General features: G+C 47.3%; 1 protein-coding gene across 1 annotated transcript; it reads left to right on the forward strand.

The window, feature by feature from the left end:
* Positions 1-39,498: 39,498 nt before the first annotated feature.
* On the forward strand, positions 39,499-53,477 carry LOC136573445 (vomeronasal type-2 receptor 26-like). The gene is made up of 5 exons (XM_066574735.1): positions 39,499-39,508; positions 40,543-40,705; positions 51,286-51,361; positions 52,044-52,170; positions 52,573-53,477. Exons 1-5 carry the CDS (start codon positions 39,499-39,501, stop codon positions 53,475-53,477), a joined length of 1,281 nt encoding a protein of 426 aa, XP_066430832.1.
* The last annotated feature ends 18,612 nt before the right edge of the window (positions 53,478-72,089 follow it).

Raw genomic sequence — 72,089 nt, forward strand, 5'->3', positions numbered from 1 at the left:
ACATCTGAAAAGCCCTCATTAGCAATGCATACCTTAGCTAAGCACCACACTACCTCCAACAAAGCACAATCACTGCCTGCATGACACTCTGCTGCCACTTCTCCTGGATGACATGCTGCCAAATCCCCCCCCCCCCACGACCCAGTGTCCACAGCGCACACCAAACTGTCCCTGCCCAGCCTTCAGCTGCCCTGATGCCACACCACCCTCATGTCTATTTATAAGTGCGTCTGCCACAGGAAAAGCAGGCACACACTACAGAGGGTTGGCACGGCTAGGCAGCGACCCTCTTTAAAAGGGGCGGGGCGATAGCCCACAATGCTGTACAGAAGCAATGAGAAATCCAATCCTGTGCCACCTCCATCTGGAGCTGCACACGTGGGCATAGCAATGGGGAACCTATGTGCCACACACTATTCATTCTGTCAAGGTGTCTGCATGCCCCAGTCAGACCGTGGTTTTTTATAAATAGTCACAGCCAGGTACAACTCCGCAATGGGAATTCCGTGTGCACCCACAGCATAGGTGGCTCCCTGGAACCCACTGGCTGTACATAAACGTATCCCATTGCAGTGCCCATCACAGCTGAGGTAACGTCCGATTAAATGCAGGTGGGCTTCGGCCAACACTGCATGCCCCAGTCAGACTGGGGTTCTTTAGAAGTGGACACATGCAGTTACAACTCCCTGTGGACCCACAGCATGGGTGGGTGCCAGGAAGCCACCGGCGGTACATAAATATATCCCATTGCAGTGCCCAACACAGCTGATGTAATGTCGTGCTTAATGCAGGTGGGCTTCGGCCCACACTGCATGCCCCAGTCAGACTGGGGTTCTTTAGAAGTGGACACATGCAGTTACAACTCCCTGTGGACCCACAGCATGGGTGGGTGCCAGGAAGCCACCGGCGGTACATAAATATATCCCATTGCAGTGCCCAACACAGCTGATGTAATGTCATGTTTAATGCAGGTGGGCTTTGGCCCACACTGCATGCCCCAGTCAGACCGGGGTTCTTTAGAAGTGGACACATGCAGTTACAACTCCCTGTGGACCCACAGCATGGATGGCTCCCTGGAACCCACCGGCGGTACATAAATACATCCCATTGCAGTGCCCAACACAGCTGATGTAACGTCAGCTGTAATGCAGGTGGGCTAAAAATTGATTTGATTGCACTGTAGGCGAGGGCCCCCAAAAATTGGTGTACCAACAGTACTAATGTACCTCAGAAAAATTGCCCATGCCCAACCAAGAGGGCAGGTGAAACCCATTAATCGCTTTGGTTAATGTGGCTTCATTTGTAACTAGGCCTGGAGGCAGCCCAGTTAAAATAAAAACTGGTTCAGGTGAAAGCTTCAACGCTTTAATGAGCATTGAAACGTATAAAAATTGTTTAGAAAAATTATATGACTGAGCCTTGTGGGCCTAAGAAAAATTGCCAGTTCGGCGTGATTATGTGAGGTTTCAGGAGGTGGAGCAGGAAGAGGAGGAGAAATATTATACACAGATTGATGAAGCTTTAAGGTCCCCGTTTTGGATGGTGATAGAGAACGATGCTTCCATCCGCGGGTGCAGCCTACGTATTGTTTAGGTATCGCTGCTGTCCGCTGGTGGAGAAGAGAAGGCTTTGTTCATCTTGATGAGTGTAAGCCTGTCGGCACTGTCGGTTGACAGGTGGGTACGCTTATCCGTGATGATTCCCCCAGCCACACTAAACACACTCTCTGACAAGACGCTAGCCGCAGGACAAGCAAGCACCTCCAGGGCATACAGCGCGAGTTCAGGCCACGTGTCCAGCTTCAACACCCAGTAGTTGTAGGGGGCAGAGGCGTCACGGAGGACGATCGTGCGATCGGCTACGTACTCCCTCACCATCCTTTCACAGTGCTCCCGCCAACTCAGCCTTGACTGGGGACCGGTGACACAGTCTTGCTGGGGAGCCATAAAGCTGGCAAAGGCCTTGGATAATGTTCCCCTGCCTGCGCTGTACATGCTGCCTGATCTCTGCGCCTCCCCTGCTACCTGGCCCTCGGAACTGCGCCTTCGGCCACTAGCGCTGTCGGATGGGAAGTTTACCAACAGTTTGTCCACCAGCTCCCTGTGGTATAGTATCATTCTGGAACCCCTTTCCTCTTCGGGAATGAGAGTGGAAAGGCTCTCCTTATACCGTGGGTCGAGCAGTGTGTACACCCAGTAATCCGCAGTGGCCAGAATGCGTGTAACGCGAGGGTCACGAGAAAGGCATCCTAACATGAAGTCAGCCATGTGTGCCAGGGTACCTGTACGCAACACATGGCTGTCCTCACTCGGAAGATCACTTTCAGGATCCTCCTCCTCCTCCTCCTCCTCCTCCTCCTCTGGCCATACACGCTGAAAGGATGACAGGCAAGCAGCATCTGTCCCCTCAGCAGTGGGCCAAGCTGTCTCTTCCCCCTCCTCCTCATGCTCCTCCCCCTCCTCCTCCTCCTCCTCTGGCCATACATGCTGAAAGGATGACAGGCAAGCAGCACCTGTCCCCTCAGCAGTGGGCCAAGCTGTCTCTTCCCCCTCCTCCTCATGCTCCCCCCCCCCTCCTCCTCCTCCTCTGGCCATACACGCTGAAAGGATGACAGGCAAGCAGCATCTGTCCCCTCAGCAGTGGGCCAAGCTATCTCTTCCCCCTCCTCCTCATGCTCCTCCCCCTCCTCCTCAACGCGCTGAGATATAGACATGAGGTTGCTCTGACTATCCAGCGACATACTGTCTTCCCCCGCCCCTGTTTCCGAGTGCAAAGCGTCTGCCTTTATGCTTTGCAGGGAACTTCTCAAGAGGCATAGCAGAGGAATGGTGACGCTAATGATTGCAGCATCCCCGCTCAGCATCTGGGTAGACTCCTCAAAGTTTCCAAGGACCTGGCAGATGTCTGCCAACCAGGCCCACTCTTCTGTAAAGAATTGAGGAGGCTGACTCCCACTACGCTGTCCATGTTGGAGTTGGTATTCCACAATAGCTCTACGCTGCTCATAGACCATGGCCAACATGTGGAGCGTAGAGTTCCACCGTGTGGGCACGTCGCACAGCAGTCGGTGCACTGGCAGATTAAACCGATGTTGCAGGGTCCGCAGGGTGGCAGCGTCCGTCTTGGAGTTGCGGAAATGTGCGCTGAGCCGGCGCACCTTTCCGAGCAGGTATGACAAGTGTGGGTAGCTTTTCAGAAAGCGCTGAACCACCAAATTAAAGACATGGGCCAGGCATGGCACGTGCGTGAGGCTGCCGAGCTGCAGAGCCGCCACCAGGTTACGGCCGTTGTCACACACGACCATGCCCGGTTGGAGGCTCAGCGGCGCAAGGCAGCGGTCGGTCTGCTCTGTCAGACCCTGCAGCAGTTCGTGGGCCGTGTGGCTCTTCTCTCCTAAGCTGAGTAGTTTCAGCACGGCCTGCTGACGCTTGCCCACCGCTATGCTGCAACGCCGCGTGACACCGACTGCTGGCGACGTGCTGCTGCTGACACATCTTGATTGCGAGACAGCGGTTGCGTAGGAGGAGGAGGAGGGTGGTTTAGTGGAGGAAGCATACACCGCCGCAGATACCACCACCGAGCTGGGGCACACAATTCTGGGGGTGGGTAGGACGTGAGCGGTCTCAGGCTCTGACTCTGTCCCAGCCTCCACTAAATTCACCCAATGTGCCGTTAGGGAGATATAGTGGCCCTGCCCGCCTGTGCTTGTCCACGTGTCTGTAGTTAAGTGGACCTTGGCAGTAACCGCGTTGGTGAGGGCGCGTACAATGTTGCGGGAGACGTGGTCGTGCAGGCCTGGGACGGCACATCGGGAAAAGTAGTGGCGACTGGGAACCGAGTACGCTGGACGCTGCACTGAGAGACATTGCTGGATGGGGCAGAGGACAGCGGAGTTGAGGGTGTGGGTGCAGGCCAGGAGACGGTAGTGCCTGTGTCCTCAGAGGGGGGTTGGATCTCAGTGGCAGGTTGGGGCACAGGGGGAGAGGCAGTGGTGCAAACTGGAGGCGGTAAACGGGCATCGTCCCACCTTGTGGGGTGCTTGGCCATCATATGCCTGCGCATGCTGGTGGTGGTGCCTCCCCAGCTGATCTTGGCGCGACAAAGGTTGCACACCACTGTTCGTCGGTCGTCAGGCGTCTCTGTGAAAAACTGCCACACCGTAGAGCACCTTGACCTCTGCAGGGTGGCATGGCGCGAGGGGGCGGTTTTGGAAACAGTTGGTGGATTATTCGGTCTGGCCCTGCCTCTACCCCTGGCCAATGCACTGGCTCGGCCTGTGCCCACACCCTGACTTCGGCCTCGGTGTCTTTGCCCGCGTCCACGTCCTCTAGGCCTACCCCTACCCCTCAGCATGCTGTATTACCAGTAGTGCAGAAACAGAACGCTGTAATTTAATGTGCCGCTTATTGGCCTGTGGTTGGAGGCTGACTTCGTTTACGGAATGCCAGGAAATAATTTGGCACAAGCCTGCTGTAACTCTTAGCTGGCTGCGTATGATTTAGTAGAACTACTACACCCAGCACACACAGACCCAGAACACTGAGCACAGTGACAGGCAGGCCAAATAGATTTTTTGCCCAATATTTTTTTGAAAAGCCCCACTGCCTATATTCAAGGAATATGTCTTCTGTCCCTAGGGTATGTCACAGAACTGCAGAGTGTTGCACTGTGGACTGCAATACTGCAGTAATTTCAGAGCCTAGACAGAGCCAGGAAATAATTTGGCGCACGCCTGCTGTAACACTTAGCTGGCTGCGTATGATTTAGTAGAACTACTACACCCAGCACACACAGACCCAGAACACTGAGCACAGTGACAGGCAGGCCAAATAGATTTTTTGCCCAATATATTTTTTGAAAAGCCCCACTGCCTATATTCAATCAATAATATTTATATGTCTTCTGTCCCTGCCTAACCACCACTTCTGTCCCTGGAGTATTACTGCAGGGCGCAATGCTCTGCACGGCCGATATACCAAAAAAAAAAAGTGCAACACTGCAAAAAGCAGCCTCCACAGTACTGCACACGGTTAGATGTGGCCCTAAGAAGGACCGTTGGGGTTCTTGAAGCCTACAATCACTCCTAACACTCTCCCTATACCAGCTCCAACACGATAGCACTTTCCCTCAGCTATCTCACAACGCATCTGTGGCGAGCCGCGGGAGGGGCCGATTTTTATACTCGGGTGACACCTGATCTCGCCAGCCACTCACTGCAGGGGGGTGGCATAGGGCTTAAACGTCGCAGGGGGAAGTTGTAATGCCTTCCCTGTCTTTCAATTGGCCAGAAAAGCGCGCTAACGTCTCAGAGATGAAAGTGAAAGTAACTCGAACATCGCGTGGTACTCGTTACAAGTAACGAGCATCTCGAACACGCTAATACTCGAACGAGTATCAAGCTCGGACGAGTACGTTCGCTCATCTCTATTAAGCATTTGTTTCTCTTGTAGTGTGTTTCTTGTAATAATATAATTTTGGTATCATACCTCTTCAATAGTTGGACGGTATTATATCTCTTCTGCGGAGAATTGATGCCCTGAACGTTAAAGGACGTAAACCGAATTGCATCTGTGGGCAGGAGACTGAGATGGGCAACAGTGAGTGTTGGCTCGAACCTATTGGTAGAAACAGGAGGGAGACAATCTAGAAGTTATGCAAAGTTCAGCTTATTTACTTGCAATCGTTAGACTAAACAATAAAGCTCGATTATTTTTATTAAAAATCTAAGCGTAGAGTCTAGAGCAGTGGTGGCGAACCTATGGCATGCATGCCAGAGGCGGCACTCAGAGCCCACCCTTCTGGCACGTGTCTCCATCGGCCGCTCACCAGTTGTGAATACTGACAGGGGCCATGGCTCCCCGGTATTCTTGTTTTATGTTGCCACTGGAAGTTAGGGGTGGCGACATAATACAGGAATTTTAGGTATAGGATCCAACAGCACTCACAGAAACAGCAAAGAGCCCATACAGGTTGGAAAGGAAAAAGAATGCAGAGCCAGAATAGGGTTAATGAACCAAAACCCAATGTATAGGCATAAGCAAAGAAAATCCGGCAGCATTCGAAAGGTGATTTTAAAAAATAAAAGTCCAACCTTTATTCCAGATTTTTTAAAAAGATCTGGCAATGTATCAACCTAAAAAAGTCTTTGTAAAAATATGATATAATACAGGAGTTTGACATGTTCTAACGCCCCCAGCTTCTGATAGGGAGTGGTGCCAGCAGCAGGAGACTGAGCACCGGCAGCATGAGCACATCCACTGCCAGCAGAGGCCAGAGGGAGCGATGCCAGCAGCAGCAGCTGGAGAGCAGGACACAGAGCGGCTGCAGCACAGACTGTGGGGTGTCACTATTACGCTGGGGTCCGCAGCGGGGTGTCACTATTATGCTGGGGGCCGCAGCAGTGTGTCACTATTACGCTGGGGGCCGCAGCAGGGTGTCACTGCTACACTGGGGGGGTGTCACTGTTGCCGCTGGAGTATATTTAAATGTGGCAGAAATGGGCAGGGCTGTTTTAAAATAGACAGGATGCAGATTTTGACAACTTTTTGGATGCGGAAATGCTGCAGAATTTTCCACATTCTGCAGTATTTCCGCGTCCAAATATGAGTCGAAATCTGCACACTGCCTATTTTGAAGCGGCTCTGTCCTTTTTAGAATGAGGGGGATAAAAATCATACGTCGTGATAAGCCCCGCCCCCTGAGGTGTTGGCACTTTGCGATAAATAAGTGCGTTTTGGGATGCAGTTTGGGCACTCGGTCTCAAAGGTTCGCCATCACTGGTCTAGAGGTTCAGAGAAGGGAAGGACAGGTAGGTCAGGGGAAGAGGGGGGGTGGGAAAGTGTTGATTGGGTCAGGGAGTGTATAAGGAAGGGGGAAGAAAGAAAAACTAATAAAATACAAGTAAACAATTAACTGTTTTAGGCTATGCTAAAGTAGTTGACCCTCTTATTGAGGGAGAATGCAGGTGATCTCAATAACAGTTATCGAGAACATCTGCGATGGTTGAGGCAGGAATTTAACTTGTAAAAAAGGGAAATACTTAAACTTTCAAGTCCTGATCGGATCGAGACACACATGCACCCCAATTACGCAGGGGTAATCATAAACAGCCTCTGTGGGCGATTGGGAGAAAGTTCTGCTCTTGATTCTTGTAGAGAATATGTCTTCTACCGAGAAGTTCAGTAGTACTCTAAAAAGGTAGAAGCAGACATGAAAGGCAAAAGAGGCAGGGAAAACAATAACGAATGGCGAATGTTGTTTGTGAATTGCACTTCACAACTACTCTTCAAGGAGAGGATCGGTAGTCACTTTGTTGGTTTTATGTCCCATTGTAGATCAGGTCATAAATGAAAGTGTCTTCGGTTGTATCCTCCTCTCTGGTCTTCTTCCTCTGTTTGTTTTTAGGCGATTTTGAATAATTCACCACACACCAGTTGTCAGGTGCTGGCAAGTGAGGTAGATTTGGGAGTTTAGGGAGAGGTTGCCAGTTGGAAATTTCTATTGGCTCCAGCTCTAGGTTTTGCCAGCAGTTTTGAAGATCTTCTGGTGTAGGTATATTGAGCCTTTTTCCTTTGTAGGTAATGCCTAAGTTGAAGGGGAACAGCCATGCATATTTGATATTTCTGGTTTTTAGTATGTCCAATAATGGGCGTAGAAGTCGGCGCTTGGCCAACGTTGTAGGAACTAAATCTTGAAATAATTGGATTGGTACTCCTGCGTATTGGAGATCTCTGCGATTTCTAGCAGCTTCCAAGATGGCTACTGCGTCAGGGAAGGCGAGTAACTTACATATAATGTCTCTCAGTGGGTCTGCTGCTGTAGGTTTAGGCATTAACGCTCTGTGGGCACGCTTAATTAGTATTGAAGCTGCTCTGTCTGGGCCCAAAAGTGAAGAAAAAATTTCCATTATTACCTTTGGGAGGGCCTCTGCTGCCCACGTCTCCGGGATACTTTTAATGCGGATGTTACTGCGGCGGTTGCGGTTTTCGAGATCCTCTTGCATGAGGAGTGTTCTGTTAAGCTGGAGATGTTGCTCTTTGAGAGTCTGCGCCGTTCCCCATGCATGTGCCGCCATTACCGCAGATGAGCCCTCTAGGTCCTCCACTCGTATCCCCATATGCCGGACATCTTCTTTTTTTTTTTTCTAACATTAAGTTTTTATTGGCATTTCCAAAATATACAACATTTGAAATTGACATGCGGTAGTTTCATTATTAGTTCTAGAGCATTGCATATTACATCTTATGTGGGGAGGGGAGATAGGGAGGGGGAGGAGGGAGGGGGAAAGGATAGGGACAATGGGGAAGTTTATAACCTTAAGTTTCAAAGGTATCATGAACATTTGCAATTGCATTTAGGCGGTAGTTATTGAAGTTCTTTTATACTGTTCTTTGCTTAGGGTTTCCCAAAACAAAGAATGCATTCAGATAAAGCATTATCTTAGTCTATAGAGATTTGAATCATCCCATATCAACACATCAACATCAACATATCAATACAGCCTCTGCCTATGTGCGTAGAGTTCGGCACCATACTCACCCCCACCCCCGGTGGGCAGGATGGGGCGGGAAGGCGAACGGAGCTCCAGAGAGGAGAATGTTTGCATTCGTTTAGTTGAAACCTGTCGGCATTTTTGTTATCTGTAGCCATAGTGCCCAGTCTTTCCTTAATTTGGCCAAAGTGTTTTTTTTTTGTGAGCTATTGATTTCTCATAGATACAGTTTAGATTAACAGTTTCTTGTATTTCTTCTATGGTAGGAATATGCTCAGATCTCCATTTCCTCGCTATTAGTATACGCGCAGAGTGGAGTATATGAGATATAATTACCCTATGACTTCTGGGTATGTTTCCTATACCTATAAGGAGAAGGGCTAGTTCTGGTTCAATTTTCTTCAAGAACGGTAGAAAATTAGTTATGTATTGTGAGATCCCTCTCCAGAAGCAAGATATTTGGGGGCATGACCAGAATATATGTAGCAGGGAGCCCACTCCACCGCATCCTCTCCAGCACAGGGGAGACATCTTTTTTCATCTGCGACAGCCTTAGTGGAGAACAATACCACCTTGTCAAGAGTTTCTGGTATTGTTCCCAGTGAGAAGCGCAGGAGGTGCACCTATGGGCCCATGCTAAGGCCTTGCACCATGTCCTGGGGGAAAATTTTTTGTTTAGATCTTTTTCCCAGTTTAGGAAGTTAACCGTTCTTTTGAAATTTTGAATGCCAGATAAGCTGGTATAAATTGATTTTAAGAGTTTTTTCCGTGGGACCAGGCTTCCGTCTAGTAAGTAGCTTAGCTGGCATGGAAGTGTAAGGCTGAGAGTCTTACAGACTCTCAAGAAGTCACAGATCCGTAAATACGTATAGTATTCTGATTGTGGAATTGCATATTTTGCTTGTATCTGTGAGAAAAGCATGATGGAGTCTCCACTGTATAGGTCGGAGATCTTCATAGTTGCTCTGTGTGGCCAGTTACTCAGGGATAGTTCAGATATTAAATATTTTAGGCTAAGAAGTGGGAGCGGGATTTTTATTGAGTTAGTTAGGTCCGAGTTTGCTTTAGCCTGTAATGCCCTCCACCCCTGCGCCGTAGCCTGGACCGTCGGGGGATGTTGAGTGTCCCTTTGTGTCTGGACAGTGGACGCTAGGAGATATGTTCTCTATTCAGTTATACCTGTTAGTAGAGACTCCATTGGGGCCCATGTTTTGTCCGTTTCCGCTCTACATCAGTCTCTGCTTTGGTCTATCAGAAATGCTTTATCGTAATTGGGGAGGTTGGGAAGACCCATGCCTCTGAATTTTAGTGGTCTATTTAGGATGGAGAATGCCACTCTGGGTTTGGCTCCTCCCCAGACGAATTTATTCATCTGTTGGTTGAGAGTCGTGAAAAGTAGATTCAGGAATAATTACAGGGAGAGTTCTAAAGAGATATAATATGCGGGGGAGAATAAACATTTTGTATAAGATCACTCTGCCCATCCAGCTGGGTTCGAATCTGGCTAGATGGTCTAGTTCTTTTTGTATCATGGCCTCCAGCCGTGAGAAGTTGGTAGACGGAAGTTCTTCAATTGAGGGGGTCAGTATTATTCTCAGGTAAGGTAGGGACGAAGGGCACCACTGAAATGGGAATGCTGATTTTAGGTATCTCTCGTCTGTTTTGGTTAAATGAATCCCCATCATTTGTGATTTCGTGGGATTCATTTTGTAGTAGGAGACAGCTCCAAACTGTAATAGTGAGGAGGTCACTTGGGGAAGAGAGGTCCCGGGGTTAGTTAAGGTTAGAATTACATCATTGGCAAATAGGTTTATTTTGTGTTCTTTTAAGCCTATAGGGATACCTTGAATAAGTGGGTTAGACCTTATCATCTCTGCTAATGGTTCCATCATCATTGAGAAAATTAGGGGCAATAGCGGGCATCCTTGGCGCGTACCGTTGGTGATTTGGAACGGTTTGGATAGAATGCCGTTTGATAGGACGGATACCAACGGAGTAGTGTAGAGCGCCATAATAGCTGAGAGAATCGGACCCGAAAGCCCAAACTTCTCCAGTGTCTCCTGCATGAATCTCCAATGCACCCTATCAAACACCTTCTCTGCATCCAAGGCAAGGAGCAGAGAAGGCGTTCGTGTAGCGTCCGCCTTAGCTATCAAGTTTATTAGTCGTCTTGTTCCATCTGGGGCCTGACGTCCTCTTGTAAAGCCTACTTGGTCATTTTTAATTAGTTGAGGTAAGATTGGGAATAGTCGGTTTGCTATAATTTTTGCGTATAACTTAATGTCTGAATTAAGAAGGGATATGGGTCGGAAGTTGCTTGGGATATCAGGGGTCTTGCCTTCCTTGGGTATAGTGACTATAGTTGCTTTTAGATTTTCTAGAGGTACATTACCTGTTGTCATAATATAGTTGAAGAAGTTGCATACGTGAGGAAGCAGAGATGGTGCAAATAATTTAAGGCATTCATTTGCGAAGCAATCTGGGTCGGGAGATTTGCCTGTTTTAAGTGATCTGATGGCTTGTTCTACCTCTTGCCTGGTGATAGGAAGGCATAGTTTTTGGTTTTGTGTCTGTGATAGGCGTGGTAGAGATAAGGTTGATAAGAATGCATTAATTGTCTCTTCGTTGGGTTGAGAGGTGTCTTTGTCTTGTTTTAAGTTGAAAAGAGAGTTGTAATATTTACTAAATTCTTTGGTGATTTCTTGTGGAGCATGAATTTTATGTTTTGAGGTTTGCGAGATTAGATAGGGGATCTTGGCCATTGCTCTTTCCGCTTTAACTCTATTAGCCATTAATTTGCTTGCTTTTTTATGTGAGTAGTAATTTAGCATTTTAAGTCTTTTTAGGTACTTCTCATGGTCTATTGCAAGATGCGCTTGTAATTCAGTTCTTGCTTTTTTCAACGATAATAAGTTCGCTAAGGAAACGTCTGCCTTGTGGGCTGCGGATAAAGCCGCGACTTTAGATAGGAGGCTTGTAAGGGTTGCATTGCGTTGTTTTTTGTGGTTTGCTGTTTGCTGGATAAGAATACCTCTTATGAATGCTTTATGTGCATTCCATAGTGTAGCAGGGTTAATGGATGGGAGAGAATTGAAGACAAAATATTCTTAAAGCATTTTTTCAGTATTAACGATATTGTTTTTTAGGGACATTACATGCATGTTATTCCTCCAAGTATGGGAAAGCTGGATGGACAGAGTGATCGGGGCATTGTCCGACCAAGTGATATCCCCTATTTCACATTTGACTATCAATGGTAGGAGCCATTTAGTCAATAAAAACATGTCGATACGGGAGTAAGTGTTATGTCTATGCGAGTAAACTGTGTAGTCTCTTTCGGAGGCATGTTTACATCGCCATACATCATACAGGTTCTCTTTTTGGAGCCGCTCAGACAAATGGGGGGGGAGGTCTGCTGCTTTTCGATGTGGAGTCTAATTCTGGTTTTTGAATGATATTGAAATCCCCACAAATTATGAGTTTTCCTTCTACAAGGTGGGAAATTTTTTTGAGAACACCGTTTAGAAAGGCACGTTGTCCGTTGTTGGGGGCATAAACATTTATTATGGTAAATGTCGTATTGTTAATCTTACATGTCAAAGCAACAAATCTCCCTTTATCATCCTGCAGCTCCCGCATCAACTGAAAGGCGATCGTTTTTTTTATTGCAGTAAAGACTCCCGCTTTTTTCTTAGGACCGGTAGCATAGAAAATTTGGGGGAACTCTTTGTTTGAAAGTCTAGAGGTGTCTGATCTCTGCAAGTAGGATTACTGTATACAGATTATGTCCGCTTTAGACCTTTTTATTTACCTCCAGAGGAGTGATCTTTTGTAAGGGCTATTCAGACCTTTTACGTTAAGGGACAATATCTTCAAAGCCATTTAACATGTGGTAGAGATGCATTGGCAGTGCTATGAATCGACAGTATAGACGCCTAAAATGCAGTTTAGTATAATATAAATTTACACTATGAGGTACCTTTGAAAAAACATAAAACATTTGAAGTGAACTTAGAAAGGAACATACAATTGTGCAGTGAGTCATACTGCGCAAACATGGGGGGAAGTTTGCGAGAAAAGTGTGGCAAACCTGTGGTTGTCCAGCCGGAATCAGCGTGAGAGTCTCTTTAGCTTGTATCTCTCCACTCTTGTGGAATCTTGGGAGAGGACTTCTTCTCTGGGGTCTTGCTTTGGTCCGGACGCGTTGGGCAAGGCATATTCCATTTCCGAAGAAGCGTGACAATTACGCGAGTTTTTCCGCTCTTTGTAATAATGATTTTTGTTGGAAAGCCCCATTTATATCTTATGTCATGGTTTCGTAAGGTAGCTGTTACAGGGGCAAGCTTCTTCCTGGCTGTTATTGTGGCTTGGAAGAGGTCAGCGAAGAGTGTAATGTTCTGAAAAGGCGCTGGTAGAGCCGGCAGTTGTCTTCAGGCCCGCATTAATTGGTCTTTAATGTGGAAGAAGTGGATTCGGGCAATTGTGTCTCGTGGATTGGAAGTCGAAATGTTCTGGGCTCTTGGAAGTCTGTGTGCTCGGTCAATGGTAAGGTCTATAGGAGAACATTGCGGGATAACCGCTCCTTTCAGGCCCTGGAGAAACTCAGCAAGCTCAGCAGGCGGAATCGATTCTAAAATTCCTCTAAATTTGTGTTATTTCGGCGATTTCTATGTTCGATATCTGCCAATTTATTTTGCAAGGTTTCGACTTTGTCTTCCAAATTGTTATGCGAGTCCACCAGTGAGTTATGGGCTGATGCGAATTCTCCCATTTTGCGCTCTGGGTGGTCTACTCGACCTCCCAGCTCTTCTACTGACGCATTTATGCCAGCTAGGCTTTTGGCGATATCTTTTTGTATTGAGGTCTGTAACGCCAGCATAGCTTCTTTCATGAACAGCTCTGAGGCTGCCTGATTGATAGCTGGAATATCTTGTAAAGTCATTTCTTGCGAGAGGTCAGGGTTAGAAGAGTAACGGGCTGGAAGAGTTTGAATTATTATTCTTTGCTGTTGCTGAGTTAGACGGTGAGTGCTGTAGTCCCCTCTTGCTGTTTATCCCCATATGAGTGGCGAGAGATAGGTCAGTGGGATTTGTGCATGCCCAGCTTAAGGGAGAGTTGTTGGTCGTGAATGGCGGATCGTTCGGGGCACTCTCAAAGTATGTTGCATTAGTGAGGTCATGTGTATCTGTGAGAGTATAGTCGCTTCGTGCTGTGTTGTTTTGGTCTTCCAGATATTTGCATACTTTTTGAGGAATAGCGCATGAGTTAATTTCTATATTAGATTCTGCGTTGCTAGAAGTTTTTATTGTCTATTTGTCACAGTAATTTGTGGTTACTTCTGGATGTACAGATTGAGGCTTGTTGCGGAGAGCTTTTTCAGGTGGTAACAGTGCACTCGTAGTGGACTTCAACGTAGAGCTAGAGTGCCTATAAGAGTTTGTGTTTTTCACTGTGCCTTGTTGTCCAGGACCTATAATAGCCTCTTGATGGGCTTTGTTGTTGTATGGGGTAGCCTGTCCCCCTTCTGGTAAAGTTACAGCGAGCTCGGTGAGTGACAGGGTCGGGGATTCTGTATTACTGTCAGGGCGGGCAGAAGAGACTTCCCAAGCCGCGGCTGCTCTGCTACTGACCGCCGCGCGTGGGGGGGGGGGTGCTCCGCGGGGGGTCCCAGGGGAGAGCTGCGTGCAGCAGGGGAAGCTCTGCTGCTGTTTTCCAGTCGGGCTTTATTGGGACTGGCCGGGGATGCAGTGGGGGAGATAGCGGAGGTGCTGGCTGAGTCGGCTGCAGGAGGATCCTCCGAGCTCCGGCGTGCGTGGCTGCCTGACATATCGCCGGCGTCTGCTGTCAGCGGAGGGTCTCCGGAGGAAGCAGGTAGGGAATTCATCCTACCTTGAGGAGATTTAGGAAGGCCTCTGCGGCGGCATGTGTCCTCTCCGGCAGGGCTGAGTGTGACTTTCACCTGCCCCTCCTCTCTCCTGGAGTGCGGGAATCCTTGGGCGCCATTTTCCATCTCCTCACCCCGGCTCCGTGTAGCATAAAAGTCCGTAAGTCTCTTAGGAGGAAGGTTTTTCTCTCTTGGGCATATTGCGGGTGTTGAGGAAGGCTTCCGATGATGAGTGGGGTTGCTTTTAGCTTGTTTCCCTGTCGCTTGGCAGTTGCTATGTAGGTTATAAGGAGAGCTGTGTTAGGATGCGTCCATCCAGGTCTCCTTCTAGGCCACGCCCCCCCCCCCCCCCCCCCCCCCGGACATCTTCTTTAATCTCAGCTAGATCAGCTAATACTGGTCGCATGGTTTGAGATAGAAGCTCCTTCATGAGTCCTTTTGAAATTTGTTCTCCTTCCTCACCCTCCGAGGAGGATTCACCTTCCCGCTCTGTGTCTGCAGTGGCCAGAGCTGCTGGCACCATCTTGCCTGGAGCGCGGGGGGAGCGGACGCTCTGTTCTTTCAAGTATTTCTGTAAGTCTGACTGTCCCCGAGCTGGCCGATGCGTCCCCAGTAAAGATGAGCGAACACCAAAATGTTCGGGTTCGCGTTATTCGAAACGAACTTCCCCCGATGTTCGGGTGTTCGTTTCGAATAACGAACCCCATTGAAGTCAATGGGCGACCGGAACATTTTTGTATTTCGCCGATGCTCGCTAAGGTTTTCATGTGTGAAAATCTTGGCAATTCAAGAAAATGATGGGAACGACACAGCAAAGGATAGGGCAGGCGAGGGGCTACATGTTGGGCTGCATCTCAAGTTCACAGGTCCCACTATTAAGCCACAATAGCGGCAAGAGTGAGACCCCCCCCCCCGCACTGTCAGCATAACGATCGTTCTCCTCTGCCACAGCTGTAACAGCTGTGGCAGAGAAGAACGATGTTAGCCCATTGAATTCAATGGAGCCGTCAATACAGCCGACTCCACTGAATGCAATCGGCTGCCGGCGATCGCGGGATGAATTGTCGGAAAGGGGTTAAATATATAAGCCCTTCCCTGCAATTCATCCAGAAATGTGTAAAAATAAAAAATATATATATACTCACCTGGTGCCGGCAGACGGAGTTCAGCGCGGCAGGCTGCAGTTCTCCTGAACTGCTCTGAACAGCTGTGAGTAGTATTCAGCAGCCGGGGATTTAAAATCCCCGCCTGCTGAATAAGATGCCTCTGATTGGTCACAGCCTGACCAATCAGAGGCCAGCCCTCACTCACACCCATTCATGAATTCATGAATGGGTGAGTGAGGGCTGCCTCTGATTGGCTCAGGGGCAGCTCTCCTGCTCTCCAAAGAATTAGCGTCCAAATTTTACGTATGGAATCTAATTCTCTCACTTCCTGATGTCATCTATATATATAAAAATGAATGTATGTCTGTCTGTCTGTCCTTTATGCATTACTACACTAGATATATGAAAACGAATGTATGTATGTATGTCTGTCATCGCAGCAACGCGCGACGGGTAAGCTAGTCTATATATATAAAATTGAATGTATGCGTGTCTGCGCGTCTGTTTGTCCTTTATGCGCTACTACACCATTCATCCGATCGCCATGAAACTTTTGAAAGTTGTTAAGTTGTTCTCGCTTCCCAATCTCATAGAAACTTGAAATTTGGCACGAGCATTGATTATGTCATAAATAGGTAAAGGTAATAGGTCCCAACTCAATTATTCAATTCTAAGCGCAAAAGAATTGGCGTCCAAATTTTACGTACGGAATCTAATTTTCTGACTTCCCAATGTCATAGAAAATTGAAATTTGGCACGAGCATTGATTAGGTCATTAATAGGAAAAGTTAATAGGTCCCAACTCAATTATTCAATTCTAAGCGCAAAAGAATAAGCGTCCAAATTTTACATACGGAATCTAATTCTCTCCCTTCCCAATGTAATAGAAACTTGAAATTTGGCAGGAGCATTGATTATGTCATAACTTGGAAAAGTTAATGGGTCCCAACTCAATTATTCAATTCTAAGCGCAAAAGAATTAGCGTCCAAATTTTACGTATGGAATCTAATTTTCTCACTTCCCGATGTCATAGAAACTTGAAATTTGGCACGAGCATTGATTATGCCATAAATAGGAAAAGTTAATAGGCCCCAACTCAATTATTCAATTCTAAGCGCAAAAGAATTAGCGTCCAAATTTTACGTACGGAATCTAATTTTCTCGCTTACCAATGTCATAGAAAATTGAAATTTGGCCCGAGCATTGATTTGGTCATAAATAGGAAAAGTAAATGGGTCCCAACTCGATTATTCAATCCTAAGCGCAAAAGAATTAGCGTCCAAATTTTACGTATGGAATCTAATTCTCTTACTTCCTGATGTCATCTATATATATAAAATTGAATGTATGCGTGTCTGTCTGTCTGTCTGTGTGTATGTTTGTCCTTTATGCGCTACTACACCATTCATCCGATCGCCATGAAACTTTGGGAAGTTGTTGAGTACACTCCTGCGAATATTATAGGCATAGTACAACTATCCTACGATAAATGGCGCGCGTGCGAGCGTCGTCGACAGTTACGCCCCCCCCCCCACGTAGATCGTTTGATTTCCATCACTGTCACTAATTCTCACACTTCCCAATGTCGTAGAACCATGAAATTTGGCACGAGTATTGAATATGTCATAAATAGGAAAAACTTATGGGTCCCAACTCGATTATTCAATTCTAAGCGCCAAAGTATTAGCGTCCAAATTTTACATACGGAATCTAATTTTCTCGCTTCCCAATGTCATAGAAACTTGAAATTTGGCACAAGCATTGATTATGTCAAAAATAGGAAAAGCTAATGGGTCGCAACTCGATTATTCAATTGTAAGCGCCAAAGAATTAGCGTCCAAATTTTACATACGGAATCTAATTTTCTCGCTTCCCAATGTCATAGAAACTTGAAATTTGGCAGGACCATTGATTGTCATAAATAGGAAAAGCTAATGGGTCCCAACTCGATTATTCAATTCTATGCGCCAAAGAATTAGCGTCCAAATTTTACGTACGGAATGTAATTTTCTCACATAGAAACTTGAAATTTGGCACAGGCATTGAATATGTCATAAATAGGAAACGCTAATGGGTCCCAACTCGATTATTCAATTCTTTGCGCAAAAGAATTAGCATCCAAATTTTACGTACGGAATGTCATTTTCTCACATAGAAACTCGAAATTTGGCACGGGCATTGAATATGCCATAAATAGGAAAAGTTAATGGGTCCCAACTCGATTATTCAATTCTAAGCGCAAAACAATTAGCGTCCAAATTTTACGTACAGAATCTAATTCTCTCACTTCCTGATATATATAAATGAATGTATGTCTGTCTGTCTGTGTGTCTGTCTGTCTGTCGTTTATGCATTACTACACCATTCATCCAATTGTTATAAGACTTTGGGAAGTTGTTGAGTACACTCCTGGGAAGGTTACTGGCATAGTACAACTATTCTACGATAGGTGGCGCACGTGCGAGCATCTTCGACAGTTATGCCCCCCAGACAAAGATCGTTTGATTTCCATCTCAAGCACAAAAGCAAAAGGCATTACGAGCAACGGGATGTGTGTTCAACTACAAAATGATGCATCCGCCGAACGTTTCGCAAGACAATTGCTGGATATTGAGAATCCTGAGGTAAAATGAAAGCTGTGCTGTGATTGGTTGCTATTTCTTATACTGCTGAGGTTGCATGAAAGCTGTGCTGCGATTCGTTTTTATATATTATACCACTGAGGTAACATGAAAGCTGCGCTGTGATTGGTTGCTATATATAATACCGCAGAGGTAACATGAAAGCTGCGCTGTGATTGGTTGCTATTTTTTATATTGCTGAGGCAGAATAAAAGTTGCGCTGTGATTGGTTGTTATTAGAGATGAGCGAACGTACTCGTCCGAGCTTGATGCTCGGGCGAATATTAACGTGTGCGGGATGCTCGTTACTCGTAACGAGCACCACGCGGTGTTCGGGTTACTTTCAGTTTCCTCTCTGAGTCGTTAGCGCGCTTTTCTGGCCAATTGAAAGACAGGGAAGGCATTACAACTTCCCCCTGTGACGTTCAAGCCCTATACCACCCCCCTGCAGTGAGTGGCTGGGGCGATCAGATGTCACCCGAGTATAAAAGTCGGCCCCTCCCGCGGCTCGCCACACATGCCTTGTGAGTTAGCTGAGGGAAAGTGCTGTTCTATTGGAGTTGCTGTAGGGAGAGTGTTTGTAGTGAGTGTAGGCTTCAAGAACCCCAACGGTCCTTCTTAGGGCCACATCTACGTGTGTGCAGGCTGCTGTTAGCAGTGGAGAAATTTTTTTTCTTTCTCAAAATCGGCAGTGCAGAGCATTGCACCTGGCATTAGGGACAGAAGTGGTGCTTAGGCAGGGAGAGTGTTAGGAGTGAGTGTAGCCTTCAAGAACCTCAACGGTCCTTTCTAGGGCCACATTTAACTGTGTGGAGTACTGTGCAGGCTGCTGTTAGCTGTGTTGCTTTTTTTTTTTTTCTCAAAATCGGCGGTGCAGAGCATTGCACCCTGCATTGATACTACAGGCACAAAATTGTGTAGGCAGGGCCACAACACAGTTATTAGTCATTGAATAGGCACAGTGGGCCTTTCCTTTTAAACAAAAGGGAAAAAAGTATATTTGCCCTGCCTCTGTCAGTCCTAAGGGCTCTGTGTACGTGTGTGCTGCGTGGAGAACGTAAAAAAATCAGACGCAACCAGCTACAGTTGAGTGCAGCCTTGTGCCAATTTCTTTCCTGCCTGGGAAATACCTGCTCTGCCACAGTTAATAACTCTGCAACAGTAAAGTTCTGTGACACTTTTGCAGGGCCGCAACACAGTTATATTAGTCATTGAATAGGCACAGTGCGCCTTTCCTTTTAAACAAAAGGGAAAAAATTATATTTGCCCTGCCTCTGTCAGTCCTAAGGGCTCTGGGTACGTGTCTGCTGCGTGGAGAACGTAAAAAAATCAGACGCAACCAGCTACGGTTGAGTGCAGCCTTGCGCCAATTTCTTTCCTGCCTGGGAAATACCTGCTCTGCCACAGTTAATAACTCTGCAACAGTAAAGTTCTGTGACACTTTTGCAGGGCCACAACACAGTTATTAAACTTATTAGTCATTCACTAGAGGCAGTGGGCCTTTCCTTTTTTAAAAAAGTTAAAAAATTATATTTGGCCTGCAGGCTTGCGCCAATTTATTTCCTGCCTGTGAAATCAAATCACTGGTAATACAGCATGCTGAGGGGTAGGGGTAGGCCTAGAGGACGTGGACGCGGCCGAGGACGCGGAGGGCCAAGTGAGGGTGTGGGCACAGGCCGAGCTCCTGATCCAGGTGTGTCGCAGCCGACTGCTGCGCGATTAGGAGAGAGGCACGTTTCTGGCGTCCCCACATTCATCGCCCAATTAATGGGTCCACGCGGGAGACCTTTATTAGAAAATGAGCAGTGTGAGCAGGTCCTGTCCTGGATGGCAGAAAGTGCTTCGAGCAAGCTATCATCCAGCCACAGTTCTGCGCCGTCCAGTGCTGCAAATCCGAATCCTCTGTCTGCTGCTCCTCCTTCCTCCCAGCCTCCTCACTCCACTACAATGACACATGCTCAGGAGCGGGAAGACTCCCAGGAACTGTTCTCGGGCCCCTGCTCAGATTGGGCAGCAGTGGTTCCTCTCCCACCAGATGAGTTTATCGTCACTGATGCACAACCATTGGGAAGTTCCCGGGGTCCGGGGGATGAGGCTGGGGACTTCCGACAACTGTCTCAAGACCTTTCAGTGGGTGAGGAGGACGATGACGATGAGACACAGTTGTCTTGCAGTGAGGTAGTAGTAAGGGCAGTAAGTCCGAGGGAGGAGCGCACAGAGGATTCGGAGGAAGAGCAGCAGGACGATGAGGTGACTGACCCCACCTGGTGTGCAACGCCTACACAGGACAGGTCTTCAGAGGGGGAGGCACGGGCAGCAGCAGGGCAGGTTGCAAGAGGCAGTGCGGTGTCCAGGGGTAGAGGCAGGGCCAGACCAAATAATCCACCAACTGTTTCCCAAAGCACACCCTCGCGCCATGCCACCCTGCAGAGGCCGAGGTGCTCTAAGGTCTGGCAGTTTTTCACAGAGACGCCTGAAGACCGACGAACAGTGGTGTGCAACCTTTGTCGCGCCAAGATCAGCCGGGGAGCCACCACCAACAGCCTCACCACCACCACCATGCGCAGACATATGATGGCCAAGCACCCCACAAGGTGGGACGAAGCCCGTTCACCGCCTCCGGTTTGCACCGGTGCCTCTCCCCCTGTGCCCCAACCTGCCACTGAGATCCAACCCCCCTCTCAGGACACAGGCACTACCGTCTCATGGCCTGCACCCACACCCTCACCTCCGCTGTCCTCGGCCCCATCCACCAATGTCTCGCACCGCACAGTCCAGCCGTCGCTAGCGCAAGTGTTGGAGCGCAAGCGCAAGTACGCCGCCACGCACCCGCACGCTCAATCGTTAACCGTCCACATAGCCAAATTTATCAGCCTTGAAATGCTGCCGTACAGGGTGGTGGAAACGGAGGCTTTCAAAGCTATGATGGCGGCGTCGGCCCCGCGCTACTCAGTTCCCAGTCGCCACTACTTTTCCCAATGTGCCGTCCCAGCCCTGCACGACCACGTCTCCCGCAACATTGTACGCGCCCTCACCAATGCGGTTAGTGGCAAGGTCCACTTAACTACGGACACGTGGACAAGCACAGGCGGGCAGGGCCACTGCATCTCCCTGACGGCACATTGGGTGAATTTAGTGGAGGCTGGGACAGAGTCAGAGCCTGGGACAGCTCACGTCCTACCCACCCCCAGAATTGCGGGCCCCAGCTCGGTGGTGGTATCTGCGGCGGTGTACGCTTCTTCCACTAAAGCACCCTTCTCCTCCTCCTCCTCCTCAACCTCTGTCTCGCAATCTAGATGTGTCAGCAGCAGCAGGACGTCGCCAGCAGTCGGTGTCGCGCGGCGTTGCAGCACAGCGGTGGGCAAGCGTCAGCAGGCCGTGCTGAAACTACTCAGCTTAGGAGATAAGAGGCACACGGCCCACGAACTGCTGCAGGGTCTGACAGAGCAAACCGACCGCTGGCTTTCGCCGCTGAGCCTCCAACCGGGCATGGTCGTGTGTGACAACGGCCGTAACCTGGTGGCGGCTCTGCAGCTCGGCAGCCTCACGTACGTGCCATGCCTGGCCCATGTCTTTAATTTGGCGGTTCAGCACTTTCTGAAAAGCTACCCACACTTGTCATACCTGCTCGGAAAGGTGCGCCGGGTCAGCGCACATTTCCGCAAGTCCAAGACGGACGCTGCCACCCTGCGGACCCTGCAACATCGGTTATCTGCCAGTGCACCGACTGCTGTGCGACGTGCCCACACGGTGGAACTCTACGCTCCACATGTTGGCCAGACTCTATGAGCAGCGTAGAGCTATAGTGGAATACCAACTCCAACATGGGCGGCGTAGTGGGAGTCAGCCTCCTCAATTCTTTACAGAAGAGTGGGCCTGGTTGGCAGCCATCTGCCAGATCCTTGGAAACTTTGAGGAGTCTACCCAGATGGTGAGCGGGGATGCTGCAATCATTAGCGTCACCATTCCTCTGCTATGCCTCTTGAGAAGTTCCCTGCAAAGCATAAAGGCAGACGCTTTGCACTCGGAAACGGAGGCGAGGGAAGACAGTATGTCGCTGGATAGTCAGAGCACCCTCATGTCTATATCTCAGCACGTTGAGGAGGAGGAGGAGGAGGGGAGGAGCATGAGGAGGAGGGGGACGAGACAGCTTGGCCCACTGCTGAGGGTACCCATGCTGCTTGCCTGTCATCCTTTAAGCGTGTATGGCCTAAGGAGGAGGAGGAGGATCCTGAAAGTGATCTTCCGAGTGAGGACAGCCATGTGTTGCGTACAGGTACCCTGGCACACTTGGCTGACTTCATGTTAGGATGCCTTTCTCGTGACCCTCGCGTTACACGCATTCTGGCCACTACGGATTACTGGGTGTACACAATGCTCAACCCACGGTATAAGGAGAGCCTTTCCACTCTCATTCCCGAAGAGGAAAGGGGTTCGAGAATGATGCTATACCACAGGGCGCTGGTGGACAAACTGATGGTAAACTTCCCATCCGACAGCACTAGTGGCCGAAGGCGCATCTCCGCGGCCGAGGTAGCAGGGGAGGCGCAGAGATCAGGCAGCATGTACAGCGCAGGCAGGGGAACCTTATCCAAGGCGTTTGCCAGCTTTATGGCTCCCCAGCAAGACTGTGTCACCGCTCCCCAGTCAAGGCTGAGTTGGCGGGAGCACTGTAAAAGGATGGTGAGGGAGTACGTAGCCGATCGCACGACCGTCCTCGGTGACGCCTCTGCCCCCTACAACTACTGGGTGTCGAAGCTGGACACGTGGCCTGAACTCGCGCTGTATGCCCTGGAGGTGCTTGCTTGTCCTGCGGCTAGCGTCTTGTCAGAGAGGGTGTTTAGTGCGGCTGGGGGAATCATCACGGATAAGCATACCCGCCTGTCAACCGACAGTGCCGACAGGCTTACACTCATCAAGATGAACAAAGCCTGGATTTCCCCAGACTTCTCTTCTCCACCAGCGGACAGCAGTGATACCTAAGCAATACGTAGGCTGCACCCGCGGATGGAAGCATCGTTCTCTATCACCATCCAAAACGGGGACCTTTTTGCTTCATCAATCTGTGTATAATATTCATCCTCCTCCTCCTCCTCCTCCTGAAACCTCACGTAATCACGCCGAACGGGCAATTTTTCTTAGGCCCACAAGGCTCAGTCATATAATTTTTGTAAACAATTTTTATACGTTTCAATGCTCATTAAAGCATTGAAACTTGCACCTGAACCAATTTTCATTTTAACTGGGCTGCCTCCAGGCCTAGTTACAAATTAAGCCACATTAACCAAAGCGATTAATGGGTTTCACCTGCCCTCTTGGTTGGGCATGGGCAATTTTTCTGAGGTACATTAGTACTGTTGGTTCACAAATTTTTTGGGGCCCTCGCCTACAGTGTAATCCAATTAATTTTTTGCCCACCTGCATTAAAGCTGACGTTAACTCAGCTGTGCTGGGCACTGCAATGGGATATATTTATGTACCGCCGGTGGCTTCCTGGGACCCACCCATGCTGTGGGTCCACATGGAGTTGTAACTGCATGTGTCCACTTCTAAAGAACCCCAGTCTGACTGGGGCATGCAGTGTGGGCAGAAGCCCACCTGCATTAAACATGACATTACCTCAGCTGTGATGGGCAATGCAATGGGATATATTTATGTACCGCCGGTGGGTTCCATGGAGCCACCCATGCTGTCGGTCCACACGGAGTTGTAACTGCATGTGTCCACTTCTAAAGAACCCCAGTCTGACTGGGGCATGCAGTGTGGGCAGAAGCCCACCTGCATTAAACATGACATTACCTCAGCTGTGATGGGCAATGCAATGTGATATATATTTTATGTACCGCCGGTGGCTTCCTGGCACCCACCCATGCTGTTGGTCCACAGGGAGTTGTAACTGCATGTGTCCACTTCTAAAGAACCCCAGTCTGACTGGGGCATGCAGTGTGGGCCGAAGCCCACCTGCATTAAACATGACATTACCTCAGGTGTGATGGGCAATGCAATGGGATATATTTATGTGCCGCCGGTGGCTTCCTGGCACCCACCCATGCTGTCGGTCCACAGGGACTTCACAATAGAGAGTTGTACCTGCCTGTGTCTATGAATTAAAAACCCCGGTCAGGTTGGGGCATGCAGTGTGGGCCGAAGCCCACCTGCATTTAATCTGACGTTAGCTCTGCTGTCCAGGGCACTGCAATGGGATACATTTATGCACAGCGGGTGGGTTCCAGGGAGCTACCCATGCTGTGGGTGCACACGGAATTTCCATTGCGGAGTTTTACCTGCCTGTGACTATTTATAAAAAACCGCGGTCTGACTGGGGCATGCAGACACCTTGACAGAATGAATAGTGTGTGGCACATAGGTTCCCCATTGCTATGCCCACGTGTGCAGCTCCTGATGGCGGTGGCACACAATTATATTTCCCATTGCTTCTGTACAGCATTGTGAGCTATCGTCCTGCCCCTTTTAAAGAGGGTCACTGTCTAGCCGTGCCAACCCTCTGCAGTGTGTGCCTGCGGTTCCTCCTCATGGCAGACGCACTTATAAATAGACATGAGGGTGGTGTGGCATCAGGGCAGCTGAAGGCTGTGCAGGGACACTTTGGTGTGCGCTGTGGACACTGGGTCGTGCGGGGGGGGGGGGGGGGGGGGTTGGGCAGCATGTAACCCAGGAGAAGTGGCAGCGGAGTGTCATGCAGGCAGTGATTGTGCTTTGTTGGAGGTAGTGTGGTGCTTAGCAAAGGTATGCATTGCTAATGAGGGCTTTTCAGAAGTAAAAATTGTTGGGGGGGGGCACTCTTGCCGCTATTGTGGCTTAATAGTGGGACCTGGGAACTTGAGATGCAGCCCAACATGTAGCCCCTCGCCTGCCCTATCCGTTGCTGTGTCATTCCCATCACTTTCTTGAATTGCCCAGATTTTTACAAATGGAAACCTTAGCGAGCATCGGCGATATACAAAAATGCTCGGGTCGCCCATTGACTTCAATGGGGTTCGTTACTCGAAACAAACCCTCGAGCATCGCAAAATTTTCGTCCCGAGTAACGAGCACCCGAGCATTTTGGTGCTCGCTCATCTCTAGTATTTACCTACATGTGACTTGATAAATAACATTTCCAGAAACACTGCTTATTTGCTGACTTCAGGAGTTAAACTTCATAAAGCGCCCTCTTAATTGCAAGAAAGTTCCTTCAAATGTGTGTGTTATCCATTTTGTTTTATTCTTGGATAACTTGAGCCATTGAGGGTGTGGCTTTAGATTAAGCACCATGCAGATTTCTTACTTGGAGGTGCTGCAGTGGGAGTTAATTCTTCTCGAACCAGGTCTTGTTGGATTCTGAAGTATGCTTGGGATCAATGTCCTGTTAGTGTTACTAAAAGAAATAAAAAGAGGAGTAGAGATGAGCGAGCGTACTCGTCAGAGCTTGATACTCGTTCGAGTATTAGGGCGTTCGAGATGCTCGTTACTCGAGCCGAGCACCACGCGGTGTTCGAGTCAATTCCATTTCCTTCCCTGAAAGATTTTCGCCATTTTCTGGCCAATAGAAACGCAGGGAAGGCATTACAACTTTCTCCTGTGACGTTCCAGCCCTATCCCACCCCCATGCAGTGAGTGGCTGGCGAGATCAAGTGACCCGCGAGTATTTAAATCAGCCCCGCCCGCGGCTCACCTCAGACACACGCTGGCAGGTATTAGGGAGAGTGCTGCTGCTGTTGCTGGTTTAGGGAGAGTGTTAGGGTCTACAAGAACCCCAACGGTACTTCTTAGAGCCACAGCTCACCTAGTGCACTACTGTTGTGGGTGCTGGGAGAAGTTTTGCCTTTTTTTTTTTTGGTATATCGGGCGTGCAGCCCCATTACAGTTATAGTGTTCTCAGGCTGCAGTCTGTACTAAGTAGTATAGGGGAAGTATTGGTGAGGCAGGGACAGTGGTAGTGTTGAAACCTGTCCACCTGTGCATTTAACTCCGTGGTTGCTGGGAGTTGTAGTACCTCAGCATTGCACTGCAAAGCCTCAGTTCAGCCTTCAGTGTAATTTTTTGCTGGGGGCAGTTAGCGTAACGTAAGCACTCTCTGCTTCCAAGTGCACGTTTAAAGAGCACTAATATTTATCTGCGCTCTGTGTTACCAGACAGCTGCCGGCGCAGTGTACCGTGCCAGACACCCATAGAGGGAAAGTCCAATACATGCTCCATTGCCTGCATTTTATTGGAAAAAAACTAATTTTTAAAAAGGACTCCTTTTTTCCGTCTGCTTGTAACCCAGTGCACATTACTGCAGGGCCTCTGGGACTGGAGGTGAATCTCAACTGCATAGTGCACAGCTAGTCCTGCTTGCATCCTTCCTTATAATTTAGCTCAGGCTTCATTTTACGTTTCATTTTGTATAACCATTGGCAGGCACCAACTGCGCGTCAATAATTAAAAAAAAAATTTACCCCACTCAGTGTCTGCTCGATTCTTAATCCACCATGCTGAAGGGTAGGGGTAGGGGTAGGGGTAGAGGACATGGATGCGGGCGAGAACGCGCAGTTGCAAGTGAGGGTGTGGGTATAGGCCGAGATCCTGGTCCAGGCGAATCACAGCCGGCTGCTCCGGGAGTAGAAGAGAGGACAGTTTCTGGGGTCCGCAGCTTCATATCACAATTTTTGGGTCCACGTCGTAGACCTTTATTAAAAACTGAGCAGTGTGAGCAGGTCTGTCGTGGAAGGCAGAAAGTGCATCCAGCAATCTATCGATCACCCAGTCTTCTACGCCATCCACTGCTGCAACTCTGAATCCTCTGGCTGCTGCTCCTCCTTTCTCCCAGCCTCCTCACTCCATGAAAATGACACATTCTGAGGAGCAGGCAGACTCCCAGGAACTGTTCTCGGGCCCCTGCCTTGATTGGGCAACAATGGTTCCTCTCCCACCGGAGGAGTTCGTCGTGACTGATGCCCAACCTTTTGAAATTTCCTGGGGTCCGGGGGATGAGGCTGGGGACTTTCGGCAACTGTCTCAAGAGCTTTCAGTGGGTGAGGAGGACGATGACGATGAGACACAGTTGTCTATCAATGAGGTAGTAGTAAGGACAGTAAGTCCGAGGGAGGAGCGCACAGAGGATTCGGAGGAAGAGCAGCAGGACGATGAGGTGACTGACCCCACCTGGTGTGATAAGCCAACTGAGGACAGGTCTTCAGAGGGGGAGGCAATTGCAGCTGCAGGACAGGTTGGAAGAGGCAGTAGGGTGGCCAGGGGGTAGAGGCAGGGCCAGAGCGAACAATCCACCAGCTGTTTCCCAAAGCACCCCTTCGCGCCAAGCCACGGTGCAGAGGCCAAGGTGCTCTAAGGTGTGGCAGTTTTTCACTGAAACCGCGGACGACCGGCGAACAGTGGTGTGCAACCTTTGTCGTGCCAAAATCAGCCGGGGAGCGACCACCACCAGCCTCACCACCACCAGCATGCGCAGGCATATGATGGCCAAGCACCCCACAAGGTGGGACGAAGGCCGTTTACCACCTCCGGCTTGCGTCACTGCCTCTCCCCCTGGGCCCCAAGCTGCCACTGAAATCCAACCCACCTCTCAGGACACAGGCACGACCGTCTCCTGGCCTGGACCCACACCCTCACCTCCGCGGTCCTCGGCCCCATCCAGCAATGTCTCTCAGCGCAGCGTCCAGACGTCGCTAGCGCAACTGTTTTAGCGCAAGAGCAAGTACGCCGCCACGCACCCGCACGCTCAAGCGTTAAACGTGCACATAGCCAAATTGATCAGCCTGGAGATGCTGCCGTATAGGCTTGTTGAAACGGAGGCCTTCAAAAACATGATGGCGGCGGCGGTCCCGCGCTACTCGGTTCCCTGTCGCCACTACTTTTCCTGATGTGCCGTCCCAGCCCTGCACGACCATATCTCCCACAACATTGTACGCTCTCTCACCACCGCGGTTATTGGCAAGGTCCACTTAACAACAGACGCGTGGACAAGCACAGGCGGGCAGGGCCACTATATCTCCCTAACGGCACATTGGGTGAATTTAGTGGAGGCTGGGACCGAGTCAGAGCCTGGGACCGCTCACTTCCTACCCACCCCCAGAATTGCGGGCCCCAGCTCGGTGGTGGTATCTGCGGCGGTGTATGCTTCCTCCACTAAACCACCCTCCTCCTACGCAACCTCTGTCTTGCAATCAAGATATGTCAGCAGCAGCACGTCACCAGCAGTCGGTGTCGCACGGCGTGGCAGCACAGCGGTGGCCAAGCGTCAGCAGGCCGTGCTGAAACTACTCAGCTTAGGAGAGAAGAGGTACACGGCCCCACGAACTGCTGCAGGGTCTGACAGAGCAGACCGACCGCTGGCTTTCGCCGCTGAGCCTCCAACCGGGCATGGTCGTGTGTGACAACGGCCGTAACCTGGTGGCGGCTCTGCAGCTCGGCAGCCTCACGTACGTGCCATGCCTGGCCCATGTCTTTAATTTGGTGGTTCAGCACTTTCTGAAAAGCTACCCACGCTTGTCAGACCTGATCGGAAAGGTGCGCCGCCTCAGCGCACTTTTCCGCAAGTCCCACACGGACGCTGCCACCCTGCAGACCCTGCAACCTCGGTTTATTCTGCCAGTGCACCGACTGCTGTGCGACGTGCCCACACGGTGGAACTCTACGCTCCACATGTTGGCCAGGCTCTATGAGCAGCGTAGAGCTATAGTGGAATACCAACTCCAACATGGGCAGCGTAGTGGGATTCAGCCTCCTTAATTCTTTACAGAAGAGTGGGCCTGGTTGGCAGACATCTGCCAGGTCCTTGGAAACTTTGAGCAGTCTACCCAGATGGTGAGCGGCGATGCTGCAATCATTAGCGTCACCATTCCTCTGCTATGCCTCTTGAGACGTTCCCTGCAAAGCATAAAGGCAGATGCTTTGCACTCGGAAACGGAGGCGGGGGAAGACAGTATGTCGCTGGATAGTCAGAGCACCCTCATGTCTATATCTCAGCGCGTTGAGGAGGAGGAGGGGGAGGAGCATGAGGAGGAGGGGGAAGAGACAGCTTGGCCCACTGCTGAGGGTACCCATGCTGCTTGCCTGTCATCCTTTAAGCGTGTATGGCCTGAGGAGGAGGAGGAGGATCCTGAAAGTGATCTTCCTAGTGAGGACAGCCATGTGTTGTGTACAGGTACCCTGGCACACATGGCTGACTTCATGTTAGGATGCCTTTCTCGTGACCCTCGCGTTACACGCATTCTGGCCACTACGGATTACTGGGTGTACACACTGCTCGACCCACGGTATAAGGAGAACCTTTCCACTCTCATACCCGAAGAGGAAAGGGGTTCGAGAGTGATGCTATGCTACAGGACCCTGGCGGACAAACTGATGGTAAAATTCCCATACGACAGCGCTAGTGGCAGAAGGTGCAGTTCCGAGGTCGAGGTAGGAGGGGAGGCGCGGAGATCAGGCAGCATGTACAGCACAGGCAGGGGAACACTCTCCAAGGCATTTGACAGCTTTATGGCTCCCCAGCAAGACTGTGTCACCGCTCCCCAGTCAAGGCTGAGTTGTCGGGAGCACTGTAAAAGGATGGTGAGGGAGTACGTAGCCGATCACACGACCGTCGTCCGTGACGCCTCTGCTCCCTACAACTACTGGGTGTCGAAGCTGGACACGTGGCCTGAACTCGCGCTGTATGCCCTGGAGGTGCTTGCTTGTCTTGCAACTAGCGTCTTGTCAGAGAGGGTGTTTAGTGCGGCTGGGGGAATCATCATGGATAAGCGTACCGGCCTGTCAACCGACAGTGCCGACAGGCTTACACTCATAAAGATGAACAAAGTCTGGATTTCCCCAGACTTCTCTTCTCCACCAGCGGACAGCAGCGGTACCTAAACAATACGTAGGCTGCACCCACGGAGGGAAGCATCGTTCTCTATCAGCATAAAAAACGGGGACCTTTTAGCTTCATCAATCTGTGTATTATATTCATCCTCCTCCTACTGCTCCTCCTCCTGAAACCTCACGTAATCACGCCGAACGGGCAATTTTTCTTAGGCCCACAAGGCTCAGTCATATTACTTTTGTAAACAATGTTTATACGTTTCAATTCTCATTAAAGCGTTGAAACTTGCACCTGAACCAATTTTTATTTTAACTGGGCTGCCTCCAGGCCTAGTTATAAATTAAGCCACAGTAACCAAAGCGATTAATGGGTTTCACCTGCCCTCTTGGTTGGGCATGGGCAATTTTTCTGAGATACATTGTACTGTTGGTACACCAATTTTTTTGGGCCCTCGCCTACAGTGCAATCCTAGTACTTTTTATGGGCTTCGCCTGCACTCATGGTACAGCAAGGTGTGTCGGGTTGGCCTACACTTTTGCTACATAAATGTAACCGGGGCCTTGTCTATACTGCAACTACTGAAATGTGAAAGAGACTGTTATCTCCCTAAACTGCTGCAACGGGAATGTTACTGTGGCCTGTCTTAACTGCTACTACTACTGAAATGGAACTAAGACTGTGCTCCCCCTATACTGCTGCTTCGGAATTGTTACTGGGGCCTGACTTGAGTGCTACTATTACTGAAATGGAACTAAGACTGCGCTCCCCCTATACTGCTGCTTCGGTGTTGTTACTGGGGCCTGTCTTGAGTGCTACTATTACTGAAATGGAACTAAGACTGTGCTCCCCCTATACTGCTGCTTCAGTATTGTTACTGGGGCCTGTCTGGACTGCTACTACTACTGAAATGGAACTAATACTGTGCCCCCCCTATAATGCTGCTAGTGATAGGTTAATGGGGCCTGTGCCTAATGCTACCGCTGAAATGTTACTAATTCTGGGCTCTGCCTATACCGCTGCTAATGCTATGTCACTGGGGTGTGGAAACAGAGGCTTCCCAAAGACATGATGGCGGCGAGGCCATTTCCCACCAATGCGGTTACTGTTAAGGTGCATATAACCACGGACACGTGGAGAGGACACGTACTGCCTCAAAAACATCCCCTTCCTCCTCCAACAATGAAAACATTCTTGGCAAATACCTTTGCATTGGTCCGTCTGGTGGCAGTCCAAGAATTTCACCTTTAACGACACAACAAGAGAGCCCCCCCACCATCCCCCCCGCCACGGCCCACTTAATCCTGGCCACATTCCGAAAACCAACTAAATAAACCTGCGCTACTATGTCCGCAGTCGCCACCACATTCCCACCAACGCGGTTACTCTTAAGGTACATATTACCAGTCTGACTGGGGCATGCACTGTGGGCCGAAGCCCACCTGTATTGTATCTGGCATTAGCTCTGCTGTCCAGGGCACTGCAATGGGATTTGTTTATGTACCGCCGGTGGGTTCCAGGGAGCCACCCATGCTTTGGGTCCACACGGACTTCACATTAGGGATTTGTACCTGCCTTTGTCTATGTATTAAAATCCCCGGTCAGACTGGGGCATGGAGTGTGGGCCGAAGCCCACCTGCATTTAATCTGACGTTACCTCAGCTGTGCTGGGCAATGCAATGGGATTTATTTATGTAACGCCGGTGGCTTCCTGGGACCCACCCATGCTGTCGGTCCACACGGAGTTGTACCTGTCTGTGTCTACTTATAAAGAACCCAAGTCAGACTGGGGCATGCAGTGTGGGCCAAAGCCCAGCTGTATTTAATCTGACATTAGCTCTACTATCCGGGGCACTGCATTGGGACAAACTACAGGATCAATACAGCGCTAATGAGACGTGCACAGCTACGCTAGCATTGGAGTCCGCTGCAGGCACGCGATTGCTGAGGGTTTATGCAGAGGCCTATGTCCTGGGTGCAGTGAAAGTCCGCTTCCAGCCTACGATTGCTGTATCTGTGGGCCGAGGCCTATGCCGTAGGCGCGGTGCAAGTCTGCCATGTTTGGCCGCTCAGATCAATTTTTTGTTCATGTATTGGGTTTCCTAGGACCCACCTATGCTGTTGGTGCAAACTTAGTTCCCATTGCGGTGTTTGACCTGTCTGGCACAAAGGCACTGACTGACTTGGGTAGAGGGCAGAGCGCTGACGGCTTTCCCCTTGCAGTGTGGATTGAGCTATGCGACATCTTGACAGAATGAATAGTGTGTGGCACATGGATTCCCCATTGCTATGCCCACGTTTACAGCTCCTGACGGAGGTGGCACAGGATTGGAGTTCTCATTGCTTCTGTACAGCATTATGGGCTATCGCCCCGCACCTTTTAAAGAGGGTCGCTGCCTGGCCGTGCCAACGCTCTGCAGTGTGTGCCTGCGGTTCCTCCTCATGGCAGACGCACTTATAAATAGACATGAGGGTGGTGTGGCTATGAGGCCAGCGTGTGGCATGAGGGCAGCTGAAGGCTGCGCAGGGACACTTTGGTGTGCGCTGTGGACACTGGGTCATGCGGGGGGGTTGGGCAGCATGTAACCCAGGAGAAGTGGCAGCGGAGTGTCATGCAGGCAGTGATTTTGCTTTTTTGGAGGTAGTGTGGTGCTTAGCTAAGGTATGCCTTGCTAATGAGGGTTTTTCAGAAGTAAAAATTGTTGGGGGGGGGGCACTCTTGCCGCTATTGTGGCTTAATAGTGGGACCTGGGAACTTGAGATGCAGCCCAACATGTAGCCCCTCGCCTGCCCTATCCGTTTCTGTGTCGTTCCCATCACTTTCTTGAATTTCCCAGATTTTCACAAATGAAAACCTTAGTGAGCATCGGCGATATACAAAAATGCTCGAGTCGCCCATTGACTTCCATGGGGTTCGTTACTCGAAACGAACCCTCGAGCATCGCGGAAAGTTCGACTCGAGTAACGAGCACCAGAGCATTTTGGTGCTCGCTCATCTCTAGTGTTTAATGCAGCTGGGGGAATCATCACGGACAAGCGTACCGGCCTGTCAACTGACAGCGCCGACAGGCTTACACTCATAAAGATGAACAAAGCCTGGATTTCCCCAGACTTCTCTTCTCCACCAGTGGACAGCAGCGGTACCTAAAGACATTTGTCAATCTGTGTATGATATTCGTCCGCCTCATTCGGCTCCTCCTCCTGAAACCTCACGTAATCACCCCGAACGGGCAATTTTTCTGTGGGCCAAAAGGCTCATAACTTTTCAAAATAATATTTATCTGTTTCAATTCTCATTAAAGCATTGAAACTTCCACCTGAACCTATTTTTATTTTGACAGGGCTGCCTCCAGGCCTAGTTACAAATTAAGCCACAGTAAGCTAAGCGATTAATGGGTTTCACGTGCCCTCTGGGTTGGGCATGGGCAATTTTTCTGGGGTACATTTGTACTGTCGGTACACCAATTTTTTCGGGCCCTCGCCTACAGTGTAATCCAAGTAATTTTTATGGGCTTCGCCTGCACTCATGGTACACCACTGTGTCTGGGGTTGCCCTACACTTCTGCTACAGAAATGTAACTCTGTTCTGGCTACCTATACTTCTGCCACAGTAATGCTACAGAGGTCTGACTAGACTTCTGCAACAGAAATGTTACTTCGGTCTACCGATACTTCTGCTCCTGAAATGTTACCTTGGTTGGTGTATACTGTTACCACTGTAATTCTACTAATACTGGGCTCTGCCCTTAATGCTTCAACAAAAATGTTACTGAGGCATGTCTATACTGCTATAACAGAAATGTAATTAATAGTGGGCTCTGCCCATACTGCATCTACGTAAATGTTACAGGGATCTGACTATACTGCTACTACTGAAATGTTACAAATACTATGCTCTACCTACACTGTTGCCAGGGAAATGTTTATCTGCTGCTTTGCCCATACTGCTTCTACGTAAATGTTACTGGGGCCTGACTATACTGCTACTACTGAAATGTTACAAATGCTGTGCTCTCCCTACACTGCTGCCAGGGAAATGTGAATCTGCTGCTTTGCCCATGCTGCTACGTAAATGTTACTGGGGCCTGTCTATACTGCTACTACTGAAATGTTACAAATGCTGTGCTCAACCTACACTGTTGCCAGGGAAATGTGAATCTGCTGCTTTGCCCATACTGCTTCGACATAAATGTTACTGGGGCTTGTCTATACTGCTACTACTGAAATGTTACAAATGTTGTGCTCTCCCTACACTGCTGCCAGGGAAATGTGAATCTGCTGCTTTGCCCATACTGCTTCAACGTAAATGTCAGGTCTGACTGGGGCATGCAGTGTGGGCCAAAGCCCACCTGTATTTTAGCTGACGTTAGCTCAGCTGTGCAGGGCAATGCAATGGGATTTATTTATGTACCGCCGGTGGCTTCCTGGGACCCACCCATGCTGTCGGTCCACACGGACTTCACATTAGGGAGATGTACCTGCCTGTGTATACTTATAAAAAAACTCGAGTCTAATTGGGGCATGCAGTTTGGGCCGAAGCCCACCTGTATTTAATCAGACGTTAGCTCTGCTGTCCAGGGCACTGCAATGGGATTTGTTTATGTACCGCTGGTGGGTTCCAGGGAGCCACCCATGCTGTAGGTCCACAGGGACTTCACATCAGGGAGTTGTACCTGCCTGTGTCTATGTATTAAAAACCCCGGTCTGACTGGGGCATGCAGTGTGGGCCACAGCCCACCTGTATTTTATCTGACGTTACCTTAGCTGTGCAGGGCAATGCAATGGGATTTATTTATGTACTGCTGGTGGCTTCCTGGCACCCACCCATGCTGTCGGTCCACACGGACTTCACATTAGGGAGTTGTAACTACCTGTGTCTACTTATAAAAAAACCCAGTCTGACTGGTGCATGCAGTGTGGACCGAAGCCCACCTGCATTTTATCTGACGTTAGCTCAGCTATGCAGGGCACTGCAATGCAATATATTTTTGTACCGCCAGTGGGTTCTAGGGAGCCATCCATGCTGTCGGTCCACACGAACTTCACATTAGGGAGTTGTACCTGCCTGTGTCTATGTATTAAAAACCCTGGTCTGACTGGGGAATGCAGTGTGGGCCAAAGCCCACCTGTATTTTATCTGACGTTACCTCAGCTGTGCAGGGCACTGCAATGGGATTTATTTATGTACCGCTGGTGGCTTCCTGGGACCCACCCATGCTGTCGGTGCACACGGAAGTCTCATTGCAGAGTTGTACCTGCCTGTGACTATTTATAAAAAAAACAAGTCTGACTGGGGCATGCAGTGTGGGCCAAAGCCCACCTGTATTTCATCTGACGTTAGCTCTACTATCCGTGGCACTGCATTGGGACAAGGAGCAATACAGCACTAATGAGACGTGCACAGCTACGCTAGCATTGGAGTCCGCTGTAGGCCCACAATTGCTGAGGGGTTGTGCAGAGGCCTATGTCCTGGGTGCAGTGAAAGTCCGCTTCCTGCCTACGATTGCTGAAGCTGTGGGCCGAGGCCTTTGTCGTGGGCGCGGGCAAGTCTGCCATGTTTGGCCGCTCAGATTTATTAATTGTTCATGTCTTGGGTTGCCTAGGACCCACCTATGCTGTTGGTGCCCACTTAGTTCCCATCGCAGTGTTTGACCTGTCTGGCACAAAGACACTGACTGACTTGGGTAGGGGGAAGAGTGCAGATGGCTTTCCCCTTGCGGTGTCGATTGAGCTATGCGACACCTTGACAGAATTAATACTGTGTGAGCACATGGATTCCCCATTGCTATGCCCACATTTGCAGCTCCTGACGGAGGTGGCACAGGATTGGATTTCTCATTGCTTCTGTACAGCATTGAGGGCAGCTGAAGGCTGCGCAGGGACACTTTTGTGAGCGTTGTGGACGCTGGGTCGTGCGGGGGGGGGGGGGGGGGCGGGCGTGCAGCATGTAACCCAGGAGAAGAGGGAGCGGTGTGTCCCGCAGGCAGTGATTGTGCTTGGTTGGAGGTAGTGTGGTGCTTAGCTAAGGTGTGCCTTGCTAATGAGGGTTTGTCCAAAGTAAAAATTGTTAGGGGGGGCACTCTTGCCGCTATTGTGGCTTAATAGTGGGACCTGGGAACCTGAAATGCAGCCCAGCATGTTGCCCCTCGCCTGCCCTATCCATTTCTGTGTCGTTTCCATCACTTTCTTGGGTTTTGCTGATTTTCACCACTGAAAACCTTAGCGGGGCATGGGTGATATACAAAAATCCTCGAGTCCCCTATTGACTTCAATGGGTTTCATTACTCGAAACAAACTCTCGAGCATCGCGGAAAGCTCAACTCGAGCAACGAGCACCAGAGCATTTTGGTGCTCGCTCATCTCTAAAGGGGAATAAAAGAAATAAAAAAGGGGCGGGTGGAGCAAGACCCAGTGAGGGTGGTGGAATATTTCTGGAGTACAAAGTGTTTCCAATGATGGAGTATTTCTTTTTTTTTATAAATTAATGTTTATTAGGATTTTACAGTATATGCATACATAGTAACAGAGTGAAGACCAGGGGTCAGTACACAAAGAACTCGTAAGGACACAAGTATGCACCCTTGGCAACAGGGAATCAATTATAGCTGGCACTGAGTCCCTGGCTAGGAGTAACCATAAACAGTGGGGCGCTGTATCAGTGAAAAGGAAGGAACTGAAAGGATACAGCTAATCCCTTATTAACATGTATCAATACAAAGAAAGGATGACAAACAAACAGTAAGGGGTAGGGGTGGTGTGGGTAAGGACACGGGGGTGGGAAAAAAGGGGGGGTGGTGATAGCATGGAGGGGGGGAGGGAGAGGGAAGATGCCTCAGTACACGTTGAAAGGTATCGGCAGGGGAGTTTGAGCACGGGATGGACCCAGGGGAGTCAGAGGAGCCGTAAATGGGGTCTCAGCTCCACCTGTTGGAGGTGTATTTGATCCTGAGAACAGCTGTGGTAGGCTCGACTCACCATCCGCTCCGCACACATTGCACGACCCAAGCTCACCAGCTGCTGTCCCTCCTGATGGACTGCCATGGGCAGGTCCATGAATTTATATAATGCGGACAGGGGGGTGCAGGGGGAGGGACTTGGCGCCAGGGTCCCTCTGAACACATCCCAAGTCTCTATTGAGCCTGTCAAGAGGGGGTTGCTTTTCAGTCCTCTGCTACCTCTCCTTCCCGGGCACCAAAGGTCCTCTAGGAAAGTGGGACCATGGGACCCTCTAGCTAAGAGCTGGATCAAAGAGTCTTTACTCGGATGCTTTAGCTCCATCCAATTATTCAATTGAGAAGCAAGATAGAATTCTCAAGGGCAAGGCAGGTCCACTCCTCCCTCAGCACGTCTCCTGACTAGCAGGCAGTGGGCCAGCCTTGGTCTCCTTCCCATCCAGAGATATCTGGAAAAAATTGTACGCAGCATCTTAAAGAAACTGGATGGGACAAATATTGGCAGGAGTCTAATTTTGTAAAGAATGATGGGGATGACGTAGGATTTTAGTATGTTTTTTCGTCCTAACCATGATATAAAAGGTAAATCATAGGATCGCAATAAGTTTTTGACCTTAGGTAACAGAGGGAGGAAATTGACCGTGTATAGATCTTCGGCTTTTTTGGTGAGCTTTATACCCAAGAAGTCTATGGCTGAATTGGACCATGCAAAGGGAGATTTATTTTTGATGGCGTTGAGGTGGGTAGGAGGAATGGAGATGTTTAGAGCAATGGATTTAGCAAGGTTGATTTTAAAATTGGAGAGGGCTCCGAAGTCCTCAAAGCAGAGAGACAAGGCAGGGGAGGCCCATTTCGGGGTTCGTGATGAGAAAAATAATGTCGTCAGCATAGGCTGCAGCCGATAGGGTCTCGCCCCCCACTCTTAGTCCCTATATCAAGGGGCCTAGCCTAATTTTTTGGAGGAAGGGTTCCAGGGCAAGTATGAAAAGGGTAGGGGATAGGGGGTAGCCCTGCCTAGTGCCATTATTTATATTAAACGGCGGGGAGAGGGAATTGTTAATTTTGAGTCTCGCGTGGGGCATTGCATTTAGAGAGAAAATTGCAGAGACAAATTTAGGAAGAATATTAAACTGCAATAGGACGAGTTCCATATATAGCCAATTTACGCGATCAAATGTTTTTTCGGCATCCGTGCCTACTAAAGCGAGGGGTATGTTATGAGTTTGGGAGTATCTCGCCGCGTGCAGAAGTCTCAAGCAATTATCCCTGCCTTCCCTTCCTTTGGCGAAGCCAATTTGTTCAGGATTTATCAGTTTTACAATATGTTTTTCGAGTCGTTTTGTCAGTATTGTGGCCAAAGCTTCATATCAAAGTTTATAAGAGAAATGGGTCGATAGCTCCCACAAGACTCGGGGTCTTTATTTTCTTTATAAACTAGGGTAATATGAGCTTCTTGTGCTTGCTTGGGGAGGGGGGCCCCACGCAATAATGAGTTGAAAAGTTCAGTTATTCGGGGGATAAGGGAAGTCTTAGGTGATTTATAGTAGATGAGAGAGAGGCCGTCGGGGCCCGGGCTTTTGCCTGGGGGGGAGGAGTTTAAGAGGTCCTCCACTTCTTGGGAGGTAACAGGAGTCAAGAAGGTAGCCGCTACCTCGTCATCTATTTTAGGGAGGTTTAGTTCTTTAAGGAAAGAGTCAATCTGTTTTTTGGCGCTGAGAGTGGTCTCGGGGGTTAGGGGTTCTCGGAGATTATAAAGGCGGGAGTATAAGCTTTGGAATTCTTTGGCTATTTCGGGTGTAGAGGAAACTCGGTGACCCTCTAGGGTTTTAATAGATTTTATAAGGTTTCTAGATCGGGCTTTTTTGATAAGGGCGGACATATATATACTTCCTTTGTTCCCTTGAGCGTATGTAACGTGTTTGAGATAGAGATGTTTTTTGTTATATTTGGATTCGAGAAGAAGTTTGAGTTCCTTTCTAAGGGAGGTTAATTTCTCAGAGGAAGTCTTACTTAAGGAGAGTTTCGAAACACGTTCGAGTTTAGCAATTTGGGAGAGTTTATCGTCAATTTCCTTTTGCTGTTTTTTCTTGGCTCTGGAGCCTGCAGCAATCAAGAGTCCGCACACAAAAGCCTTATGGGCCGACTAGATCAGCAGGACCATCAAGCCGTCTGAGTTGTTGAGTTGGAAATACTCTTCTACCAATTTGTTGAGTTGTGATCTATCCTCTTCCGAATCAAGAAGTGAGGGGTTGAGTCTCGAGCACCATTCGCGGGAGGAGGGATTTGGTAGGTGGAGGTTTAAATGGACCGGGGCGTGATCTGAGATAACAATAGAGTCAATTGAGGCCTTTTCTGTATGCTGCAGCAGAGAGGAGGAGACGAAGACATAGTCAAGACGCTGGAAGGAGGAGTGGACCTGTGACAAAAAGGTATAGTCCTAGAGGTTGGGTTCAGACATCTCCAGACGTCAAATATATCAACCTCTGAGAGAGTGCGAATGAATTTACTCAGTTTTCTCTGGGATATCTGAGATTTCCCGACCGAACAGTCTAGCAGAGGACAGAGGCTGAGATTAAAATCACCGCCCAGGATAATCTGGCCAGTAGCAAAATGTCTGAGGGCCTCTAATTGCTTGGTCAACCATGACACCTGGTCAGTGTTAGGGGCGTAGAGGTTGGCAAGGGTTATTTTGGTGTTATTTAATAGGCCCCTCAGGAACAAAACCCTGCCCTCCTAGTCTGAGTGGCGTGCCTCACAGGAAAAGGTGAGAGATTTGTGTAATAAGATTGAGACCTATTTAGAAGCAGAGGAAGGGTGGGAGCTATGAAATGCAAGGAGGAACTGCCTACCAGGCAAGGACAGGCATCTGTCTCCCCTAAAGTGGGTCTCCTGCAGAAACACAACCCCAGAGCCGTACCTCCTTAGGAGAAGAGCAATGTGGTGCCTCTTGGCGGGAGAATTCAAGCCTTTGACGTTGAATGTGGTAATACGTAGGAGGTCGTCCATGCTACCGGTGCAGAGCAGATGGTTGGATCTCCTGCCGGGGAGGGAAGAGAGGAAAATATGTTATGCGCAGAGGTAAACTCTCCAAATGGAATCCGACCCTCCACCTCTCCAGCTGGAGTGCAGGCTGAGGTAGAGGGGGGATGAGGGAGGTAAGTAGGGGGAAAGAAGGGGGATAAGGGAGTTGAGACAAAAGGGTTGGTTAAATACAGATAATGTACAGCAAAACACAACGTAACAAATGAAGATTTGTATCGGCGAGTCCGAAGGTCGTGGACTTGGTCCTAGGTGGGGGCGAGTTGTCTGGGCTTCAAAAATTGAAGAGCGGACAACTAAGACATCAGCCTGAACAGTCAGGCGCCCACAGGGTCGCGCGATTAGTAACCGTTTGCCACATCCGTGAAGAACCTACTCAGGGGAATGAAACATAAGATAACAGTATAAGCAACAGCATAGAAAACCAAATGGACAATGAGGGCTGCCACAGGGACCACTTGGTGGAAAAAGGTCCTCAAGGGGTCGGGCCAGAAGGAGTGTCCATAAGTACGCAAGACTCCCCTAAACATGCCTAGGGAGGTCAAGGGACCAACCAAAGGGAGTCTAAGAAGAGATGCAAGGAAGACCCTCCACTCATGTGTCCATGATAGTCACTGATTCTTTGGCTTTTTTCTTTTTCCCCCTAGGTGACTTGCCAGCCAGTTGCCATGCCTCAGGGGGAGAGAGCTTCGGGAGTTTGGGGAACTCTGGGAGGGGCAACCAGCATGGTAATTCTATGGGATACATCTCCAGATGTTCCCAGCAGCTGCGGAGGTCATCAGGGGAGCGAACCATAAGCCTGCGGCCTTTGTAAGATATATTTATGCCTAAGGGGAAAAGCCAAGTGTAGCGAATGTCCCTTGCTCTGAGAGCTTCTAAAAGAGGACGGAGGATGCGTCGCTTCACTAAAGTAGCAGGGGAACCAATCCTGGAAGATCTGGATGGGAAAGTCACCGTATTTGAGGTCTTTGCAGAGTCTTGCAGCTTTTAGGATAGCGGAGGTGTCCTGAAAAGGCAAAAGCTTGCAGACGACATCTCGAGGAGATTCAGTTGGGGGGGGGGGGGTCTGAGAGCTCTGTGGATGCGTTCGACGGTTATTGTAGCTGCTCTGTCTGCCCCTAGAAGCTGTCCAAATATTTCAGTAGCCACCTTACAGAGGGATTCTGCAGCCCAGGACTCTGGGAGGCCCTTAAAGTGTAAATTGCACCTCCTGTTGCGGTTTTCGAGGTCCTCCTGAAGGATAAGAGCACGGTTTAGGTTGTCATGCTGGTCCTTTAATATTTTAGCCATAGCCAGGGCATGGGAGGTAACAGAGGCAGTCTCAAGGTCCTCGATTCTGCGCCCCATCTGCTTAATGTCCTCGTAATGGGGTGCAGAGCATTTAGTATGAGCTCCTTCATAAACCCCCGAGATACATTTTCAGAATCCTCCTCATCGGAGGAAAGCTCCCCCTCCTTACTGCAAACAGATGCAGCCTCATGGGCCGGCGCCATCTTGGAAGACGGGTGATGAGAGTGAGCATCGCGCTCCTTCAGATAACGCTGCATTCCCGTTTGGCTTTTGAGTGATCTGGGGGTGGACAGCTGTTCACCTCCCTTTTCCTTCGTGTTCCGCTTCATTTCCACGGCTGTGAGCGGTGCTGAGAGACCTCCGTGGGCACGGTGCTGAGGGAGCTCCGGTCTCAAGCGGCCATCTTGCTCTGCGGTCAGGCTCCGCCCCCCCAATGATGGAGTATTTCGAATGGTGGAGGTGCTGCCAACCAGATGACGCTCCACTAGTGTGGGAGTAAATGTAGCAAAAAGGATGTAAAAAAAACTGGTATGGAAGCGCAACCCTCTAAGCTACTAGAAGATGAAGATCAAGGTCCAATATGTGATGGTGAAAGCACTTCTTTTATATTTTTTCACAAATTAAAAACCAGCAATAGAATACGCGTTTCGGGGATGAACCCCTTCGTCAGTTCGGCTGGATAGGACTGGGTGATCAGTACAGATAGATAATGGAGGAGTGATTAACAAAGAAAGGGGAGGCAAAAAAAGAGGGAGAGGGGAGGTGAAAAAATTAATTAATTAAAAAAAATTCATATACATAATGAAATCTCACAAATGTGTCAATAAGAACAATAAATATATAATAGAAACATCGATCTGAATAGTGATAAAATATATACGAGACAAAAAACAAAAACATAAATCTAAAAGAGAATATGAACATCCGTACGTGTAAAATAACATGAAATTTATACAAAACAAATATCTGTTAAAATAGGATAAAGACAATCCTGAGTTAAATACCAATCTTAAAAATACCAATATGAAAGCAGATGGACAGAAAATCGTGTGGTTGGTTTCAGCTGACCAGAATGACTACAGAATTAAAATGCATGTACAGCGTAACGGGGAAACATGATATGATTGCTACACCCAAAGGGGTGGATAAATAAATGTGCATATGCATATGCATGTGAAAATGGGAAAAAAAAGAGAGAGAGAGAAAAAAAAAAAACAGATTTATTGGAAAGCTACTTCAGAATTGTGTGCATTCACAACATTGGGTTCATGGTGTGGGATAAAGTTAGAAAAGAAAAAAAAAGAGAAAGGACACACCTTTTTGTAACCAACAAAATTGAGAATAAAACTAATTAGAAATTGAATAAAAAGGGGCTCACCAATAGGCTCACAAAAGTGTATTGGATGTGTCGGAGGTCCTGAAAATAAAAATTTGTCAGATTAGGGAGGATGTATGGGTAATATATGGCAGAGGGTTCTAACAGGGTAATTAAATGCAGGGGGGTTAAATTGAACTGAGCACTGGGGGGATTTTTTGCTGCTGGTAAAGTCATACTAAGATGGAAAGGGAAGGGGGGGGGAATTAATTTGGCAATATAGGTTATAGGATGAAGGAGAAGTTTGCTTACCTGTGTGTGCAGGAGGACAGGGGAGAAAGAAGTGCTTTAGCATGGGAGCTGAGGACAAGTCAGGGGTATAAATACCTGAGAGAGGGCGGGAAAAACAATTCAATGTTCATTGATTGGCTTGACTAAAAAGGGGGCGTGGTTAAGGGGTGCATGAATGGAATTGGGAGGGGAATTCATGTACAAGGTGATTCCTACTGTTTGGTTTGTAAAGGGAGGGAGGTGTGGAGTAAGGAGAGGGCTATGCTGGGAGTATAGCAAAAAGAGAAAATCGAAATAATGTCTCTACAGTGCCACCTATTGGAATGCAGCAATCCTGCAAATCAATGTTAGGCTGGGGAAGAAAGGAGAGAGAGAAAGAGGGGACAAAAAAAAATGCAAACCCAATCAACTGTCAAAAATGCTTTCCAAACTCTCATTAAGGCCCGTAGGTAAAAGCGTGTTCAGTTTAACTATCCAAAACGTTTCTCGTTTTCTCAAAATTTAAAATCTATTCCTTACATGGGCGGGTATTTGTTCTAAAACTGTTATAGAAAATACTTTAAAATCATTATTATGGACTGAGGTCCCATGCCTGGAAACACTATGGTTTAGATAGCTATTCTTGGTGTTCGAACTATGCTTATTAATGCGACTTCTCAAGGTCTGGGTGGTGCGTCCAATATACTGAAGCTTGCAGGGACATTCTAGTAGATAGATTACATACGTAGATGAGCAGTTTAGCAACGATTTGATAGAAAATGTCTCTTTTGTCGTACAACTTGTAAAACTAGATCTTTTGTGGCAGATATTGTCACAACACATGCAGTTACTCTTGCCGCATCGGAAACATCCAACTAATTTAGGAAAGAAGGTTCTCTCCTGTAATGGATGCGGTCTGCTGGTTTTAAGGTTAATGCGTGGTTTAGGTAGTAAGTGACTGGAAAGGAATGGGTCCTGGAGCAATACTGGCCAATATTTCTCTAATATTGTGCCCACCCGAGTATGATATGGGTTATAGGTAGAGATGAGCGAACGTATTCGTCCGAGCTTGATATTCGTGCGAATATTAGGGTGTTCGGGATGTTCGTTATTCGTAACGAACACCATGCGGTATTCGGGTTACTTTCACTTCCTTCCCTGAGACGTTAGCGCGCTTTTCTGGCCAATTGAAAGACAGGGAAGGCATTACAACTTCTCCCTGTGACGTTCAAGCCCTATACCACCCCCCTGCTGTGAGTGGCTGGGAAGATCAGATGTCACCCGAATATAAAAGTCGGCCCCTCCCGCGGCTCGCCTCAGATGCCTTGTGAGTTAGATGAGGGACAGTGCTGCTGGTACCGGAGCTGCTGTAGGGAGAGAAATAGCAGTTAGTGTAGGCTTCAAGAACCCCAAAGGTCCTTATTAGGGCCAGTAATACCTGTGTGTTGGCTGCTGTTAGCAGTGACTTTTTTTTTCTTTCTCAAAATCGCCTCTGCAGAGCATTGCACCCGGCATTAGGGACAGAAGTGTTGGATAGGCAGGGAGAGTGTTAGGAGTGAGTGTAGCCTTCAAGAACCTCAACGGTCCTTTCTAGGGCCATATTTAACCGTGTGCAGTACTGTGCTGGCTGCTGTTAGCAGTGCTGCATTTTTTTTTTTTTTCTCAAAATCGCCTCTGCAGAGCATTGCACCCTCCTCCATTGATACTACAGGGAAAGAATTGTGTAGGCAGGGCCACAACACAGTTATTATTCATTGAATATACGCAGTGGGTCCTTTTGGTGTAAAAAAAGGGAAAAGAAATCTATTTGTCCTGCCTCTGTCCGTCCTAAGGGCTGTGGACATGTGTGAGCTGCGTGTACAACGTTAAAAAATCAGACGCACCCAGCTACGGTTTACTGCTGGCTTCGCCATTTGCTTTCCTTAATTGGGAAAAAAATACCTGCTCTGCCAGAGTTAATAACTCTGCTACCCTCAAGTTCTGTGACACATTAGCAGGGCCACAGCACAGTTATTAAACTTAGATTATTCATTCACTAGAGGCAGTGGGGCGTTTCGTTTTCAAAAAAGGGAAAAAATTATATTTGGCCTGCAGTCTTGCGCCAATTTATTTCCTGTCTGTGAAATCAAATCACTGGTAATACAGCATGCTGAGGGGTAGGGGTAGGCCTAGAGGACGTGGACGCGGCCGAGGACGCGGAGGGCCAAGTCAGGGTGTGGGCACAGGCCGAACTCCTGTTCTAGGTGTATCGCAGCCGTCTGCTGCGCGATTAGTAGACAGGCACGTTTCTGGCGTCCCGACAGTCATCGCACAATTCATGGGTCCACGCGGGAGACGGTTATTAGAAAATGAGCAGTGTGAGCAGGTCCTGTCGTGGATGGCAGAAAGTGCTTCGAGCAACCTATCGTCCAGCCACAGTTCTGCGCCGTCCACTGCTGCAAATCCGAATCCTCTGTCTGCTGCTCCTCCTTCCTCCCAGCCTCCTCACTCCACTACAATGACACATGCTCAGGAGCGGGAACACTCCCAGGAACTGTTCTCGGGCCCCTGCTCAGATTGGGCCGCAGTGGTTCCTTTCCCACCAGAGGAGTTTATCGTCACTGATGCCCAACCATTCGAAAGTTCCCGGGGTCCGGGGGATGAGGCTGGGGACTTCCGCCAACTGTCTCAAGAACTTTCTGTGGGTGAGGAGGACGATGACGATGAGACACAGTTGTCTTGCAGTGAGGTAGTAGTAAGGGCAGTAAGTCCGAGGGAGCAGCGCACAGAGGATTCGGAGGAAGAGCAGCAGGACGATGAGGTGACTGACCCCACCTGGTGTGCAACGCCTACACAGGACAGGTCTTCAGAGGGGGAGGCACGGGCAGCAGCAGGGCAGGTTGCAAGAGGCAGTGCGGTGGCCAGGGGTAGAGGCAGGGCCAGACCGAATAATCCACCAACTGTTTCCCAAAGCGCCCCCTCTCGCCATGCCACCCTGCAGAGGCCGAGGTGCTCTAAGGTCTGGCAGTTTTTCACAGAGACGCCTGATGACCGACGAACAGTGGTGTGCAACCTTTGTCGCGCAAAGCTCAGCCGGGGAGCCAACACCAACAGCCTCACCACCACCAGCATGCGCAGACATATGATGGCCAAGCACCCCACAAGGTGGGACGAAGGCCGTTCACCGCCTCCGGTTTGCACCCCTGCTTCTCCCCCTGTGCCCCAACCTGCCACTGAGATCCAACCCCCCTCTCAGGACACGGGCACTACCGCCTCATGGCCTGCACCCACACCCTCACCTCCGCTGTCCTCGGCCCCATCCACCAGTGTAGTTCAGCGCACCATCCAGCCGTCGCTTGCGCAACTGTTGGAGCGCAAGCGCAAGTACGCCGCCACGCACCCGCACGCTCAAACGTTAACCGTCCGCATAGCAAAATTCATCAGCCTTGAGATGCTGCCGTATAGGGTTGTGGAAACGGAGTCCTTCAAAAGTATCATGGAGGCGGCGGCCCCGCGCTACTCAGTTCCCAGTCGCCACTACTTTTCCTGATGTGCCGTTCCAGCCCTGCACGACCACGTCTCCCGCAACATTGTACGCGCCCTCACCAATGCGGTTAGTGGCAAGGTCCACTTAACTACGGACACGTGAACAAGCACAGGCGGGCAGGGCCACTACATCTCCCTGACGGCACATTGGGTGAATTTAGTGGAGGCTGGGACAGAGTCAGAGCCTGGGACCGCTCACGTCCTACCCACCCCCAGAATTGCGGGCCACAGCTCGGTGGTGGTATCTGCGGAGGTGTATGCTTCCTCCACTAAAGCACCCTCCTCCTCCTCCTCCTCCTCCTCCTCCTCCACAACCTCTGTCTCGCAATCAAGATGTGTTAGCAGCAGCATGTCGCCAGCAGTCGGTGTCGCGCGGTGTGGCAGCACAGCGGTGGGCAAGCGTCAGCAGGCCGTGCTGAAACTACTCAGCTTAGGAGATAAGAGGCACACGGCCCACGAACTGCTGCAGGGTCTGACACAGCAGACCGACCGCTGGCTTGCGCCGCTGAGCCTCCAACCGGGCATGGTCGTGTGTGACAACGGCCGTAACCTGGTGGCGGCTCTGCAGCTCGGCAGCCTCACGCACGTGCCATGCCTGGCCCACGTCTTTAATTTGGTGGTTCAGCGCTTTCTGAAAAGCTACCCACGCTTGTCAGACCTGCTCGTAAAGGCGCGCCGGCTCCGCGCACATTTCCGCAAGTCCCACACGGACGCTGCCACACTGCGCACCCTGCAACATTGCTTTAAGCTGCCAGTGCACCGACGGCTGTGCGACGTGCCCACACGGTGGAACTCTACGCTACACATGTTGGCCAGGCTCTATGAACAGCGTAGAGCTATAGTCGAATACCAACTCCAACATGGGCGGCGCAGTGGGAGTCAGCCTCCTCAATTCTTTTCAGAAGAGTGGGCCTGGTTGGCAGACATCTGCCATGTCCTTGGTAATTTTGAGGAGTCTACCCAGGTGGTGAGCGGCGATGCTGCAATCATTAGCGTCACCATTCCTCTGCTATGCATCTTGAGAAATTCCCTGCAAAGCATAAAGGCAGCTGCTTTGCGCTCGGAAATGGGGGCGGGGGAAGACAGTATGCCGCTGGATAGTCAGGGCACCCTCCTGTCTATTTCTCAGCGCGTACAGGAGGAGGAGGAGGAGCATGAGGAGGATGAGGAGGAGGGGGAAGAGACAGCTTGGCCCACTGCTGAGGGTACACATGCTGCTTGCCTGTCATCCTTTCAGTGTGTATGGCCTGAGGAGGAGGAGGAGGAGGAGGATCCTGAAAGTGATCTTCCTAGTGAAGACAGCCTTGTGTTGCGTACAGGTACCCTGGCACACATGGCTGACTTCATGTTAGGATGCCTTTCTTGTGACCCTCGCGTTGCACGCATTCTGGCCACTACGGATTACTGGGTGTACACACTACTCGACCCACTGTATAAGGAGAACCTTTCCACTCTCATTCCGGAAGAGGAAAGGGGTTCGAGAGTGTTGCTATACCACAGGACCCTTGCGGACAAGCTGATGGTAAAATTCCCAGCCGACAGCGCTAGTGGCAGAAGGCGCAGTACGGAGGGCAAGGTAGCAGGGGAGGTGCGGAGATCGAGCAGCATGTACATCCCAGGCAGTGCAACAGTCTTTAAGGGCCTGGACAGCTTTATGGCTCCCCACCAAGACTGTGTCACCGCTCCCCAGTCAGGGCTGAGTCGGCGGGAGCACTGTAAAAGGATGGTGAGGGAGTACGTAGCCGATCGCACGACCGTCCTCCGTGACGCCTCTGCCACCTACAACTACTGGGTGTCGAAGCTGGACACGTGGCCTGAACTAGCGCTGTATGCCCTGGAGGTGCTTGCTTGTCCTGTGGCTAGCGTCTTGTCGGAAAGGGTGTTTAATGCGGCTGGGGGAATCATCACAGATAAGCGTACCCGCTTGTCAACCGACAGTGCCGACAGGCTAACACTCATCAAGATGAACAAAGCCTGGATTTCCCCAGACTTCTCTTCTCCACCAGCGGACAGCAAGGATACGTAAGCAATACGTAGGCTGCACCCGCGGATGGAAGCTACGTTCTCTCTCACCATCCAAAACGGGGACATTTCTGCTTCATCAATCTGTGTCTAATATTCCTCCTCCTCCTCCTGCTCCTCCTCCTGAAACCTCACGTAATCACGCTGAACGGGCAATTTTTCTTAGGGCCACAAGGCTCACTCAAATAATTTTTCTGAACAATTTTTAAAAGTCTCAATGCGCTTAAAAGCGTTGGAACTTTAACTTGAACCAATTTTTCGTTAAACTGGGCTGCCTCCAGGCCTAGTTACCACTTAAGCCACATTAACCAAAGCGATTAATGGGTTTCACCTGCCCTCTTGGCTGGCCATGGCCAATTTTTTGGATGTACATTAGTACTGTTGATACAGCAATTTTTGTGGGCCCTCGCCTACAGTGTAATCAAATTAATTTTTAGCCCACCTGCATTACAGCTGACGTTACCTCAGCTGTGTTGGGCAATGCAATGGGATATTTTTATGTACCGCCGGTGGGTTCGAGGGAGCCACCCATGCTGTAGGTGCACACGGAGTGTAACCTACATGTGTCACTTGTAAAGAACCCCAGTCTGACTGGGGCATGCAGTGTGGGCCGAAGCCCACCTGCATTAAGCACGACATTACTACCTCAGCTGTGTTGGGCAATGCAATGGGATATTTTTATGTACCGCCGGTGGCTTCCTGGCACCCACCCATGCTGTGGGTCCACAGAGAATTATAAATGCATCTGAAAGCACATCTAAAGAACCCCAGTCAGACTGGGGCATGCAGTGTCGGCCGAAGCCCACCTGCATTAAGCACGACATTACTACCTCAGCTGTGTTGGGCAATGCAATGGGATATTTTTATGTACCGCCGGTGGCTTCCTGGCACCCACCCATGCTGTGGGTCCACAGAGAATTATAAATGCATCTGAAAGCACATCTAAAGAACCCCAGTCAGACTGGGGCATGCAGTGTGGGCCGAAGCCCACCTGCATTAAGCACGACATTACTACCTCAGCTGTGTTGGGCAATGCAATGGGATATTTTTATGTACCGCCGGTGGGTTCCAGGGAGCCACCCATGCTGTCGGTCCACAGGGACTTCACAATAGGGGGTTGTACCTGCCTGTGTCTATGAATTAAAAAGCCAGGTCTGACTGGGGCATGCAGACACCTTGACAGAATGAATAGTGTGTGGCACATAGGTTCCCCATTGCTATGCCCACGTGTGCAGCTCCTGATGGCGGTGGCACAGGATTATATTTCTCATTGCTTCTGTATAGCATTGTGGGCTATCGCCCCGCCCCTTTTAAAGAGGGTCGCTGCCTAGCCGTGCCAACCCTCTGCACTGTGTGCCTGCGGTTCCTCCTCATGGCAGACGCACTTATAAATAGACATGAGTGTGGCGTGGCATGGGGGCAGCTGAAGGCTGCGCAGGGACAACTTGGTGTGCGCTGTGGACACTGGGTCGTGCGGGGGGGTTGGTCAGCATGTAACCCAGGAGAAGTGGCAGCGGAGTGTCATGCAGGCAGTGATTGTGCTTTGTTGGAGGTAGTGTGGTGCTTAGCTAAGGTATGCATTGCTAATGAGGGCTTTTCAGAAGTAAAAGTTGTTGGGAAGGGGGGGGCCCACTCTTGCCGGTATTGTGGCTTAATAGTGGGACCTGTGAATTTGAGATGCAGCCCAACATGTAGCCCCTCGCCTGCCCTATCCGTTGCTGTGTCGTTCCCATCACTTTCTTGAATTGCCCAGATTTTCACACATAAAAACCTTAGCGAGCATCGGCGAAATACAAAAATGCTCCGGTCGCCCATTGACTTCAATGGGCTTCGTTATTCGAAACGAACCCTCGAACATCGCGGGAAGTTCGTTTCGAATAACGAACACCCGAGCATTTTGGTGGTCGCTCATCTTTAGTTATAGGTGGTAATTATGGTGGAAATTATGGTGCAAGTCAGTGAGCTTTTCGGTAGGGATCTTAATGTCTCCAGGATTATCATGTTTAGCTTTATTAAAGGCTGTGTCCACCAATTTTTTAGGATAACATTGTTGTTTGAATCTTTGTCTCAAAAAGAAGGGCTTTTACCATCACATATTGGACCTTGATCTTCAACTTCTAGTAGCTTAGAGGGCTGTGCCTCCATACCAGTTTTTTTCACATCCTTTTCGCTGTTAGTGTTACGTCAATTGCGTCTAATTCCTCCGTAAACTAGAGAGCTGCACACATGGAACACCAAAAATAAGTGAACTGCATAACAGTCTCAACTGGGACTCACAGGCAGACATAATACCCAGACTGACATATGACCCAAAACACTCACCTAGCATACCAGCATGTATACACAGATGGAATAGATTAGGTATGTGGTATTGGTTCATGTTTTGTCCAAAACACCTAAGCCCATGAGCCCGCTTCAGGGGGCCTCGTTGTCTTGTGGTTCTATACTCTCACAAGACAACAACCATGTGAATCCTGCCTGCCTGTGGGGTGACCGTCCTGACAGGGATGACCCCCACTGGAACCTAGGGACTTACCTCACCCTAGATGGTAAATGGTCAAAGCAGCACAGGACACAGTTCACAGGAACACCAGGGATTGTATACTACACAGAACACCATTTACACTGAACAGAACTCCCATGTCCAGCCACCTTCACAAACACTCAGTACATGTCACTGTACACACCTACACAACAACATACTTTAATACATATACCAGGGTAGTGGGCAACCAGCAGACCAGTGGGGATTGGCGCGTTGGAGAACACCACATCCAGCTAGCTTAATAATCCCACACCTGTGGAATTGTGCTCCTGTAAATCCATAGAACTACAGGTCCCAGAAACACAACCTGCCAGTTGGAAGGTCAAATGATGTCCACACTTCAGCTTCCTCACAGAAAGCATGAAGTTTTTCTTCTAGGATTTGATACTTGATGAAATCCATCTTGCTTTCCACACATTGCAGGTTTCCAGTGGTAGAGGAAGCAAATCATTACCGAGCCATCGCCATGCTTCACTATATGCAGGATGTTCTTTTTAGAGTAAGCTTCATTCTTCCTCCTCCAGTCTTAGAGGAGCATTAAGGCCTTCAGTGTTTAGTGTTTGCCTTACTCTGCAAGCAGAATCCTAATTGTCTGCTGCCACATCTTGCTACAGATCTTTTGGAGTCATTGGAGAGTTTTTCACAATCTGCCCCCTCGGGAATCTGGTCGTAGCCAGTGATCGCTCCCTCTGTATGCCAACGCATCCTCCAAAATACAAGGTCTTGCAGGGCTGCACTGAATTGAGAAAAAAAAATGAATGTCCAGTGTAGCACAAATGAGGAAATGATTTACTGGTTCTTAAGGCTAAAATTAGCTAAATCACCAAGAGGTTAAATATGTACTTAGGGCAACTGAATTATGTGCCAAATATATTCATTAGAGAGAAATATTTTAAAAAGTACAATACAACTCTGACATTTTCAGGATGGTTTTTGCAAATGTATTTTTTTTTCCTATTTTAATGTAATAATATGCCAGACTGAATTTGTGGGCTTTTGGGGAATATAACACTGGCTGTTGAAGCCTGGATCTAAATGAGGTCCCAGAACTGCGGTAATGTCATTAGTATTCTCAAAATCCACAGAAATGTCACTTAGTGATACTAATATTACTAGAAATTGTCTTTTCTGCAGTTATTATAGTAGCAAAGTATCATTAAAGGTGGTTTCCTCTTGTTTAGATCCCAGTATCCCGCTGTTCCAACCAATGTCCACCTGGAAGCAGGAAAAAGACAAGAGAAAACACAACCCATGCCTGCTGCTATAACTGCGACACATGTTCAGAAGGAGAGATATCCAATATAACCGGTATATGAGGCTAAAGTGATGATATCATTTGTAGTGATGATTGATATGATGATACTTTTCCCAGTATCACATGGTCATCGTATATGTACATATTCTGGTGGATGGAATACAATAGACAAATCCTGTTAGGTTCTTATATTCTCCATGAACAAATCTCTCTATAGGCAAACTAATTAACACAAATGCATCATAAAAGGATCAACCACTGCAATGTACTATACCAGTACTATAATTGATGCATTATAGGTGGAGGACCCCATTACAGATTTTGCATGTGGGCCCAGCAGTCACAAGTTACACCACTGTACATGTATATAATTGGAGGCTGAACCCTCATTTCCTCTGGTTGAGCTGAGGAACCTTGATCCGGCACTGACAATATTATGTTCTTGCTACTTTTAGATGCTGATAACTGCATTAAATGTCCAGATGATGAATGGTCAAATGAAAAGAGAGACCAATGCCAACCTAAAATCATAGAATTCATCTCTTATCACGATGACACAATTGCTGCAGTTTTCTCATTTCTTTCAATCTTTGGCTGTCTTATAACTAGTTTGGTACTTGGAATATTTATTTACTACCGGGACACTCCTATTGTTAAAGCTAATAACCGAAACCTGAGTTATCTCCTCCTGGTCTCCATCATCCTCAGCTTCCTCTCCATGTTTTTGTTTCTTGGTCGTCCTATCGATGTAACTTGTAGATTACGTGAGACCACTTTTGGAATCATCTTCTCAATAGCCATTTCTTCACTTCTTGCCAAGACTGTTATGGTCTGTGTTGCATTTAAATCTACTAAACCTGGAAGCCTTTGGAGAAAATGGTTGGGTGTGAAGCTGCCCTATGCCATAGTGTTATTAGGTTCATCTATTCAGGCTGTTATCTGTTTGATCTGGTTATCAATCTCTCCCCCATTCCAAAACCTAGACACTCATTCTTATCCTGGTAAGATTATCATTCAGTGTAATGAAGGTTCTGTTATTGGATTCTACTCTGTATTGGGGTATATGGGGCTCCTGGCAGCAGTGAGCTTTGTTTTGGCTTTCATGGTGAGGACATTACCGGACAGTTTTAATGAGGCCAAGTACATCACCTTCAGCATGCTGCTGTTCTGCAGTGTCTGGATCTCCATGATCCCAGCTTATCTGAGCACCAGGGGGAAATACATGGTGGCAGTGGAGATATTTGCAGTAATGGTGTCCAGCGCTGGACTTTTAGGTTGCTTTTTTTTCCCAAAATGTCATATAATTTTGTGTAAATCTGAAATGAATAAAAAAACCTTTATATTTAGTAAGAATATCTAGAAATATCTGCAAAATCCCAATGTTTCCTGTTAATAATGATAAATGATGTAAATCAACCATGTAGAAAGTACATATATGAAACAGTATGAATTTACATATAAAAAAACCTAAAACTATATAAGTTTTATATTCACATATTACAGACTTCTGATTAGGAAATACAAATGTATAAGATTTATTAAAATTCTGATTATATGATGCAGAAAAATCCACAAATTATAATGAATATGTTGCAGTTATTGATATGTAACCTTTGTTAAATTACTAAGCAAAGGAAATAGTATAGGTAACCTAAATAGACTTTACTATAAATTTTTGGGCCAAGTGTATTTTGTAAACTACCTTCTATATGTCATGTGGTCTTACAGATTTTGTCTAACTACAATTATTTAGAGCTGTTTTTAGACCTCAGACAACTTATCCATCCACAAGATGAGAATAATGTGTCAGAGTAGATCATGAGGACAGGTGATGTTGAGTCACACATTTTTTTTACCTGAGCTAGCATGAGAGGGATATAGAGAAATTTAGTGAACTCTGACAGTGAGAATTTACTCATTTTCAAATAAGTTTATAGAAAACACAGAAAACATGTTAATTTTTAGCTGTTACATATAATAATGCCACCTCAGTTGCATTCTTGAGATGTTTGCTCCAGCAGTACAGTGCTACCAGTCCAAAAATGACTTATCCCTCTGTGGTGGTCTATGACAGTGATGGTCACAGTTCTTCAATATTAGCACAACACATTAATAAGAGCCCTCATAAGTGTTAGTGGTGTCCCAAGAATGATTCATACAGAGTTACCATGACAGAGATACATCAATGTGCCCTTAAACACTACAGGTCATAGTACCCACTAATATAGTACTTTCCACAGTGTCTCATGAATGCTAGTCCCTAATCAATGCCAGTCACAGTTCTTCAATGAATAAGTCTGTATGTGTCAGGAATATGCGCATATTGTGTACATAATTATCTAGACTGCATTTTTGTCTTATTCAGCCATTTATGAACTTTGAGTATTCTTAGAGACAACCTTTTTTTACAGGAGAAGAGAGACAAAATCATGTTAATGTGTAACAGGACACAGCTGTGCTCATGAGTTTCGCTTTCTGCCTTGTGCCAGAGTACGCTGTTAGTTTCTGTCTCAAGGACTAAGAACTTAATGCATAGACATTTGTGCTAGTATAGTATAGTATAGTAGTTCTACTTTCCAGAGCTAAGACAGAAACTCCTCATGACAGGTCGCTCAAGAAGACTGTAAGGGAGGCAATAAGTGAAACAAAGAAAGTGTTTAAATTACTAAAACAAATAGACTGAAGAAGCGCTATAAAAAACATACAGGGAAAAAACAAAGTAAGAAAGAGATAAAAAATGAAAACGAAGAGGCAGAGATACTGATTGCCAAAGAGAGCAAACATAACCCTCAGTTATATTAACAGTAAAAGGGTTTGCACTGAAACACTAGCCCTTTAAAAACAATGCAGGAGAAACCACATGAGATAATGGGTGAAGGCAAATCTATTAAACACTTTTTTCTCACGTATATTTACAAAAGAAAAAGAAATGTCACATGAGATGCAGGAGGATAAAATAAACCGCTCATTAAATATCACCTGCCGAACATAGGAGGAGATGCTGAGCTGGCTAAAAAAGATTAAAATTGACAAATCGCTGGGTCCAGATGGAATACACTCAAGGATTGTAAGGGAAGTAAGTGACATAATAGAGAGACCACTATTTGTATATTTAGGGACTCTATTGAGACCGGAACTGTACCACTGGATTGGTGCATTGCCAATGTGGTTCCAATATACAAAGAGGGGTCAAGAAGAGCGCCTAGTAACTACAGGCCAACAAGTCTCACTTCAATAAATGGAAAAATATTCAAGGGGTTTCTGAGAGATGTCATCTTGGAATACCTCAAGGAAAACAATAGCATAATTTTTCCAAAGCTTGGGTTCATGAGGGTTCAATCATGGAAAATCAACTCGATCAGCTTCTCCAACAAAATAAGTTTTAGTCTGAACCTAACAGAGTCTATTGATGTTGTATATCTGGGTATTCTAAAGCATATGACAACATGCCTCGTAATAGTCTAATATATAAGATGAGACAGCTCAGTCTGGCTGAAAAAGTGTGTAGCTGGGTAAAATAGTTAGTTGGGGTGCCACAGGGCTCAGTATTAGGCCCCATTCTGTTAAATATATTTATCAATGACCTGATAGAAGGACTGCACAGTAAAATATTGATATTTGCAGAAAAAATACAATATTCCTAAGAAATAATTAATGCAATGGAGGACAATGTATGAGCATGGATAAGCTGGGGGCTTGGACAGAAAAATGGCAAATGAAGTTCAATGTTGACAAATGTAAAGTTATTCACATGGGCAGGAGAAACAGATGTCACCAATATACACTAAATTGGGTACTGCTATGGAAAAGTGATATAAAAAAAGGACTGGGGATACTAGTGGTCTGCAGATTTAACTGGAGCAAACAATGCCAGTCAACTGCTGCAAAAGCAAAATAAAGTCTTGGGGTGCATTAAAAGAGGTATAGGGGCGAGGAACAAGAACATTGTTCTTCCACTGTATAAGGCACTTGTCAGGCCCCACATAGAACACTTTGCACAGTTCTGGATCCATAACTTAATAGATGTCACCAATATACACTAAATGAAGGAACTGCTTTGGAAAAGTGATATGGAATGGGACCTGGGGGTACTAGTTAACTGTAGATTTAACTGGAGCAATCAATGCCAGTCAGCTTCTGCAAAGGCAAATAAAAGTTTGGGGTGCATTAAAGAGGTATAGGGGTGAGGGACAAGAACATTATTCTTCCACTGTATAAGGCACTTGTCAGGCCTCACATGGACTACTGTACACAATTCTAGACACCGGGGCTAAGGCACGATATTGTAATGCTTGAAGATTTTCAAGATGGAAAACTTAATTAATTAAGGGAACAAGAGGGTTAGAATAACCAGAAAGGCAATCAAAGGTTGTATTATTCCCCCTGGTAAAAAGACAGTTAAAGTGTGACCAAATAACTATGTATAAATACATTAGGGGAAAATACAAGGATCTCTTTTTTAAATAATCTGTTTATGCCCAGAGCTGTGATAGTGACAAAAGGGCAGCCTCTATGTTTAGAAAAAAGAAAGTTTCATCACTATCACAGAAGGGGATTCTTTACTGTAAAAGCAGTAAGACTGTGGAACTCCCTGCCTGAGGATGTGGTAATGACAAAACCAACAGAGGAGTTTAAGAGGGGACAAGACATCTTTTTAGAGCACTATGACATTACAGGATATAGACATTAAATAGCCAGAAGGGTTGTTGATCCGGGAATATTCCAACTGCTGGTCTTGAAGAAAAAACATTTTTTGAAGAGTGTTGACCAGGAATTATTCTGACTGCCATTATGGAGTCAGTAAGAACTTTTCCCCTCCAAAATGGGATTAATTGGCTTCTTCCTCATTGGGATTTTCTTGCCTCCATCTAGATCAACATGGGTGGGGGGGGGGGGGACTGGATGGACATTTGTCTTTTTTCAGCCTAGCTTACTTTGTTAGGTGTGGGGACACTCCTCTGGTCAAACCAATTTCTGGAGATAATTTCCCTGTCTTAGCATCATTGAATCGAGGTTCCCGGCTGCTCTTATACAAGTAAGATGATGCTGCCTCCCAGTAATGTGATGTAAGTTGCCATCGTTATGCATTTTATATAGATAGCAATGTGATGTAAGTTGTAACTTTATCCTTTTATATATGAATAATTAACAGAGAAAATACAATTATTCCTCACTATACTCAATTATCACTTTATTTGAATAAACTATTAGTGTTAAAACTTCCATATTGTCTTACTTTCTTTAAAGCCATATGCAAATCTAAATCTTACTTCTTGCAGCAAAACAATAGATGAATGCAATATTTGTTTGAGAAACCTAGACCAATATTGCGCTTGCAAAGCTGGGATATATATTGTTATCGGACCACACCGGTACCGATCTGATGACCTCGTTGCCAGGTGACAAATTGGTAGATATGGAAGCCCGTGATGAGGGGATTTTGCTAGCATTATCTATCAATAGCATGAAATCACTCCATGTTATGTCAAGACACCTCCAGTGAGAATCAATGAATTCTACTTTATTGTGAACATTGCCAATTCTTTATACAGAAAGAAGAGGGCGTATCCAAATGTTGACTGGTACAAAGATTAGTGTTACGTAGCTTACTGTTACAAAGGTGAAACTACTTAGGACTTATTGACATCTACCAAATAGTCTCAAAGCTCAGACACAAAATTACCCAAGTCAGGATATTGCTTGTTTCATTAGACAATAGTTCTATAATAATTGAATGTCTTCTCTGTTAACATAGCTTTAGCTTTATTTACTTTGTCTGTTGAATTCTTAGCTTAAAATCCTAGTTCCCGGCACTACAAAGCATAGGTTTTAGTCTTCTATTTAAGGTTCAATAGTCCAATACAAGGTAAGAAACATACACTTATTTCATTCTGAAACTTAACACTTTATATTCCATGACATTTCCCCCTTTTGTTTCTTATCTTGTCCCAGAACAACAGTAAACATTTGAGGTACTTCAGTCCATCCTAGCAATGTCTGCCAGCCTTTATATTACATTTCACTATTGTTCTGACCAATGCACAAATGATCATAGCCGGGTGAACATAAGAGCTGGGCATATATACCATTTTGTGCTATCATAGTGGGTATCACCTTTTGTTAATATGCGGCGTATACAAGATACTACACAACAACCTACTAATACAAAAGAAATTACTATAATAGTCAAAGTAGTAAGAAGAGATGTGATCCAAGCACTCCATTGTCCAAAAATGTCCTCCAACTATGATGCAAAATGAATCAGTAACACCAGAATTTTTCCCCGAAAGTTCAATAGATAGACTTAGTAGTCCATGCAAAGTTTTACTCACTGATCCGTCCAGAGCCGTGTTGTTGGGGATGTGGATGCAGCATGAATCCCCATTTATCTTGCAGACTCCTCCTTTCTCTGCTAGGGACATGTCCAAAGCAAGATGGTTCTGGAAGGCCATAGAGGATGGTGGGCCTAGTTGTTCCACTAATCCTTGTATGGCATCTCTGGGGTAATTTACAAATCTCTGTTGATTATAATTTATATAATTAATCCAATCAATATTTTATTAATTGTGCACCAAGGACAAAAGACAGATTAGACTCCTGTAATCTGGTTTCTGGCTTTAAACTCATTTGGCGCTCCCCGGGGTACCCTTATTTCATCGATATAAATACCTTCATCAAAAGATCCACCAGGGAGATTACATTGCAGTCTACGCAGAGATTCTTTATGTCCTGGTGTGTGTGTGTGTGTGGGAGGGGGGGGGGGGGAATTGTGTGTCCTGTCCACCCAGCTGCGAACAGCTGAAAGGGGAGGAGTCTCTTTGTAGGTGCGTACTTACCTTTCCAAAATTTGGGCAGGGTTGCACGCATCCTACTATCACAACAAATCCACCAGACATCCTGCAATGGAGGTAACATATGTTCAAATTAAACCTATAATTGACGAGGAAAGTATAGGCCTAGGCAAGGGGCTGAACCAAACAGAATCTCATAAGGACTGAGACCTGTCTGTTTGGTGGGTGTGTGTCTTATTGACAAGAGAAACAAGGAAAGACACTCAGGCCAAGTTTTACTCAATTCGGTCATTGCTTTTAAAATTTTATCTTCTTTAATAATTTTTTTTTCCCCCTCTGGTCCCATTCTGCCTCTCTACTCCCCCCACTGCTTTTAGGATTGTAGGGTGTGTAGAATGCCAGTTCTATGCCTAACATCCCTGCCATCTCACTAAAGGGAGCACCAGGGTTACTCTCCATGGTTTCTGGGACACCAAACCTACAGACCATTTCAGAAAGAAGCTTTTTAGCTATATTCATGGCATTAGCCGCAGAAACAGGGTAAATCTCCAGCCAGAGAAGAGAGCAATACATACAAGGACATATTGAAATGGTCCAGATTGAGGAAGTTGTATGTAGTCAATCTGCAACCTCTGGAAGGGGTACAAGGGCCTAGGAGTGTGTTAAGAAGGGGGTTTCACAGTCCTACCTGAGTTGGACAGTGCACAAGTCATTCATCCCTGAGTATAAGAGACAGCAACTACCGAAAAGTCGGACGCATACCAATACCTGGAAACAAGATCACACATTGCAATTCTGAGGCATGCATGAGGTCATGTGTTATGGAGGCTAGCACTGGAAACAAGGCTCTTGGAAGACAAGGCTTCCCGTGAGGTGTCCACATGCCACTGGAACCTGAAGTGGCTCCTTTTGCTTACCAACCTGACACTTCATGGGAAGATGCTTGTTTCTGAAAAGACAAAAGAAGATGTTGTGAGACATTTAGCAACGGTGACATGTCATCTTCTTCTTGGCAGGTGGTCAGAACTGCTGGTGTGAATGGCAGCAGGGCTGGTTCTTTGGTTGCTTGGTCTGCCAAGGCATATCTAGAGTTCGTGTAAATGTTAGCTGTCTTGTGCCAGCATACAGGCGTGTGTAAGGGCCTGCAGTTCAGCTTGTTGGGCTGAGACATGTGCAAGTAATGACTGTTGATGAAGGACAGGGGTCTGTGTGGTGATCGCATAGTCAGTGTGAAATTGTCCATCTACAGCATACCTGGAGCCATCAACGAACAAGGTTAAATCGGGACTAAGTAGTGGAGTGTCCTTGATGGAATCAAAACCAGAAGTTTCCATCTGCATGAGCTGGGCGCAGTTGCAAAGTTCTTCTTGAGTCACTTGCTCACTGTCATCCTGTTCCGGTAAAAGAGTAGCAGGATTCAAAGTCTGACAGCGGGTGATGGTAATGTTGGCAGGCATCAGGAGGGCACATTGGAATCTCAGGCAACGGGCTGCAGACAAGTACTTGGGCAGAACCTGTGTTAGAATGGCAGAGAAATCATGCGGTGCTAACAGTTGTACCTCATGATCCAGAACTAGGTCTGCTGACTTGTCCAACATCCTGGAGACTGTTGCTACTACTCGTAGACAGGAAGGTGATCGTCGGTCGACGGGGTCTAACCTGCTGGAATAGTAGGCTACAGGTCGTCAGTGCCCTCCATGCTGCTGTGTGTCCACTGTTCTCATTGCAGTAGAGCCTGAAGGGTTTGTTGTACTTGGGTAAGCCCAGGGCTGGGGCTACCAAGATGGCTACTTCTGTAAGTTGGAAGGGTTCTTTCTTGAGACAGTCATACAGCAGCTACATCAGCTGCGAAGCATTCACAGTCCATGGTCTACAATAAGAAACAAGTCCTAGAAAGGTACGTAGTTTAGAGACAGAAGCAGGTACCTTAATGTCCATAACAGCAGATTTACGATGCTGGGTGAGATGACGAGCTCCTGACGTGAGACAATGTCCAAGAAAAGTCACAGATGAACAACAAAGCTGGAGCTTCTTCTTTGACGCCTTACATCCGTTCTTTATAAGGAAGTGAAGAGAAATTGAAGTTTCTACGCATGTAGCTTTGTCTGGAGCACAGAGCAAAAGGTCATCAAAGTATTATAACAAAACAACAGCCTGTGATTCAAGATGCCAGCCTCCCGGGGCGTGGCCTGGTGCGAGTCCGGGACGGCAGCGCTTGTGTAGGTTCCGTTCGGCGGGGACTCTTAGCGACGAACACAGCAGTCGGTGGACAATAAAAGCTTACCCTTTGCTAGGGGAACGACGTAGGACCATGGCGGCAGCAAAAAGAAAAACTTCTAAAGCGGTCCCGGCGCGCCTGGAGGAGTTCTTCGCTCCGCGCGGCTCACCTCCTGAAATGGCTGCGGAGGGAGCTCCGGAGACAGCAGCGGGAACCCCGGTAAGAGATCTCCGTAAATCCCTGATCCCAAGACCCACTAACAGAGAGGAAGAGGATAGAGGACAGGAAGAGTTAGCGAGTGCAGGACAGGAGGAGAAAGAAGTTGTAACGGGGAACAAACAAAAACCCGGGGTCCCCACAAGCCGTAGTTCAAAAAACAAAATGGCGCCGATGGCAGTGCAGGGAGCCTGCTCTGCCTCAAACAGCCCTGCTAAGCATAGGCAAAAAATGTCAGACGCTGCAGAGGGAGATAACCCTGAAATATCTATCTCCCAACTAACAACAGATGGCGAAATAAATAACCTCGCTGCTTCTGATAAACCGGCCTCAGAATCATATATCAAAAAGGCGATACTAGCTTTGAGAAACACCATACAAGCCGACTTGAGGGGGCTGTCCCAACATGTAGATGCATCAATTTCAGAAGTCACTAACAGACTGAACAACACTAAAAATAAAATGGAAGAGCTCGTAAAATCGCATAATGAGCTTATCGATGCTCATTACGACTTAGAAGGGACTGTTACTGCGTTACAAAAAAAGCTAATAGATATGGAGGACAGAAATAGACGGAATAACTTCAAGATCCGGGGAGTCCCCGAAAATATATCTAATGCTGAAATTCCCGATTTTGTCAGGCGTCTGATCCAGAAAGTATTCCCGAATCTTCCTGAGCATGAGGGGAGGATCGATAGAGCGCATCGGCTCCCCCTCCCGAATTTTTTAAAAGCTGGCACCCCCGAAAGATGCCCTCATGACCGCAGCGAGGAAATCGAGAACCTTGCCTAGCCCTTACGCAGACATTCGCCTGTACATCGACCTCTCTCAGGCTACTATGACAGCGAGGCGAAATTTTGCAAGCGTAACCTCTGCCCTGAGAGAGGCGAATATCCCATATAGGTGGGGCTTCCCCACGAAGATTATTGCCTTCAAGGACAATATGCCACACGTGTTTCTGGATCCCACTTCCGCCAAATCCTCCCTAAACGCATGGGGCTTAAAGACTGAGGATCCCCCCTCTACTCATTCAGGAGAGCCATCTGGTGGTCCTCGAGATAGAAGAATACATCCAAGACTTTCTTAAAGTCCCAAACGAGAATTTCCCCTTCCATCTCAGCCTAACAAGCTCCACCGACACAAGAAAGGCCACATTTGAGAGTCCGGCCAGATACTCTCGCGAACTTTCTTACTCCCCCAAATGATCCAGCAAGCTATCGCTTGCCACTTTCTTTTCTTCTTACTGTACTGTTTCTCCCTTGTCCACAACAAGGTTTCGTTACGAGATTCAGCAATTTACATCTACCTAATTTTCTGTATAACAATTTGTTGTTGCTTTTTGCTCAGTTATGTTTTTCTAGGCATCACCGCTTTCCTGGGACCCCTGTCTCTTAGCTCCAGAATGCTCGCTTTAATGATATGGCTTTGAGAGTTCTGTCGTTGAATGCCAACGGGATTAACCTCCCACAGAAAAGAAGCTTCGCATGGAGAGAAGCCCTTCACCACAACATCGATATAGTATGTATCCAGGAGACACACCTACTAGACACGGACACACACCGCATGTTTCATAAAAAATTTCTACACACCATATTTGCCTGCGCCTCAAAGAAACAAGCTGGAGTCATGGTGGCTTTCCGAGATTCCATTACATTTTCTCTCACAAAACAACTATGCGACCCGGATGGTCGCTATATAGTCCTGGTAGGAGAGCTGAAAGGCTCCCCAATCACTCTAGTCAACGCTTATGTCCCGAATAACAAACAAATAAACTTTCTAAATAAACTTATAAAAAAAGTAAGAAGAATAGCGATGGGGCCACTGCTCCTATGCGGAGACTTTAACTTGTGCCCCGAGAAATCTATTGATTCCACCCAACATTCAAAAAAAAAATCTGGCGCTGGTTTAAACCACTGGCTGCGTAGACACTCGCTCTTTGATACTTTCCGCTGCCTAAACGCCACGTCTAGGGAATATACGTTCTACTCTCCCCGCCACAAAACGTTCTCCCGCATAGACCTATGTTTGGTGGATAAATAACTCATAACAACAGTAACGAAGGCAGAAGTGGGCACGGCCACGTGGTCTGACCATGCCCCAATAGTGACATCAATAGCTCTGGGCAGGCCTAGGCAACCAACCAGATTGTGGAGAAACAACGCGTACCTAATGAAAATACCCGAATATAGAATCAAAATCACTAATAACATAGAGGAGTTTTTCAAAATAAATGACTCTCCAGACACAGACCCTTGTACTTTGTGGAACGCCCACAAAGCGTTCATAAGAGGGGTGCTTATCAAATTAGGTGCCAGATTCAAAAGAAAAAAAATAGAAAAACACTACTCTCTGGTGCGGGAAATACAGCGCCTGGAAGACAAGATGCATAACAATCCTCCTTCAGCCACCCACAACGAGTTATTTAAACTAAGACTTGAATTACGTAAAACATTACAAAGCGACTTTGATAAGGAAACCACAGCCCGGAGAGCTAACGTCTATTCCTCGCTGAATAAACCATCTAGATCAGGGGTGGGCAATTAATTTTCCCATGGGGCCACATGAGAAATTGGAATGGTTTTAGAGGGCCAGACCAACATACGAAGGCTCCATGCACATTGCCTTAATGGGGCCGTATTCCAGCCGCCCGATTTGCGGCCAGAATACGGCCGCCATTGAAAATGAATGGCGCTGTAATACGGCGCGGTGAACACCCGGTGTTTCACCCCGTTTTACGGCGCGGCCCCCGTGTCTGCCAATGGAGAGGGGAGCGGTAAGGAGCACTCCCATCTCCTCTCCGCAGCAGCACGCCGTAGTTTCGCCTGGGTTACGGGCCGGGCGAAACTACAGCAGTGTGCATGAGCCCTTAACTTCAACCAACTCCGAAGCCTTGTCCATTTTGTTAACTTATGTGCTGTTTAATAAAGTTATTCAAGCCTACGTCATTGGTAGAGGTGCTTGAATAAGTAAGGCCTGAATAACTATTAGCACAGCACATAAGTGAACAAAATGGACAAGGCTTCGGAGTGCATAGTTTCGCTGCTTCCCGTTGCTGACACCGGACTCATTGGTGAGTCACCAGGACACTCTTTGCGGGCCGGTCCGAGCTATTCAGCGGGCCGGATGTGGCCCGCGGGCCATGCTTTGCCCAGGTCTGATCTAGATGGATGGCCAATCTAGTTAAAAGAAAGACGGTTAAAGCTACGATTCCATTCTTGTGGAATTCGAAGCACAAGGAATTCAAAATAACTCATCCAAAGCAGATAGCAGACAAGTTCTGTTCCTACTATAGTGATTTATACAATTTAAAAGACGACTCGTCTGTCACACAACCTAACAAAAACGCGATAGATAAATTCTTAAATAACCTAAAACTCCCTAGCATTACCAGAACACACGTGAAGGAATTAGACAGTGAAATATCCGGTCTTAAAGTTACTGAGACAATTTTAAATATGAAAAAACATAAAGCCCCCGGCCCCGACGGGTACTCATCTGAGTATTATAAACTATTTTCACCTTTTCTGTCCCCATATTTAGTCAAATATTTTAATTCTGCGATGAGATGTGGCTCCTTCCCAGAAGAGGCCCTGCAAGCCATCATTGTAGTCCTGCCTAAAGCGGGCAAATCCCCAGACGACCCATCTAATTTTCGTCCAATATCGCTGTTAAACACGGATATAAAAATTTACTCTAAAATATTAGCGACTCGTCTGCTTGGAATCCTACCCGAGATTATACACTCCGACCAGGTTGGTTTTGTGAGGGGGAGGCAGGCCCCGGATGGCACCCGCAAAGTCCTGAACCTTCTGCATTCTCTAAAAACATCCCGCATCCCGGCAGTCATGTTGGCCCTTGATGCTGAAAAAGCTTTTGACCGGGTCCATTGGGACTATGCATTTCAAACGTTGGCCAGGTTTGGCTTGGGGGAGGGGCTGCGGAGTGCCATCCGGGCTCTGTATTCTGTTCCGTCGGCGAGGACACTGGTGGACGATACGCTTTCTGACCCGTTTAAAATTTCAAACGGGACAAGGCAAGGCTGCCCCCTTTCCCCAATTCTATGTGTTCTTGCCATAGAGCCTCTTGCTGAGGCCATTAGGTCGTCCCCCGAAGTGAGAGGTATCCCATTAAACTTTTGCCAATATAGGATTGGGTTATTTGCGGACGATGTCATTCTTACTTTGACACATCCACTTAACTCTTTGAGGGCTGCCCAACAAATCCTGCACTCATTCAGCAGAGTGTCGTATTATAAACTCAATACAAATAAATCAATAATCTTGGGGATTAATGCTCCTATAGAACTAAAAAACGCAATAAAAAAGGAGTTCCCGTACGAATGGAGGGACACAGACTTACCGTACCTGGGTATTCATTTAACGCCTAATATAAATGATCTCGAGAATACAAATTTCCCCCCACTGTTAGAAGGTGTGCAGAAAGAGATAGATCGCATGTCACGACTCAACCTGTCATGGTATGGTAGAATCATGTCATATAAAACGAAACTTTTACCCATGATTCTCTAATCTTTAGAGTCCTGCCAATTATCCTATCCAAAACTACACTAACTAAACTCCAAAGACAAGTGTCAGTTTTTGTTTGGGGCGGCAAGAAATCCCGCCTGGCACTGTCTATCCTAGCTATGCGTAGACTTAAAGGAGGAGCTGATCTTCCTGACATAGAAAAATACTACAAAGCCTCCCTCTTAAATCAAACGAGATATCTAATTCAGAGAGAGGACGCGATGAGTTGGACAAGCATGGAAAAAGGCTTCGCCAAACTTACATCGGGAGGCAATTTGCTATTAGCGACATCATTGGAAACCATGTTAAATTTGACAGATATGAAATCAAATATTAAAATAATCTCTGACCCACTAGCCCCTACCACGTTAGCATCACTTGCGGCCTGGAGAGATTTAACAAAAAAGGTCGCCCAACGAGACACCTTAGTAGCCCCTACTGTTCCTCTTGAGACTTTATCAGTATTCATTCCAGATCTGGATGTGAGAGGTTGGGCGGAGAGAGGTCTGCGGTCGGTGTCCGATCTGGAATCAGGGGGAGTCTTAAAAACGTTTAACGAGCTCCGCTCTCGGTATGACTTGAATTTCCAGGATATCTATAATCCCACCAGAGTTAACTACTTTCTAACCAGGTCCAAAATACACACAACAAAGATCCCACAAATTATCGTAAACAAAATCAACTCTGCACCTAACCTAAAGAAATCGGACACCAGGCATTTTTACGACATACTGACTGGCAATGACACCCCCTCCAAGAAAGTCCATATGTTAAACTGGGAGAGAGAGTTGGAGGCGGTTATTTCATTAGAATCCTGGAAGAACGCCTTTGGACTAGCGGGGAAGTCAACTAAGGGGCTAGGAATCTTAGAAGTTCAAACGAAGATTTTCACGAGATGGTACTATTCTCCTGCCCTACTACATAGTAGACTTGGGAAGGGAGACGGCTTATGCTGGAGAGGATGTGGCCACAGGGGTACCCTCTCGCACATTTTTTACTCCTGCCCCAAGCTGGCTATTTACTGGAAGAATGTGTTAGACTCCTTAGATGTAACCTTAAAAGCCCAGGTCCCAAGAGGGGCAAAACACATTTTGCTGCTGGTGGGCTTAGAAGAATTTCCCCCACCAACCAGATACCTGGCATGCCATGCCCTGATGACGGCAAAAACTCTCATAGCGCAACACTGGAGAGGCCCAGACTCCCCACATTTCAACGAATTTAGAAATAAGATGGCGGACCAGAAATTATTTGAAAGATGGTTGGCATTCAGAGAAAATACGCTAGCGAAGCATGAGGAGATGTGGAGCAGATGGAGGGAGTTACCATAACTGTGTTATATATAACGCCTATTGATGCCAAGTTTTGTTCTAACCTTTGTTTTATGTTATAACCCGGTACCCCGTTGGAATGCAAAGTTGAACTGCAAGGATGCGGTAGGGAAACAGCAATTTCTGCATCAAGTCTTCAACTATATATGTTTTTATACTGTTCATAATAAGGAAAAAATATATCATTACATATATGATCTGTATATGTCATACAATATGCTTTCCCGTTGCTAATTGTATTTATGTTTACATAATAAAAAAATTTTTAATGACAAAAAAAAAAAAAAAGATGCCAGCCTCCCAACACTTGACCCATGAGCTGTGAGAACAGGGAGGGTGATATCCTAGCTCCCTGCAGCGTCACAACCCAGGTATATTGCTTGCCTATGAGTGAAAGCAAACAAATACCTACTGTCTTTTATACAGAGGGATAGAAAAATAGATGGCAATGGGACTCTTGCTTTCAACCTAATCTGAACAGGTGGTACTGCTAGTCTGCCTATATCCGTTGTTCCCTCACTCCAAAGGCAGGGCTGGAACTTGTTGTAAGCATTGTTCCAGCTCCTCCTCTGACAACAAAGGTGTGCATATGGCTATAGGGGTTTCTGAAGACTGACAAAATGCAGCTAGTATACAGATTTCTTTCTCTGCTAACTGACACGTGATTTTACCCCACCCATCCTCCCTGAACTCTTAGAGGTGTGGATTTTCTGCAGCAAATCCGCTCCTAATAGGTTGAGAGGAGGGGTTTCACTAACCAACAATCGAGTAGCCAGAGAATAATTGGTTATGAACTTCACTTCCATTAGCTTAGACAAAGGAGTATCTTTTGGTGTTCCATCTACTCCTACACATAAAAGACTTTGTTTACTGACGTCACTCTCTTTGACACGTCTGCTGTGTATTACACTAGTGGCTGCTTCAGTGTCTACCAGAAAGGGGAGAGGACCTTCTGAACCTACAGTCAGAGACAATAGGTACTGGGCCCTTTCTGGATTTGCTAACTTGCAAAGGGCAGAAGTCATCAATGAGTACAGACACTGGATTACCTGTTTCCTAATGGTCAGAGGACGATCTGGATTTGGACTGTCCATTCTGAGCCTTAGGAGGTGCCCTACATTGTCTACGCATGTGGCCCTGTTTGTCACAGTTCTAGCAAGTGATAGGTTTACTAGTACCGTGGTACAGGGCCCTAGCTCCAAACTGCTGACAACTTAAAGAGAAGCCTGAGCCTCTAGAGTACGCCATTCAGGAAAGGCTGCTTCTAGTTTGTCATTCAGGGTCTTAATGAGACCTCCCACAAAGGCTTGCAAAAGAAGTTGGGCATGTGCAGGGACATTAGGACTGTATCCCAAGTCCCTCCACACTACCAGAATCCTAGACAAACATTTTTCTGCTAATTCTGTCTCCTCCTGTCTAGCATCATGCAAGGTAATTCCTAACTCTGTCATATGCTTTGAAGCCCAGTCTTTTAGATAAAGTAGGAAAATAGCCCCTGAACCTGACACCTTAGGGTCAGGTGGTGGATTAAATTCCTCCATCAAGGGGAAGAAGAAGGGATCAGCCTTATGTCTGTCCACTTCTTCTAGGTCTTTATAACAACAGTCATAAACTCCTGCTAACTGTAGACAACCTCTATAGAACCCCATGGGTTGTTTCTCAGGATCTGGCATTGTTAGTAACATTATCTTTCTCATTCTGTACTTACTGACACCATCATTTTAAATTCTTTCTTCTATCCGCCCTTTTGCAAACAGACGGGCACATCTGCCCCAGCCTTCAGCTGCCTCCAGGAGTTTAGCATCTTTAAAACTACATCTTTATATTCTATCATTGCTTTTAACAACAGACAAGGACTAAGGGTCCCATGCCTGGTGTCCTGTTTCATGATAGACATCAAAGCCTTACATTCTTTAGCTATCTCTTTACCTTCCATATTCCTTACTATGTTTTTGGCCATTGTCCATTCTGACTCATCCGAGGTGGCTCTCTTAGACCATCCGTTACCCATGTTTCACTGGTACTCTATATGGGTTTTTAATAACCTTTTTCCTCCTTATTTGAGGAGAGGGTAACCCCGTCTGAGGATATCATATCGGCTATGGCAAGAGATTCTTGCCATAAATCAGACACTCTTCCTACAGACAACATACAGTACAAGTGTCCCCGCTGCGTGACTCTAAAAAACTCAGACTTCTCAGTGCAGGACCCACTTAAACCATATACACAGGTGTTCCCGCTGCGTGACCCTAAAAAAAACCAAAAACGTAGGCTTTACATTGCAGGACCCACCTAAACCATCGATCCCTCGTCAGAGACCGGGACACGTTACCAGTAAATTAGGGAACTTAGATCATAAAATAGCCACACTAGGACAATTATTCAACCTATTGATATTATTATGGCCTTTAAACACACTGAGTTACAAGGTTACACATTCATTCAAAACCTAGACAACGAGACAGCTTATTTGACAGGGTTCTTTGTCATAAAATAGACCGAGTTTAGACCTTAAATGAACCACTTAATATAAATGAACACACTTACCCAACTTTGAGCAGACAGAATCACAGAGACACAATGAGGGATACGAATAACAGTTTCTTACCAGCCGGCTTTGTCCTGATTATGGGTCTGTGCATTCTGTCCATTCGAGAGTAAGTTGGGTCAGAGGTTCTGGTCACTCGGTCCCTGCTTTCGGGCGCCAGCTGTTATCGGCCACACCAGTACCGATCTGATGACCTCGTTGCCAGGTGCCAAATTGGTAGATATGGAAGCCCGTGATGAGGAGATTTTGCTAGCACTATCTATCAATAGCATGAAATCACTCCATGTTATGTCAAGACACTTCTCCATGAGAACTCGATGAATTCTACTTTATTGTGAACATTGCCAATTCTTTATACAGAAAGAAGAAGGCGTATCCAAATGTTGCCTGGTACAAAGATTAGTGTTACGTAGCTTACTGTTACAAAGGTGAAACTACTTAGGACTTATTGACATCTACCAAATAGTCTCAAAGCTCAGACACAAAATTACCCGTCAGGATATTGCTTGTTGCATTAGACAATAGTTCTATAATAATTGAGTGTCTTCTCTGTTAACATAGCTTTAGCTTTATTTACTTTGTCTGTTGAATTCTTAGCTTAAAATCCTAGTTCCCGGCACTACAAAGCATAGGTTTTAGTCTTCTATTTAAGGGTCAATAGTCCAATACAAGGTAAGAAACATATACTTATTTCCTTCTGAAACTTAACACTTTATATTCCATGACAATATATATATTTTGCAGCTGTGATGTGTTTAGCAAGGAAAATGCTTCACAACATTGTGCATCACAGTCCTAATTGTACTGTTTAGGGTCCTTTAAGTGATAGAGATCCCACAAGATGTCAAAAAGCACATGAGTAGTGAGATGTTTTGGGGTAAATTGTTTAATTTTAAGCCAGAACTGTTGGATCGCCCCACACGACCATAGACAATGGCTAATATCTGGTGAATATTGGTGAGTCATATTTAAAGCAAATTTCAATTGGATATAAACTCATATTCCAACCTCTGGCTGGAGAGATGTACATCAAGATCTGTATAATTTTCACATATCTTATGGAGATGAGAGTTTCAAGAAAGTATTCCAGGTTTGATAGTAAGTCAGATATATCAAGATTAGGGATTACAAGAGTCCAGCCTGAATAGACCTGTTGTGTATGAGAACAGATATTTGTAAAAGGAAATACACTGAGTTAGTTCTCATGGTCCCTTTATTATAAGCAAATAAACCCCTAAGTTCAAGTAGATTATGCTATAGGATCAGTTCATCATTGCCCCATCTGCTGTTTAACAATGGCCTACGGAGGGTTACTCACTTGGTCTTTTGGTTATGTTGCTGTTCCCTTTGCACACAATTAAGTCAAAACTACCGGTACAGCTTTGCATGTTTTTAGTTGATAGTTTGTATGAAAACCTTGTTGAGTTTCAGTAATAATGTCAGGTAGAACTGCTTACAGCTTGATTGCCAACATTTCTGAAAGTAGCTCATAGTCTTGTTTTAATAGGGCTGCTGGGCGTTAGGTGTGAGGGAGTTGGGTGTTTTCCTGGATTTGGGAGTGAGATTGCTTTTGCTTCTGCAAAGTTCTCTATGGTTGTTGAGTGTTTGAAATCTAGACTGAATTGCTATGTTAGGTTTGTGATGATTTCTGGTGAGATTATTTAATATGGGAACCCATATGAACCCCATAATTGGACATCGGGTATTTATTGTTGGGAGATAAATAGAGATGAGTGAGCATACTTGTCCAAGCTTGATGCTCGTTCAAGTATTAGGCTACTTGAGATGCTCGGTACTCGAGTCGAACACAACGCGGTACTCAAGTCAATTTCATTTCCCCATCTCGCATGTTTAGTGACATTTTTAGCCACTAAACATGTAGGGAAGGCATTACCACTTCCTACTGAGATGTGCCAGCCCTGTGCACATCTACAGCAGTGAGTGGCTGGCGGGATCAGGTGACCGCCGAGTACTTAAACTGGGGCCGCCCGTGGCTCGCCTTTTTGGCTGGCTGGGAGTAGTAGTGCACATATTTTTTTATTTCAAGCATCTAGGCTTGTGCAGAACATCATTAACATCTACCATTCACTGTGTGCGGTGAATTAGCTGCAATTCTCATCGCTTAACAGGGGGTTAATTGTTGCTGGGCCAGTGCAGAGTATCTCACACCTCCCATTAGCTGTGTGCGGTAAATTGGCCGCAATTCTCAATGCTAAACAGTGGGTTAATTGTCGCTGGGCCAGTGCAGACAATCTCATAACTCCCATTAGCTGTGGATAAGCCGTAATTTTCATCGCTTAACAGTGGGCTAATTTTTCCTGGGCCAGTGCAGAGCATCTCACATC

Source organism: Eleutherodactylus coqui, chromosome 7 (assembly GCF_035609145.1).
Source record: "Eleutherodactylus coqui strain aEleCoq1 chromosome 7, aEleCoq1.hap1, whole genome shotgun sequence".
In the NCBI taxonomy this organism is placed as follows: domain Eukaryota; kingdom Metazoa; phylum Chordata; class Amphibia; order Anura; family Eleutherodactylidae; genus Eleutherodactylus; species Eleutherodactylus coqui.

Bases quoted from the DNA above. Each gene is read 5' to 3' on its own strand.
- LOC136573445 (XM_066574735.1), top strand. The intron at 40,706-51,285 runs GTAAGATATATT...CACACATTGCAG, and splicing joins ACCATAAGCCTGCGGCCTTT to GTTTCCAGTGGTAGAGGAAG. The intron at 51,362-52,043 runs GTAAGCTTCATT...CCTCTTGTTTAG, and splicing joins TGCAGGATGTTCTTTTTAGA to ATCCCAGTATCCCGCTGTTC.